Source organism: Panthera pardus, unplaced genomic scaffold, assembly GCF_024362965.1.
Source record: "Panthera pardus isolate Hobbes unplaced genomic scaffold, ASM2436296v1 HiC_scaffold_25, whole genome shotgun sequence".
Lineage (NCBI taxonomy): Eukaryota > Metazoa > Chordata > Mammalia > Carnivora > Felidae > Panthera > Panthera pardus.
Genome location: NW_026526821.1, coordinates 78,235,285 through 78,296,232, shown reverse-complemented (window position 1 = coordinate 78,296,232; position 60,948 = coordinate 78,235,285). Strand labels below are relative to the sequence as shown.

Below are 60,948 nucleotides of genomic sequence, written 5' to 3'. Positions count from 1 at the left end.
TGGCTAGCATCTTCCTAAGTTGCCTCTTTGGCTTTCTACTCCATCATCTTATAAACTCCCAATCCTGGTCATTGCAACAACCTCTTCTATTTCAGGGTGTGGGGGTAGCTGGACGACAGCTCCTTACCTGCATATTGCAGTAGCCTCAACACTGTTGTCACCAATCTCAGCTGGGTTTTTAAGAGTAGTGGTCCATTCTTTCATGCATCCTTGTCCAACTAAATTTCCCATCTTCCACTGTGGCCATGCCAAACTTCTGTCCCCCTTTTCAACTTGTTCTTGGCACAGAAAATGGAAGGCCTTTGGGCACATGCTCCCTAAAATGTTTGTCTGCCCTGCACACCAGCTTATCTACTTCTTACTAGTTACCTATTGCTGCATTCAAAACTTCGTGGCTTAAAGTAACACTTATTATCTTACAGTATGTGGACTCTGGCTGTGGTTTAGTTGGGTGCCTCTCCTTTAAGGTTTCTCATAAGATTGCAATCAAGTGATTGGCTGGGGCTGCAGTCGCCTCAAGGCTTGACTGGCCTGAAGGATGCTCTTCTGAGGGCACCCATGTGGGCCTTTACATAAGGCTGCCTTCCAATCTGGCAGCTGATGTCTCCCCGGAGAAATGATCTAAGGGAGAGTAAGACAAGAGAGCCCAAGATAGAAGCCACAGTCTTTTCATAACCTGATATTTGAAGTGGCATATCATCACTGCTACAGCATTCTGTTTGTTAGAAGTGAGTCAACAAGCCCGACCCCCATTTAAGGGGAGGGGATTACCCAAGGGCATGAGCACCAGGAGGTAGAAATCAGTGGGAAACTGTCTACCGCTACTTCTCCACTCCTTTCCACTTCTTCTGTGCCGGGGCTAGTTCTTAACACGTGCAAATGTTCCTGTTCTCCCCATCTAGCTCTATAAAGTATCTACCATTGTTCCGTTGGCTCCTTCCCCTCAACCATAGGCATGTTTGGAAATCTCCTGAGTTAAAAATAAGCCTTTCTTCCATCTTGATCTATGACCCCTGCTCTCTCCCTCTTCCCCCTGCTGCTCTTCTTGAGAATGCAACCTTTATTCCCTGCATTCACTTCCACAACCACAGCTCTGCTCTAAGGTCACCCCAAATGCCAGATCACAGGGTTACCTTTTCACTCCTTTCCTCAATTGACCTCTGCAATATTTCACACTGTTAACTCTCCTCTTTAGTGTCTCTTGCCTTGCCGACTGCATTTTTTTCAGCCCCTTCTTTCTTCACTTACCGCCAAGTCTGAGATTGTCTGGGCTTTGCCCACATGCCTTGGCTTCACTCCCGAATTCCCATGCTGAGCACTCCCAGACCCTCTGTGTCCTGATGACTGTTGTTGGAGCTGTGAATGTTAGTCGTCCAATGCTGAGGTGAAGGAAACACACTTCTTGGTTTTGTTTAAATTAGCTTCAGGCTGCCCAGAGCCCCCACTCTACTGAGCTGGCAGGAAATTGATCTCTGATTGTGGAATGCCTGCCCCTCCACCCAGGGGTTATGTCACTATCGCCCTTCCAAGCAAAGTCATTGCTCTTTGGTTCTGCCTGATCACTGCTGAGGTGTTCCCTTGTCCGGCCACACAGGCCCTTCAGGTCCAGTGCCCTTGCTACTTGGAACAGAGGAGTCTTTTTCAAGGGAAGTTCTCCTGGGCTTGGGGTCCAGCCTTCCTAATGACACTGATCGGCTGCCCTCTCTGAGGACTTGACAAGGACAGCGTCTAGGCCCCAGCCCCCGGGGACCTGATATTTCCCCTCTTCTCAGTTCCAGGGGCCAATCTCTTCTCTCTCCTTGTGAGGCTCTCACAGCCCCCACCCCAGGACACCAAGCACAGACAACCAGTGATTGCTTTTTCACCCTGAGAAGGCGTGTCAGGAAAGGGACTCCTGCATGCCCGACCACCTGCTTGGAACACGGGGATAGAAAAGCACAGTGGACAAAACATACGTTAGTGTTGTTGGGAGTTTGGCAGTGGCTTCAATGAATAACACTTTCTCCCTCACGAGTTTGTAGGAGATAGATGGAGATCAAAACTTTAACTTTATTATGGATAAAGCTGATTGGAGACCATGGCTTTGGGTTTTCTCTGAGCAGTTCACTCTACAGACCAACCTGCTACAGTCCCTGGGGAGCCATCTGCACACGGCCCAACACATGAGGAGGGGCTGAGTGTGTGGGGCCAGGCTGTGCATGCGCATTCCTTCCCCAGGCACAGTGTGGGGGATCAGATAATCTTCTTCCTCCCTGTTTCTCTAGTGGGAGAACCCCTTTCATGAGGCTCATTGCCCTCTAACAAATAAATATCTCTGAAGACAACCCTGCTGCGCTGTGACATCTGGACATCCAGACAAGGCCTCCCTCCTGGGCTCCGGGCCAGTATTTCCCACTGTCTACTCTCCTGGTCTGCTGTACCCTACCAAGACCCATCTCCCTGCCTCTGCCCCTCCCATCCCTGGGTAGCGAGACTCTGCCTACATTTCCAGCTTCTTCCTATACCTGTTCCCCAAAATGCATCTAATACTCCTTTCACACACCCCTACAACAACATCTAATATCCAGAATCTTCATCCTTGAAACATGAAGTTTTCTCTTTCTACCTCCGCCCACCTCCCCCAGCTGTCTGTCTGCCCGGACAACCCCTAACTGCCCTACAGCATTCAACCCTGAGGTTATTCTTCCCTAACACCATCTGTGCCTCCCACAGTGCAGCTAACCAGGATGTCAGCCAGCTTCCCTGCTAGTCTGTGGGGTCCTTCAGTGTGGGGACGAGTTTATTCTGTGTGTCCTGGGTGCCTGATTTAATGCCTAGTGAATGGTAGGGGCTCTATAAACATTTAGAAATGAGCGGCATCCTGGCTACTGTCTTCCACTGGCCCCGCCAGATTAGTCCTGCCAAACCCATGTCTTCCCGCCTTCCCCCGTCCCCGTCCCCTTCACCTGGTGACCTTGTTGCAGCTAATTGGCTCAAAGCTCACAGGGAATTTAGTGGTGCTTTCCCTCTGGTGTGCTCAGCTGGAGGCAGGCAAAGCGGGTGTCTTGTCTCCGCAGTGAGTGGGCCTTGCTAGAGGAGCGGCTGCTTTGTTCAACCTCAGGGCCTCCTGCAAATCAGACTCACTCGCCTTCACTCACTTCCTGTGCTCAGGGAGATTAGATACGGCCTAATCAACGTCGCTTGTTTCTTCTTTTCTTAATATTTGAAACTACCAAGCACCAGTTGCCATCCTAGTGGGTGGCTTTCAGAAATCCCCTCTCTTCTGGTGTTTGACTCCTTGTGAGTTTCAAGAAACTGATCTATTTGGAAAGAACCTGCACTTAGAAGTTCTCTGAATTGCTGAGAAGCCTTGGCAGGAAGTGACTTGGGATTTGGGTTAGGCGTCTTGCTCCTGGGCGAGGTGGGAGTAATGAGGGTTAGGGGCATCGGAGTATGGGTGTGGCTTTAGAGCATTCCTGTGGCCGGTTTTCCAGATGGAGTCTGATCTGGCGTCAGGGGAAGGCTGTTCAAGCTGTAGAGCGTGTGTTGCACATTCGTGGTGTACCTGCTGTGCTGGGCAGTCTGAGTCCTGGCCTGGCAGTGACGGCCTTGACAGGCTCTCCCGTGTGTAAGTAGACTGTAAGAACAAGCTGGTGAAACTCCATCAGCGTTAAAGGAGTCTTACACACTTCCTCCAAATAAAACGGCTGTTCTGACAAGTGTGTTTGGAGCCGGGCTTGGTGATGGGTCAAGGAGCACTTACCTTGGCATCATTGCATGGGGAGCTGGACATGTTACTTTAGTCTGGCTGGGGAGACCAACAGCGGCTCTCCTCCTGGGTTTTCCTGATGTGTTTTTAGGAGAAGGCGATGCCCATTGTGGGTCAAGTGCTCCGGATAGCTCCTGGTGTGTTATTTTGTGTAACCCTTGTAATGCCTCAGAGTTATTTACTGAACTCCACTGTGGGCTGGGAGCTTCTGGATTGTCTCTCTTAATCCATTTAGCAACTCTTTGAGGTAGGTTCTATTATACTCACCATTCTCGCAAAGAGAAAAACAGGCCCAGAGAAATTAAGTAATTTTCACAGCTCCCCACAGTTAGTCCATCAGTAAGAGCTGGATGGAATCTGAGTCTAGGCGGTGTGACTGCAGGGTCTCTTAACCACTTCCCTATACTTCCTCTCCTGTGAGATAGGTGTTGATGGTCCCACTTTACAGATGAGTAACTGGAGCCCCAGGAGTTTAAGCAACTGGCCCAACGTCCCACAAGCAGTAGGAGGTGCAGCTGAGATCTGTCTGTTCCAAAGCTTACAACATTCTCTTACTGTGTGCTGGTTAGAAAGTCAAAAAGTCCCAGAAATCTTCCTTTAAAAAAAAATTTTTTTTTTTAATCCTCCTCTTTCTTCTTCCCCATTCCTGATTTCTGCTCCCTAGAGGCAATGATTTTCAAGACATTTCTGTTATTTCTAAATAATATGCTTACACTCTGCTACACGTTTTGGGTTTAGATATTTCTACTTATCTACACTAAAGATGAGGATTTCACTGTCTTCTGCCTTCTCCTCCCTCCCTCATCCCACTTCTCAGTGTACTTACAATTTGGGGCTAGTTCATTATTCTCTACTTATATTATTATGACTATGTGAATCTTCACAGCTGAGCCGTGTGATACACTCTAGTTATATTTCCCTTTTTTAAAATGTTTATTTTTGAAAGGGAGGGGGCAAAGGGCAGAGAGAGAGCGGGGACAGAGGATCCAAAGCAGGCTCTGGGCCGACAGCAGAGAGCCGACTTGGGGCTTGAACCTACGAACCGCGAGATCATGACCTGAACCAAAGTCAGATGCTTAACCAACTGAGCCACCCATGCGCTCCTAGTTACATTTCCTTTTCATTTAGCTTTTTCATTTCCCCGAAATTAATGCGTCACTTAAGAGTTTACTTGATTGCTCTCAAACTCTGAGATAAATGTTAATATCCTCTCATTGTGATTAAGCCTATCAGATGAACCTTCATTTTCACTTTGCTTTTCTTGGTGATAGCTCTCCTGGATTCATTTTCTTCCTGCTCCAGTCTAGATTGATGGCTAAGGAATGCTACATGGATGTTATTCTGGGAGATCCTGTCTGTCTGTCCATCCTAATTGTAAAACCTTGCCAATCTGTTGGAATAATTTCACGTCGCGGCTTCCTTATGATGGTCATTTTTTTTTTTTTTTAGCCTTCTGGATTTTATTATTGCCTATTTTTTTAAATTTTGGGAGTAGAATTTAGTGATTCATCACTTATATATAACACCTAGTGCTCATCCCAACAAGTGCCCTCCTTAATGCCCATCACCCACTTAGCCCTTCCCCCCACCCAACACCCCTCCAGCAACCCTGTTTTTTTTCTGTATTTAAGAGTCTCTTATGGTTTGCCTGCCTGTTTTTATCATATTTTTCCTTCTCCTCTATGTTCATCTGTTGTGTTTCTTAAATTCCACGAGTGAAATCATATATTTGTCTTTCTCTGACTGATTTATTTCACTTAGCATAATCCACTCTATTTCCATCCATGTTGTTGCAAACGGCAAGATTTCATTCTTTTTTAATATTTTTTTTAATGTTTATTTTTGATAAAGAGAGAGACAGAGTGTGAGTGGGGGAGGAGCAGAGAGAGAGGGAGACACAGAATCCAAAGCAGTCTCCAGGCTCTGAGCTGTGAGCACAGAGCCTGATGCTGGGCTTGAACCCACGAACCGTGAGATCATGACCTGAGCCAAAGTTGGACGCTTAACCGACTGAGCCACCAAGGTGCTCCAAGATTTCATCCTTTTTGATCACCAAGTAATATTCCATTGTAATATTCCACATCTTCTTTATCCATTTGTCAGTTGATGGACATTTGGACTCTCCACAATTTGGCTATTGTCGATAGCACTGCTATAAACATTGGGAGCATGTGCCCCTTTGAATCAGCATTTTTGTATCCTTTGGATAAATACCTAGTAGTGCAATTGCTGGGTCGTAGGGTAGTTCTATTTTTAATTTTTTGAGGAACCTCCATACTGTTTTCCAGATTGGCTGTACCGGTTTGCATTCCTACCAGCAGTACAAAAGGGTTTCCCTTTCTCCACATCATCACCAACATTTCTTGTTTCTTCTTGTGGTTACTTTTAGCCATTCTGACAGGTGTGAGGTGGTATCTCATTGTGGTTTTGATTTGTATTTCCCTGATGATGAGTGATGCTGAGTATATTTTCATGTGTCTGGTAGCCATCTGGATGTCTTCTTTGGAAATGTGTCTGTTCATGTCTTCTGCCCATTTTTTAATTGGGCTATTTTTTGGGGGGAGGTGTTGAATTTGATAAGTTCTTTCTATATTTTGGATACTAACCCTTCTGAAGGTTGCCTTTTAATTTTGTCGATTATTTCCTTCACTGTGCAGAAGCTTTTTATCTTGATGAAGCCCCAATAGCTCATTTTTGCTTTTGTTTCCCTTGCCTCTGGAGAAATGTCAAGTTAAGAAGTTGCTGTGGCCGAGGTCAAAGAGGTTATTGCCTGTCTTCTCCTGCAGGATTTTGTTGGTTTCCTGTCTCACATTTAGGTCTTTCATCCATTTTGAGTTTATTTTTGTTTATGGTGTAAGAAAGTGGTCCAGGTTCATTCTTCTGCATGTTGCTGTCCAGTTCTCCCAGCACCATTTGTTAAAGAGACTGTCTTTTTTCTTTTATTTTCTAAAGTTTATTTATTTTAGAGACAGAGTGCAAGCAGGGGAGGGGCAGAGAGAGGAGGACAGAGGATCTGAAGTGGGCTCTGTGCTGACAGCAGAGAGTTGACGTGGGGCTCGAACTCATGAACCATGAGATCATGACCTGAGCCAGTCAGATGCTTACCCGACTGAGCCACCCGGGTACTCTGAGACTGTCTTTTCCATTGGGTATTCTTTCCTGCTTTGTCAAAGATTAGTTGGCCATACATTTGTGGGTCCATTTCTGGATTTTTTATTCTGTTCCATTGATCTATGTGTCTGTTTTTGTGTCAGTACCATACTGTCTTGATGATTATAGCTTTGTAATACAGCTTGAAGTCCAGAATTGTGATGCCTCCAGCTTTGGTTTTCTTTTTCAACATTACTTTGGCTATTCAGGGTCTTCTCTGTTCCCTGTGAGGCTTGAAGGGCAAGTGTTTCAGATGGGAGAAAACAAAGCAGGGTGGGGGTTGAGTGTCATACTTACACAGATGTAAGTGGCAGAGCTGGGCTGGAACTGGGCTGACCTGACTTAGCCACGGGCTCCCTGCAGGAAGCCACAGTGCCCCCTGCAGCCTGGCACAGATGATCATTGTTGCTGCTGGCCAGGCTACCTCAAAAGTTCCAGACTCCACGGAAGAGTGCAAGGAGGCAGAGATTTGCCCCACACCTCCATCTACTTTCCTAAGTGGGAGATACAGTTGAACACTAGGCTTTGAATCATATTTCCTGAGAATGCCAAGAAATAGTCATGCAATTTGGAGCCAATTGCATAATCTCTCTAAGCCTCAATTTCCTTATCTGTAAAATAATTAACAGTGCTACCTCATAGCATCATTGTAAAGATTAAGCACTACAATGTTTTAAAAGGCATATCCTAAATGCTTAGTAAATGTTAAACACTCATAATGATGGTCTAGAATTTCTCAGGAGATAGTAATACTTTTACTGTTTAATCCCAATTCTCTTGTATCCTTAGGTTCCTGGACCACATTGGGATATTATATGACGGCTGTGTACAATAAAAATTTTTTTTCCCGCCAAAGAGGTACTTTTACTGAAGTATAGTCTGACACACAATGTTACATTAGTTTCAGGTGTACAACATAGTAATTCGACAAGTCTGGATATGTTATGCTGTGCTTACCGCAAGTATGGTTGCCATCCGTCATCACACAATGTCATCACAGTTTCATCAACTATATTCCCTATGTTATACCTCTCATCTCTATGACTTATTCATCCCATAACTGGAAGCCTGGGCCTCCCTCTCCCCTTCACCCAGTTTTGCCCATCTCCTTACCCCTTCTTCTCTGACTACCAGTTCTCTGTATTGATGGGTCTGTTTCTGCTTTTTTGTTTGCTTTTTAGAGTCCACATATAAGTGAAATCATATGGTATTTGGCTCTCTCTGGCTTATTTAACATAATACCGTCTAGATCCATCCATGTTGTCATGAATGGCAAGATTTCATTATTTTTTATGGCCGAGTAATATTCCAGTGTGTGCATACATATACCACATCTTCTTTGTCCATTGATGGACACTTGGGTAGCTTTCACAGTTGCTTATTGTAAATTATGCTACAGTGAACAAAAAAATGATATTCTTTTGAACTAGTGTTTTCATTTTCTTTGCATTAATGTCCAGTAGTGGAATTACTAGATCATATGGTAGTTCTATTTTGAGTTTTTGAGGACTCTCCAAACTGCTGTTCTCTTGGCTGCACCAGTTTGCATCCCCACCAACAGTGCATGAGGGTTCCTTTTCCTCCACATCCTTGTCAACACTTGCTATTTCTTGTGATTTTTATTTTAGCCATCCTGACAGGAGTGAGGTGATGCCTCATGGTAGCTTTGATTTGCATTTCCCTGTTGAGCATCTTGTCACGTGACTATTTGCAATCCATGTCTTCTTTGGAAGACATACATGCCCATTTTTCAATTAAGTTATTTGGGGTTTTTTGATGTTGAGTTGGAGAAGTTCTTTATATACTTTGGATACTAACTTCTTATCAGATACATCATTTGCAAATATCTTCTCCCATCTTGTAGGTTACCTTTTTGTTTTGTTTCCTTTGCTATGTAAAAACTTTTTAGTTTGGTGTAGTCCCAATAGTTTATTTTTGTGTTTCTTGCCTGAGGAGACATATCTGAAAAATATTAAGGATGATGTCCAAGAGATTACTGCTTATGTTTTCTTTGAGATTTATGGTTTTAGGTCTCACATTTAGGCCTTTAATCCATTTTGAGTTTGTGTATAGTGTAAGAAAGTGGTGCAGTTTTTCTTTCTTTCTTCTTCTTCTTTTTTTTTTTTTGGCATGCAGCTGTCATTTCCCCAGCACCATGTAATAATCAAAGTGAGTAATTTCTGCACCTTACTGGAGTGACACTTGGTTAGTAAGGCATGCTTGTTCTTCTTCAGTTTATCCCAGCCCACCCTCCAGCTTTTGGAGAGAGAACTTCAACATTAGCACTTAAAAATAACCTGTATCACACCAAGGAAACCATTTTTGGGGGGGGAGGGGTGAGATTTAATTATGTATGTGTACATACATAATTTGCATATAAATTATATATATACAGACACATTGGTGTATGTACACATGCTAGCTTGCAATATAAAATGTACTTCTTAGCGTTAACAGTTGAAAAGGTTTGTAAAACAAGGATTTTCACTGGCTTTTGTTTGCCTCTGTGATTGAGATCCTTCATCAGGTCTCCTAGATAATCTTAATCAAATAAGAAACAAACACAAATCAAAAAACCAGCCAACCAAACAGGACTCCTCTTCAGCATCTTCTGGGCACCCACTACATATAGATTCTTGGCTAAAGGTTACTACTCTCAAACCTACAATCTCTTTAGGAGAAACAACTGAACATTTCACAAGTTAGAATAATTGAAATGTTAAAAGGTGTATGTTAGGAAGGTAGGGTGATTCACGCTGGCCATTCGGTTATCAGAAGGCTTTATGCAGCCATTAGGCCTGAAAGGCCAGCAACTGGGCACTGGTAAGGAAGGGTTTAGAAGTATGTCATTTTGGGGACCAAGAAGTAAAAGTTTGGCTAGATCATGTGGTTTGAAAGATAGGTTTTAGAATATGTGCTTTAACAGCAATAAATTCAATTCTATTTTGCCTTAATACCTTAAGGCACTGGGATCCATACAGTACCTGCCAATTTTCTTGAGAACATTTCAGCATAGTGTGATAATCGTGTTAAAAGTTATATCCTAGGAGCAGCAAGTTGTTCCATAAATTCACTCCAGGGATGGTCAGCTGGCAGTCCAATCAGCAAGACATTAGAAATCCCAAGTAACTGTTTAGAAGCCCTACTGTTGTCACCCATAGATCAATAAATACAGGAGGCTTTGCTAATTAGCTTAATGTCAAATGTATTTCCATTGGTGCCATGAATGGCTAACTAATAATCTTGATGTAGACATAGGTTATTTGTGAATTCAGTACTAGTATTCAAGATATGTGGCTTGGCTAAAAACAAGTTACTGTTAAAGTAACAAGAATGTAATCAACTCTGTAACTTGTACTTCTGTAAACAGTACCCAAGGCCTGATTGTGAAATGCACCTCTGTCCAGCCATTAGTAGAGAATTCTGGTCGCCTTCTATTGACCACAAGTGACAGATTTTGCCCCCAGTTCTTGAGGCAGATGCCACCATGTGCTACTGCTTGCTGATGTTTAACGTTTGTGAGACAAATTGAGTATGAGCTTTGCTTTCATATTAAGCAGATACTGGATACGATAATCTGCTAGAAAGAGTCTTGGTGATAAATGACCCAAATTGGCTGCTGGTTTGAAAAATAACTAAGATATTTTGACTTGCTCCCAAATAATATCAATCATCAACACCTATTTAGCAAAGCAAGTTTATTTGATTACTTATTCCAGACAAGTGAGGCTTGTGTGTACAACTAAGAAATAAGACAATCCAAATAAAAGGCAGGAAATATTAGTATGAACTACACAAACAGCTATCTAGAAAGGAACGGCAGCTGCATTCATTTTACATAATACTGTGGAATGATGTAGCACCATTTACCTCAAAGATATCTTAAGTTCTTTATAAGGTAATTATGTGACTCTTTGCTGAAATGCAGCAATGGCTTAAAAATTGTAGCAAACCCGATGATAATCTTATGTTCAACTACAGATATAAAATGGTATCAGTAAAATTCAGAAAAAATAGGGAATCTGGTGAGGATCTTACCTTGTACAATTCTTTAAAAAAAAACCCAAAGGAAATAGTTACCATTATTGAGACCTGTTTTCTTCCATTGTCTGCACTATTTACCATATCATTATGACCTAAATTCTAAGCTTTGGAAGATTTGATGGTTATTTAAGAACACGTTATTTTTTAAAACTAAAGTTCTCTCTTTATCTTTCTGTTCAGACTGTTCTGCTCTGAACCACAAACCTGAAGGAACAAGAGAGAACGTTAATGCTGCTGAAACCAAAGGATTAGGATCCTCACTGATTAATTCTATTGTTTACTATTTCTAAAGATCATTCTGAGCTATTCTGCTCTGATCAATCTTAGGTTGAAAGTTATTAAAGTTTGACCCTGTTAATGAATGTAAACATGAGGACATTTATAAATTCAATAGTAAGCATTCTTCTAAATACTGATTCATCTAAATACTGGTTCATCTGAAATATATAAAGAAATTTGGAGAAATTTGGTATTCCAGAATCCTCCAACAGCCCACTTTTCTAGTTAAGAGCCATACTACAGTTTCAGAAATCTACAACAGAGAAAGCTTATGGGAAAAAACCTCAAAGAGTCTGGGATAATTCAATGTTGCAAAGCTGTGGTTCCTAAGAATGCCCCATCATCCCTTTTTTTTTTAAGGGTCATGAACCACTTTGAGAAGCTGATCAAATTTATGAATTCCCCCGCCCCCGCCAGAAAAAAACAAAACAAAAACGCATATAAACAAATTTCTTATATACATTTGCAAAGGATTCCCAAAGGCCCATGATCCCCGAGTTAGGAATTCCTATTTCAAAGCTGAGGAACACAAAATAAGTTTAGCCCATTTCCACACTGTTCATCTGTACTTTATTGCTACTGTAGTAAAGTAAGCATTTTAATAAGGTTACTTGTCGCTTTAAGACAGTTATTGTAAGCACCAATAGTCTTTTAAAATTCATTTTGCCCCAATTTTACAAGGTTTTAAGCCATGTACCCTCTCAAATGAATTAAGTCCCTGTGATTTAAGCTAGCAGACAAGTATTTTCCTTTGATACATACTATTCTTCAGAGCCAGTCCTGAACACTGAGATTAAGATTTCATACCCTTGGGAAAATGAACATGTGTCTACATACCGGAGGTTATTAACTTTATAAAATATATTTCTGGGTAAGTTTCAAACTTGAAGACCCATTTATTTAGTGCCTCTGAACATAACATACAATCCCAATACAAACCTTCCCCTTTTACTTACTTGGAACCAGTACAATGGAGCTTTCCTACTACGCTCACAAAATGTACTGAACATTCTATCTACTGTTTAGGATAGAAAACACTTCATTTCTGACCAAACCCACCATCTCAAAAGCATCTCTTCAACTCCCAAGTTATCAAACAGGTTGAAGAATGTGATCTTTGAGGTGTCTAACATTCAACCGATTTGGCTGTGTCTCAACCCCATGCTGAACAGACGAGAAATGACTATACTGTGGTATAAGGGTTAGGCCTGTTGCTTTCTTATTGAAGAAAAACTCTACTAGTCATTCTAAAGAATGTTTATATAGGAAGGCAAACATGAGAATTCTTAGAGACTTGAATACTGATAAAAGAAGGGGAAAATAGCTAGATATTAAACACAGAAATGCAAACATAGCACATACAGAAAATTTAATCAAATCTTCCTAACTGAAGAATTTTTAAATTATTTAGTCCTTTCATAATCTTTTACTTCTGCTCAAAGAGTTTTTATAGGACAAATTTAAAAATACTTGAATAAAGGAAAGGGTTGGCTAAAAGAAGAGCTTTCCAAGTGAGCTACAACTTGGTTACAGGATTTCACTTTTGCCTTTTACTATGTAAAAAGAGAGTAACAGAACAACAACTATTTTTTCCTTGCTCTTCTAAGTTGTCCCTTGTAAGAGATTAAATACTAGAATTTCCATTTCAGTAACCGAGGGATCACGGAACAGGAGTGGGAGAAGGATACTGCTCTCTATCAGGATTCCAAGCATTTCAACTCTGTGGTAAGGGGCTTGTGAGAGAAAATGGACTATTATTCCACGGGCTAAACGGGTCCCATGAGTCCTATAAAATATACAACCAAGTATTTTCCCTGCTCCATTCAAATGTACCATTTGTGTTTTTCCTACCAGAACCTACTAAATTGCTGAGTGAAAGCTGAAGAAAGTAATAAATACCAGCATTCCTGGCTGTGCAATCTATACATTTTCATTTTAAGAGTAATTCAAGCATAATCCACATTTAAAAAAATTAAAGAGAGACAGTAAAGGTTTTAAAGTTTTCTCTTTGAAAAGATGGTATCTTACAGTACATACAAAAATACTCTGAAAATACATACGACTTCATTTACAAAACACTGAATCAACATATTACAAGAAGAATTACATGGTTATGGATTTTAATAAACTGAGCATGCGTTCATGAAACTTAAAAAATATTAAGAAATGCATTGAAAAAAGCAGTGTAAAAAAAGACAACTCATATCGTTAAATAAAAATTACAAAGGTCCTGAGCCAATTAATGGTTGGTAACAATGTCGTCCAAAAAATGCCTTAGGTTTCCGTAAAATCCACTGCTTATTTCTGCATGCCTAGTCCATGAAGAAACTATTTGAAGTTGTGGGGTAAGTAATGGTCAAGAATTATCATGCCGAGTTAATTTTACACCTCAAGAATACAAGTCTGCCATATTTAAAGGTATCTCGTTGATGCTGGAATGAGTTGCTCCTTGGTAAAAAACACCAGTCAACTAACAAGAATGGCATGAGCTAGGATATGTAACAATTTCACCATTCATATACTGACTTTCAGTATCTTGGTTACATTTTGATTCTTAATAAAGATGCATTTCGAAGGCCTCCATGGGAGGCAAAATATAGAGAATTTATGGTGCCCAACTCTTATGTAATCACTGGACTAATCCTCCCTGGTAACTATGCAACATTTGGACAGAAAGGCACAAAAAAATAAAAATTTAAATATTCCATGTGCCATTCTGGAAAAAAATAATTTAAATCAACAGAATAGACAATAAGTACATCTACACAAATGAGGAAAGCAGAAAAGATACCTCACATTCACTTATCTCAGGTTTCACAAAGTGGCTTCAAGGCTAAAGTAAATGTGTTAACATTTGGAAAATTACAATTTTTTTGTTTTCAACTTTTTCAGTTCTATACAATGATTATAACATAAGACTTAAAAAAAAAAAAAAAAAGTTCTGGCCTCGTTTTATCCATGTCCAAAGAGCCGAGAACTGGTTCCCACAACAGAGAAACAAGCATCGAAAGTTAAGGCAGTAAAACCTCCAACGCAAAGCCATAACATTGCAGATGACAATCTGATAGCAGATGATCCTCACAGAAGTGTACGTAGCAAATCAATGAGAGAATGCTACGGCATCTGCAGGTCAAAGTGTGAGAGTTCAAAACCACTTCAAGCTTGTTAGTCCGATGACTGTAACTTTCACCTTATTATATGTGTGACAGCCACTTCTATTTTAAAAAGAGTGGCTGCTCTATGCCACTAAATGATTGCATATTCACTTAAGTAAGGAGGCACTGCTTTTACCGATTAAGGGTCAGTCGAATGGAATTTTTGATGACTCGAATGTTATTTGCTGGAACCGGAGATGATGAATCCGGTAGTTCTTTACTGGGTAGTCTCTATTAGAAAGGAATAGAAATAAAGAAGGAAAAGCAAACATATATTATAAAGCCTCAACTAGTAAATCAGTCACAAAACTGAGTTTTCCTTCAAATTCCTTAAGCTCTTAAACACTCACATATGTGTTGAATACTTTCTTCCAATGTTCATAGTCATTTCCTTGGTTTGGGGACTTTTTTTATGGAGTCAGAGGTGAAAAGCAGAGGCACAGGGAAAGGGTGCAAGTGGGAGGAGTGTATGTATAGGAAAAAGGGCTTTGTTAAATCACTCGCCACTTCTGGATTGAGAAATGCACAAAGTCAGGCAATGGTAAAGAGAAGTACGAAAAGCAGGGTCACTAAGCAGGAAAGTGGTGGTGGTGGGTGAAAAAAGAGTGTGCTACAGAAGAAAACAGGATCTGTCATATATTCGTGGAGAACAACACTGTAAATCCAACTTGTGAGAGGAGTTTTCAGGAAAATGGACTTTGTAGTCAGACCAGGTAACGTTAACTTCAGTGATAGTGAAACTCAGGTACATCTATATAAAGTCTTCTGAGGATACTAAAGATGATTATATCATGAAGGTAAATCCTGAGAAATTGAGAAAGAGACCTCTTACAGATAGCTGTGTGATGGAAACAGTACGCGAGAGTTAATTCTCTCATGTCACTAACTTGGCCAAACCTACATACCCACAGCCATTCAAAAAACATGAAAAATTTCAGACATACAAAAAAAGTAGAGAATACGACAATGAAGACTTTTTAATGCCACAATTAACACTCAGACATTATTAAACATTTGCCACATTTGTTTGGTTTATATCCTTACCCTCTATACTTGAAATATTTTCAACCTAGACCCAGCCTGTCATTTCATGGTCTTGTACCTTAATAACCATACCAGATTTTTTTCTTCCATTATCACATATAATCATATACTCATATTTTTTGTAATGTACTCTTTATGTTAAAAGGAATTTTTATGAATTCTACAGCTAATATAAAGTATGATACTATTTGCTTCAAAAGCCAGTAAAGGGGTGCCTGGGTGGCTCAGTCGGTTTAGCATCTGATTCTTGACTTCGGCTCAGGTCATGATCTCACGGTTTGGAAGATGGAGCACTGCATTGGGATTCTCTCTCTCCCTCTCTCTGTCCCTCCCCCACTTGCACTCTCCCAAAATAAATAAACTTTAACAAATAAAATTAAATGGCTATTACATTGTGAGGAGCCTGGTTGTGATAAGTACTTTTTGATGGGGGTGAAAATAAGCCATTTTGTTGACTGTAAATGCTCAGAAAAGGACTTCTCTGATCTACACAAGGCTGAGTTTTCAGCACCTACTTATTAGCCTTCCATGCTTAATAATACTGTATTATTAGTTTCAATGGCGATTCTTTGAAAAATAAATTTTGAAATTAAGATTTAGGGGTTCTTTAGCTCATGTTTTAAAGGTACTATGTATTCCATTACATTAGGTTCTTCCAAAATATTAATAAGTATCAAGCCTAAGTTTTGACAGTAAGCAATGGTATACATCAAAAGATGTATCAAGCGTTGGTAAGAAATTACTGTGCTTGAAAAAAGAACAAAGGTTGAACGTAATGTGAATGAATAGCTAAGCTTAAATAACTTCCTCTTTTCCTGACTTTGGAAGTACATATATTTAAGACCAGACCTTGCTTGCGTTTCTACCCCAACTCCAAACTATACTGCTCATCTTTGAGGACAGGGACAAAATCTTATTACCCTTTTCTTTCACCCAGTGCATGGCTCTTAAGCTTTTCGTACCTGTAGATTACCTACGAGTAAGACTTTACCTTTTTGCGTGATGTATCAATAGTTGGAATAGGCATACATTCTCCTCCAATGGCATCCTAAAAATAGAATTATATACAAATGAAAACTTTCCTTCCTATGTATGCTTATGTCTACACAAAATAAAACATAACCCAAACTTCACGGACCTATCTAATATGATCCATTTTCAAATATACAGTCCTTTTCCTGATCTATGGCTCTTTGAAAGTAATATTTTGAAGCACACTGTTAACGTATTTACCATTGCTTTTCTTTTTCTGTCTTCAGGAGCACGTGATTCCTTAAATGTTGATTCAAGTCGAATAAACTGGAATATAAATACTAAGATGAATTGCTATTATCACCTACAAAACCCATACAATCTATATAAACTGAGAGGCTAATGATAAGGCTACTGTCAAAACTACTGCAACTTAAATTAGACTAAATTTAGCTGCCACCTTTAACTTCAACTTGAGTGACCTTTTCGGTTAAATCAATTCAGATGATAATAGTTTTACCACCACCTACTGGAGGCAGAAAACATCAACATTATAACACAATAAATATGACTGGTTACCAATAGTAACTTCTGTGTAAGTCAAAGAGAAACTCAGACCAATTACTCAAGTTTTCAGATCAAGTTTTAGTAATCTGAATTTAGGATAACAATCAGTATTATTCCTTTAGGGTTTGGGTAAATATTCTTTTTAAACAAATCCTAACAGAACACTAAGACAGCTATGTAGAGTTGTGAATTTCTTTAGTCTAGTTTAACTTAAAAAAAAGGACTACCACTAAGGTTGTAACTTTACCTTTTCTATTTCTTTCAACCTCTTAGAAGACCCATCTACGGATGGGGAATGGGACCTCTTATGTGCAACATTCTTAGTTATGTTTGACATTCCATTAAGATGTGGCTGTCCCTGGGCAGGGTTGTGGGGTGCTGGGATTCTAGGAATGACATTTCGTCCTACTACAGTAGGAATGGTGCACACAGCTGGGGGCGATACGGCTTTTACTGCAGAATCAACTTCTGAAAAGGAAAAAAGAAAAATTCTAGCAATTAAATATATACATAGTAGAATGGTTATTAACAGAAGTGCAGATACATACTTGCACCAATGACTGGGATAGACAGTCCTTGAGCTTGTGGCACACTCAGTGGCTTTTCCGCAATTACAGCAGCAGGCTCAGTATTATTCCTATTAAAAGTGTTGAATTATCATTAAATACTTTGTGTGACTTATTTAAAACACTCATATTCTAACATTCAGGATGACTTCTTTCAAGTACTCCTACTTTAATGTTCCATTGGAGGAAGAGAAAAGAGGAAAAAAGGCAGAGGACTGAGTGAAAAATGAGAAAAAACTGAAAAGACCTGGGCATTTCTGTGTACTTTTGAAGTCCTACATATTCATGAGCCGATACCACGTCCCACAGGATTACAACGCATTGTCAAGTATTTCTAGTCAGAAAATGACTAGTAACTGCTAAGGTATTTTAACAGTTAAGATACTTAGCTAAGGACAGAAAAGTTTACATCATCCTCAAACTGAAGAGTGAAAGGAAAATTCTGAAGTGCAGACCTTTCTGTTTCTCCTGAAGGAAGAACGTCAGGCTTGGAAGGTTTGTTTGCAGACACTGGGGAATTAAAAGGAGTTCCATTATCAGTGTCTCTGGAGCTATCCAAACAATTGCTATCCAGAGATGATCTTTTGGATTGAGGTCCACCTGAACTTCGACTGACATCAGAAAGACTTTGCTGAAAGAGGGAAAAGCAGTTAGGATTTCAAAAAGCAAATGAGAATAATTACTGGTTTCAATTCTGAAGTACATAAAATGAATCTTTTGTGATGAATGAAGGGGAGATTTTAGTTCTAGACTGAAATGTACTTTTCTTTCCTTTTTTTCTTAATAGGTTTGGGAGCTGTGAGAATGCCAATCTGATCCCAGGAACATCTGTCTGAGGGGAACCATACTGGAGAGTTAACATTACAAACTCACCTTTTTCTTCTTTTGAAGAATCTCTGCGGGAAGGTAGTGATGAAGTTGCTTTTTTTTAACATGAGTTGCTTCAATTTTCATCCCTTCCTTTAGCATGTTTATATTGTTTGCCTGTCTGTACACTGTAACAATGTTAGTATGTTAAATGGGCAACTTCTTCCTCAACCAGGAAGTCTGTTTTCTTTTCCCAAAATGCATATATTTGATATGTCCCCATAATCTCACAAACATACATACCCACTCTGCTTACAGAACAAGTATTTTTAAAACATTTTCATTTCACAATCCTATTTAAGTACCAACTAGTTTTCCCATGTCCAACTTCTAAGACTTTCCAATAATCAAATCTCATTAAAATGCATGAAAAAAGTTTTTTCCAAATCCTGTTTACTGTTATTTTCCCAAAAGACAATCTCTTCTCATAATTACTCACCCAAGTCTAAGCTAATCCTTATACTAAAGATCCAAGATGCAATACAAGTTGTCATCCACCATGATGTTTCTTTTACTACACTAATCATAGAATATTGGACTGTCAGGAACTATCCAGAAGTACATCCTTATTGTACAGGTGGGGAAATGAGGCTCAAAAGCCCTGAATACTTGCTGATGGTGGAATACACACAGCCCTAGAGTCCCTTTCTAGCACTTTTCACATCTTGTAACAAAGTCAGTTTTATTAACACGAATTATTTAATGTACGTTTAACTGTGAATACCAAATTAGATCATAAGCTTACTGAAGACACAGAGGAGAGGCTTCTTTTGCATAGTTAACTACTGTGAAATGTGGTACATTATCTCCTCGCTTGGGGTCTCAGAATCTCTATCTGGAGAAGAACATTCTATAAATCTACAACAAACAGAGCTTCCCAATCTCCTGCTTTTGGAAAAATGAGCCCAAATTAGAATGGAAAAATGTATATCCATGTTTTCATTCCAGATTGCTTATAAAAGCATCACCAGGAGTGCTTGTTCAACTTGCAGATTCTCTGGCTCCACTCCCAGAGTGTGGGATTCGGTAGTGCCGACGTGATGTACAGGAATCTGCATTTTCATGATAAATGTGAAAGCTAGTTTAGAAGAATTTAGAAAACTCAGATAAGCCAAGCCAAAAATATTAATAGTATGAATGTACACTATTCCAGATTAATACAACTCCAAATTTATAAAAGATACGTTAAGATATTCCAGAGAGCTGTTATTAGGGAGCTAGATGTAAAAGACACTCTTTCTCTGATTCTGAAACCTAATCAAGACTATCAAGTGCACATATCTGCGCACACTGAAAATAAAAATAACCTGTATAGTTTCTTTAGTCTTCTTTTTGTTCTGAAATAGATAATGCCATCACTTGGCACAAAACTCAAGCAGTTCAAAGAAGTCTCCTCACACTATCCCCTAGACACACCTGGTTCCTTGACCTAAAAAGCAACCAGTTCTACCACCTTCTTTTTTTTAAAACTATATATCCTTCCAAAGATATTCTAGGTACTTACAAGCAAATGTGTTTATTTATTTACAGAAATTGTAGCATACTATACATACTGTTTTGCAACTTTAGCCCTACTTAATGTCTTGGAAATTATTTCACTATGCCTTTTTAAAATAGGAGCATAGGTTTTCATAATATGGATGTACACATTCATTTAACCAATTAACAAATCTAGCCAGCCAGATCCATGGCAGATGATACTGTTACAACCAAACTTGAGAACCATAGCTCCATGATGACAAAGTCTTACCTGTATCAGTAAACGACTGTATATCATAGGTCAGGTCTATGTTAACACTTTCTGCATTTTCAACTCTCCGAAAAATTATTCCAAGGAACCACATTGACACGTAATTGTTGCTATAAAATAAAAAAATTTAATTTCCATTTATTTATTTATTTATTATAATTTTACAGATGTCATTTGGTAATTCAAACTCAATCTCCATGGAAACATAAATACAAATTGCAATGGTTTGGCTAAGTTCTTTTTTTTGTAAGTTTATTTATTTATTTATTGAGAGAGAGAGAAAGCATGAGCAGGAGAGGCGCAGAGAGAGAGGGAGAGAATCCCAAGCAGGCTCCGCCCAAAGGCTCAAACTCATGAACTAGGAGATCATGACCAGAGTTGAAATCAAGAGTCAGATGCTTAACTGACTGAGCCACCCAGTCTCCCTGGTTTGGCTAAATTCATTTTTTTTTTTTAAGCTTATTTATTTATTTATTTTGAGAGAGAGAAAGTGTACATACATACAAGCAGGGGAGGGGCAGAGAGGAGAGACAGAATCCCAAGCAGGCTCTGCACCATCAGCATAGAGCCCCATGTGGGGCTCAAACTCAGGAACTGTGAGATTATGACCTGAGCCGAGATCAAGAGTTGGATGCTTGGCTGTGCCACCCAGGTGGCCCCCCACCCTGGTTTGGCTAAATTCTTAAAATTGACACCAAAAAACACTGATCAGTTACCCTGTGTTGCAATAAAGAGGATTAAATGGCTTTGAAAGTAACGCATCAAATATATTCATAAAGATGCTCCAAACTTGTGATGGGAGTTTCTGCTGGGGTCTGTGGGCTACCAACATAGCATATACTAGTTTTAATGTAGGACCACTCATGTTCAAATACATAATGTATCATCATCCCCCATCAATGTTTGTTAAATGACAATGTCACAACTGATCTTAAATCATGCCTGTTGTCAAATAACATTATTTAAGAAACACAGTATTAAAAAATATTTAACTTACTCTTTATGATGTTCCTTATTTCCTGGGAATGACTGGGGATTTACATGGGCAAGAGTAATAAATTCGTTCCGTTCCAAGTTTCCAACAAGCACACGGATTTTAGATTCTACTAATCCAACCCTGAAATAGAAGAGTGGACAAAATTTTTCCATATGAAATTTGGAAACTACACCTAAGTAACCCAAAAAGGCATATGATAGCTATGATGCTTTACATGTTCAATTAAAAAAAAAAAAAAAAAAAATTCAGTCTAATATATTAGGGACTGTTTAAAATACCATTTAAGTAAATGACAAGTTACTTTGTCAATTTCTGTGTCCCCCCCCCTTAAAAGAAATGATCTACTTAATGAATTCCTAATCTAACCTACCCTGCCTGTTTACACCATAAAATAGTCATGATCTCAGTATGAACAAAAACTGTTGATTTTTTTTGCTTTCAAATCTTGTATCTAAACCATAAGGCTAAGATATGTTTAAATCATGTGAACAAAAAAAGCTAATAACTGGCACTAAATGAAATAAAACATGCTGATTTTCATAAAATTGGTACTAGATATTACATTTAAAAAAGAATTCAGTAAAGTCAGATCAGATACTACTAAAATATAGAAAGTTTCATCAGGTATCTGCAACTTTATTTTCTATCTCATTTAACACATGTGACTGCTGTCAGCTATGTAAATTTACAATGATTTTATTAATTAGAAAAACTACAAGAACATTTTTAATTATTCAAACACTTGAAAAAGCTTATACATTGTAATTGTGTGTGCTTCAACAGCACATTTATGAAACACTGGGTTACTACTCAGTGTTGGTCAGAGAGTAAGTATTTTGGGCTTTGTGGCTATAGAGTTTCTGTTGTAACTATTCAACCCTGCCATATAGCAGGAAAGCAGTCATACACAACATATAAATGAGTGAGTGTGGCTGTATTTCAATAAAACTATTTATAAAAACATGTGGCAGACTAGGTTTGGCCCAGATCATAGTTTCCTGATTCCCAATCTAGACAAATGAAATACGTTGTTTTAGTGAAAGGATTCTTTTCAGTGCCTCTTTAATTATCAATAAAATAAGCACTAAACTTTGGAAGCAAAAGTAAGACAGTATTGTGTTTTTCTTTCCCAGAAGTCAGACCCGAGGAAAGCACAGCCATCTCTGGTGGCCTAATAGCTTCTGCCTAATAGAGTTAGGGATGTCTACACACTGGAGGCAAAGGGCATGAACTTAGATGTACTAGAAAGAAAGCACTGCTCCTTGACCAAAAATGCCTCTCTGTTGACAGAAGCTTTCATGTCCCTAATCTCCTAAATTAAAAGAATATATAAAATATCTTTTCCTTTTAGTTTTGAAGGGGAAACATGATGGCAAGGATGGAAAACTTGAGCCTAGGTATCAGAATTGTTTGAAGTGCCTCACAATTTTGCTTAAATCTGAGAAGTGGCAAAGGCAAAGAACATACATATATCCTTATCCTGTATTACCTCTAATTCTGAAACATTCATTTGATGGCATTTCTTAAACACTGATGCTCCATGGTCATGTATAACAGTCACTAATAAGATTTAATAATTTTAGTGATAAAGTATTTTATAAACCTAAAGCGTCATATAAATGTTATCACTACAAATTTAAGTACAGAACTTGAATATCACTTACCACTCTAGATGGTTTTCTTCTGTTGATGCACTGGCAGTCAATACTATATAATGTCTGTGAAGAATTTTTAGCAACAGTCATGGAAAAAAAAAAGCCAGAAACATTGTTAGGTCTGCTTTTCCATCATTATTTTTTCTTTCTTCCTCCCAATGAACATAAGAACTAATGCAGACACATAGCTTATGAAAATTAGAACACGCTCTGATTTTCACAAAATCAATTCTAGACACTATAATCAAAAATCAATTCACTAAAAACAAAAACACCACTAATACTGGGTGAGATACTACTAGAATACACAAACTCATCATTTAGGATTTCTGCTAACCTATTCTCTACCTCACTTGAAATGTAAGGGACAACAGTCACCCATCATATATTAACTTTGTAAATTTAACATTCTTCCTTAAACACACACACACAAAATGAAAAATTTCAAATACCTATACTTTTGAAAAAAATTTGGTGGCTCAAGTAGTTTGGACCAGTCTGATTTCCCTTGAAGGATTTCATCTGTGACTGCAAGACCTAAATTAAAAACGAGACAGAGACTGATTTTGAAAACTGGCTATTTTATTATCAGTTTCTGTATCAACCTACCCCCAAAATCTCTAACCTCAACAAACTCTTGAGTAAAAAAAAAAAAAAAAAAAAAGAATTTCTCATAACACAAAAATCAATTTCAAACAGATTGGGCTGGTTCCATTTTGGACTTAATATTATATTTTAGAAAACTAACTACTGAAAAAATACATATTTGAAAGAATTTTTAGAAATAATAGGCATAACTGAACTTTAGAATAAAACTGTTGTAAACCAAAAACTTGTGGGAATACATAAAGGGCAAAGGGCCAACAAGTTTACCTTGTTTAAATTCTTCTACCATTACTGTTCGAGTTGAGGTGGACACATTATACGTAGAATTCTGCTGTGGGTAGGCAGGGGTGATTATGGGCATGAGATGATACCTATCTGATGGATTTACCTGTGAAATTAGAAGCAGAATAATTGATCTATTCTCCTATTTCAGTTGTCCTCACTTCATTTCCCCAAAAGTCTGAAGAATATGAAATATAAATTTAATACTACAGTTCCTCAATTCTAAGAAGTACATTTTCCCTCCCCAACTACATTTATTTCTGAAGTCAGATGTGTCTGATAGTCAAAGGAAACTCTGCAGAAGTTTATTTTTCCCCTGAAAAGCTGTTAAATGGATGGTGCATCTTATAAACGATGGTCTCTTAAAACCAAGGAAACACAGTATCAGAGCTGCAAAAAGCATTAATCCAATGGTTTCTCACTCCTCTTTCTGCACCTACTCAATGGGTAATTTCCCCTAGGTAACTCAGAGGAATGAGCACTCAATCTAAAAGCAAATTAAAATGCAAGGTGAGAGTTATGCTAGCTTAGAACCATGAGTCTGCTTTAAATTGCACTGCAAAGTAAATCTTTTATATACTTCAGCACTTTTAGTAATTAATTACTTGTAAGTTTTTAGCAACAGATTACGACATTTTGGTTGATACACTCACTCATCTAGTCTTATGTGGGTGATTTTTAATGACAGAACATTTGGATCAGAATTTGGAATACAGGTCATCTTCACCAAAAGACACAGCAGACAGAAGGAAAGAACTATAGCTACACAGAAGGAAGATGAGCAGAAACAAGAGAAATTATCTTTAGATTGCAGTTTAGAGAATCGTCCTTTTCCTAAAAGGTTTAATTAATTTCCATAATAAGTCACATACCCGAGGATCCCAAACAGGCAAATTCAAATTGCTTTCTTCTGGTTGCTTCAGCAGGACAGGATTTGGCCATTCCCTAACATGAATAAGGCAAATTAACTGACATAGGACCTCACTTCAGGAACCATAAAAGTCGTTAGACTCTGTTTCAACTTTCATATGGCAAACATTATGGCTGGGTATTTGGTATTAAAAAAAAAAAAAAAAAGTGGGCAAGGGAAGGAAGTACACAAAGGAAAAAGCTCCTTATTTTATTTATTTTTTATTTTATTTTATTTTAATTTTATTTTTTTAAAAGCTGCTTATTTTAAATGTATCTTCTGAAAGGGCAAAACAAATACTGTTTTGCTCATTAAGCTGTAGCTAATTTAAATCTGAATTTTCCCCTTCCTTCTATTTGCTTTTATGGATTTAACTGATAATTTAATAGCAGTTAAGAGCTGACATTAACTGAAAATACTCCTAATAAATCCATGCAGTAGCTATGATTATCACCTCCATTTTACATAGGATATGTTAACCTCTACATAGCTAGTAGTCAGCAGAGCAAAATCTATCATGACCACTCTCAAGCTAAAAGCCTACATTTACAGAAACCCTCAATGCCAGAAGAGAGCACCATCTGGTGTCTCATCATTGTCTCAAATTTGACATTTTTAAACTTTTAACTTAAAAAGAATGTAAGACAAGAGAAAACGTCTCTGCATTACTCTTAAATTGCCAAACAAATTTACATACAGGGAGAAGTTAATAAGATAGTGAAAGTATGCCCATAAATACTTACCATTTGGAAAAAACTAAAAAGAACTTATGAACTAAAGTAGAAGCTGCTGCATTTGGATATAATTGGCAAGTTCTTGCAACCAGCATTGCCCAGGAGACACCACCAAGAAATCCCAGCATGTTGGAATAAATACCACGTCCTAGAAAATTAATGTTTTGTTAACTATTGTTAGGATCTACTATCCATGACATTCAACTCTAAGGAATAGGATAACTTAGTTCCTAAGATTGTTGCTTAGTTATTGAAATAACATTACTATCAATAAGCAGACCTTCATGCTAGGCCCACAGTTCTATTAGTAAGCCATTAACTGCATCTTATCCCCCTATTTTGCCCTCCAAAAACAGACCCCTCAGTTCTCTGCCCAAGTTCTGACTGCCCAAGCAGGCTCTACTATAAAACATTGGAATTTCCCACTTTTCAATAGCTATGGTTGAGAAAAAAATGAAAACAAAGAGGAAAGATATCTGGAGGGACTACAAGTAGGAAGAATAAACATTTCATTAGTTATATTCATGGGCATTTAAAAATCAAGTGTAAAGCTGGACTAATTTTAGTATTTTGCAGACTTTGGGTACCTCTCCATAAAGTACAATACACCATTGATAGTACTCATTTTTCTTATGATTGTTTCTTGTAGCAATCTATAAAATATTACCATATTTGATCAAAACTACTAAGTCCTCAATTACATAATAGGACATTTTTTTTTTAATGTTTTTATTTTGAGAGAGAGCATGTGCACAAGCAGGGGGCGGGCAGAGAGAGAATCCCAAGCAGGCTCTGAGCTGTCAGTGCAGAAGAGCTCGACGTGGAGCTTGATCCCATGAACTGTGAGACTGTGACCTGAGCCAAAATCAAGAGTCGGATGCTTAACCAACTGAGCCACCCAGGTACCCCAACATAGTGTTATTTTATGTCCCACTAAGCAAGCAAGAGAAAAAGATACAAAAATTTCAATTTCAGATATGTTAAATGGGTAAAATATACGTCTAAGGATTGACAAAACATGTTATGTAATTTAATTTGTAAGGAAAAAAAAATTGTGATATCCCTTTCTTGCAACTTACTTTATCCTGACTATACCAGGTAACTGAGTCCAAGGATAACTCCTACTTGCCTGAGGTCTTTTTAGATATGTACTTCCAACATGGTAGCCACAAGTCATATGTACTTTTTTTTTTTTTGTAATAGCTTTATTGAAATATCATTCACATACCATAAGATTCATCCATGTAACAGATTAAAATTAATGGCTTTTAGTATATTCACAGAGTTGTGCAATCATCACCATAATTAATTCTGGAACCCTTTCACCACCCCAAAAAGAAACCTTTAGCAGTTGCTCCCCTCCTATCTGCTCCCAGTCTTCCCAGACCTAGGCAAATACTCATCTACTTTTTATCTCTCTACATTTGCCTAATGTGAACATTTTATATAAATGGAATTTACTTCAGTCCTTTTTATTGCCAAGTAATATTCCACATTATGGCTATACCTATCACCTTTAGTTTATCCATTCATCAATTCATGAACATGAGGTTGTCTCTACTTTTTGGCTATTATGAAGAATGCTATGAACATCTGTGTACAAATTTTTACATGAATATATGCTTTCACTTCTCTTAAATTTTAATTTGATTAAAAAATTCAGTTTCTCAGTTGCACATTTCAAGTGATCAATAGCCACATGGTTACTTTTGGACAGCACAGAAAACATTTCCATCATCACAAAAAATTTTATCGGCGAGTGCATTTTTAGACTATGTAAAACGTGGTGCCAGAAGTATAGCACTACTTAAATATAATTACAAATTATGAAAAATGTGCTGTGCCAGCTTAGGTTTGGGCCTTTTATGAACAATACCCTATGTATATATATAAATTAGTTCCAGGCTTTACTAGAAAAGTGTTACAAGGCAAAAACAGAAAGAAGCTGAAACTATCACTATAGGCTCTCCACTTAATAACTTTACCGAATACCTACTATAAATTACACTCTGATGGTAATGGGGAGACAAAGATGAATAAGATGGTCCTGCCCCATCGAGAGCATGAAGAACAACGAAGGTTTCACTCCTCAAGTTCTAACTCATTCTGACTGGCTGGCTAAAACCCAAGATGGGAAGTCAGGAGTTTTTAGTTTTCAATCAAGCAAGAAGGAGGTATGGTCACATATCAGATCACCATAACCACTGTACCTGAAAAAGAAACAGATTCTCCAAAATTTACTGGACCTCAATCCCTAACAGTATCAATAGGTTCAGGAATTTTCATATGTGCTTCTATCATTAGTAACTGAAAGCGGTAATTTTACAGTGTAAACTTAAAAGATCTGGGATACTTACGTTTTGCCCATAATTTGACTGCTCTTAGGGTGAGTCTAAAAGTTTCTTTATTTGGCACTAAATGCAAAATTTCATCAGTAACTCTACATCCTGAAAAAGATAAAGCATTCATTTTTCATTATGCAACAACATCCAGTTAATTCAGATGGCTTCTAATTTCCAGACTCTCAAAGGTTAAAAATATCAAAGATAATAAAATGCGAGGGTTTATTTTCTCTATGTATTTGAAATTTAGCACTTTTATGAGAAATCACTTTGCTTTTAAAGAATTAAAAAGCACATGGGTAACGTAATTCAACATTAAAGGAAGACATGGGTCTGAGTATCTTTAGCTTTCTTCAACATTTGACTTTACTGTTAATCAAATGTCCCCAACTTACAAAACTTTTTCCTTTAAAGTAAACCTTATTTCACAAACACTGTGATTTACTGTTGGACCCTGAAGTACAACAAAAATGCAATGATTAAATAAAAGATGCTATAAGCCAGTGGTTCTCGGAAGTGCAGTCTGTGGATCCCCGGGGAATCTGTCAGGTCAACCTACTTTTTTTCCTCCAAAGTTCGTCAAACCTGTTCTTATAATAACGATAAGGCTTTGCCTCTTTTACTGTGTTAACATTTGCACTGATGGTGCAAAAGCAGTGGTGGGTAAAACTGCTGGTACCAAAGCTGTACTAGTAAACAATGTATCTTCACCACTACACATCTGCAGTTAGAAAACAGGAAAGGAACCCTGCAGTGTCTGAAAAGTTTGAAGAAAGCTGAACGACCTGCTTTTTTCAAGGAACAGTTTCACTTAGATTCTAAAACAATGAACAAACAAAGTGAGCCCCTCACTTCAAGGAAAACAAACAACAAAACTTGCTACCAACAATAAAATTGGAGCTTTCAAGTAAAAATTAAAATTTTGGACAACCAGTATCTGCTGTGAGCCTGGCAGCTTTCCAGTATTTAAAGACTTGTCTGGTGAGATTGGTGGGGACATTAATGAATGTGGTACCTTATAAGGTACCTTTTTTTGGGTACCTTATAAGGAAATGTGTGTTAACATTTAGAAGATCCAAATAACTTTGTGAACCAGTGTTTTCCAAACGACTAAGGCATGACTGTATATAAAATCATGTATGGGTAAAAGATCCATTCAAAGAACAAAACAGACCAATAGATTTTAATATAACAGAGTATAAAAAGTTAACATATTCAAATTAACCTTAAAAAAAGTCTTTTACTTAGAAATAAAAGGGAACTACTGATACATGTTACAAACATGGATGAACCTCACAAACATTATGCTAAGTGAAAGAAGTCAGACACAAAAGACCACATATTGTATGATCCCATTTATATGAAATGTCCAGAAAAAGCAAATTTATAGACAGAAGGTAGATTAGTGGTTGCCTAGGACTGGGGGTTGGAAAGGAGAATGACCGTAAATGTGTAAGAGGGATCTTTTGAAGATAATGAAATGTTCTAAAATTGGACTGTGGTGGACAACTCTGTGAATATAGTAAAGACTATGGAATTGTACCCCAAAAGGGACAAATTTTATGGCATATAATTATACCTTAATAGAGCTGTTGGAGAAAAAAAAAAAAGACACTGTCACTGGTCAAGTTTTGGTGTAGCATCAAAGAATATCCATAATTTTCTGAAAAAGCTATTAAAATTCTCTTCCTTTTTCCAATATTAAATATTGGAAATATTAAAGAGATTTGCAAAAATGCAAAAAATGCCATTCTCACAGAAAAGATGCATTTATATTCATTTAGAATGGGTTTATTATTTTGAAATAAACTCATACTTTAAAATTTTCTGTTTTTACTTCTAACACAGTAAATACTGACAGATATAACCCACATAAATGGAAGATCTTTGGGGTCCTCAATAATTTTTCAAAGTGCAAAGGGGTCCTGAGACCATTAAGTTTGTGCACCATTACTACAAACAACATTTCAAATAAATGTATCTTTTAAAACGCCTAAATGTGGTCAGATGATCTATATAAAGAAAATCACATCATTTTTAACTGAGTCCAATCCCTTGAAAAGTCCATTAATAGTTCTGCAAAAAGATCTCTTTGTCTAATTGTTTTCAAGCAGGTATCTGAGATTTCTTTTTAGAAGCTTACCATTTAGGCTGCGAATACACCTTATATCAAGGCTTCTCAGTCGAGAGTCGTCTCTTAGATCTAAATTATCTGATATGGTTTGTATTGCCAGTCTTGCAAAGACTAGATCAATCTTTGGAAAGATGAAAAAAAAAAAAAAAAAAAAAAAAGAGGAAAAAAGAAAAAAAAGAGAAAAATATTACTTTTTCTCCTTCTAGTCCATTCTCCCCCCTCCCAACCTTAAAAGTATAAAGTTCTAATTATTAGTTTGGGAAGGTCTACCAAAACTTCAAAAAGCCTATCTAGGCAATCTCACATGGGAAAATCACCAAAGTTCTGTGATGGTAATTAAGTTTGCAAATTAAGAGAAAGCATTTTAATTTAGCATTTATGCTGAGCATTAAAAAGAACATCGAAATCTTATGAGTGAACTTCTAGAAAAGATGGCAGATCCAACACACATTTACATTCACTCCCTATTGAAACCCCATTAAAATACCAGCATAATTTCATTTTGTTTTTTATATTATTTTGTTTTTGAAGGCATCACCCACTAGGACAAAGGTAATAAAGAGACAACAGCAAAAACGATGAAAGCAGATGGGGATGAGTGGTAACTGACTCAGCAGATTTAAGAGATAAAAAATATTATAACCAGGAAAGGAGGAGGCTGTAAATAAACACATAAATAAATAGAAAGGAACATTTAGAAAATAAAAAAGTTATTCTTAAAAATATGACAGCAGAAAGGGAGGACAATAAGAAGTTTGGAAGATGAGAAAACCCCAAAAAGCAGAACAAAAATATAGGGATGTGGAGGTCTAATACACAGAAAAAGGAGAGAAAACAAAGGTAGGAAATCCAACAGAATTCAATACAATTTCCAAGAACAGAAGGACAGGAGTTTCCAAAGTGCTTAAGAGGACTATTAGTGCCTAGCATATTTGGTTGAAAAGATATACCAAAGTATATTATTGCCATGAATTTAACAACTATGAAGCCCAGGAAAAAAAGATCACATTAAGTGTCCAAAGAGATAAAACAGGTCACAAGCAAAGGATGTTAAATCAAAATGGCATCACACTTTTCAACAAAGCATGGAAGGTAGAAGACAATGAAGCAAGGTCTTCAAAATTCTGAGACCCATTATTTCCCACCTAGAGCTCTATACTCAGCCAAACTATTATTTTGGTGTGAGAACAAAATAAAGTCACTTTTAAACCTGCAAGATCTCAAAAATATGTGCTCTTTCTCAGGAAGCTAGTGGATGAGTGCCCGTAAAATGACAGGAAGTCAAAAAAGAAGAAACCTCTAGAGAGATGTGAAAGGAAATCCCGGGATGATAGTAAAGAAAGATGCCAGGATGCTAGTTGTATATCATTCATGGAGAATTGGGTGTGGATTCGAACAGCTGAGAAGAGTCAGATATCTTTTTAAGTTGATAATGACAGAACACCTGAGAAATCTAAATCTATTTGGAGATTTAGACAGCTAGCAGAGACTGAGTTTGAAATAGTGTTATGTATAAAAACCAAGCAAACAAAATGCAAAAACAATTATTGACTCCCAAGAAACACAGTGCCACAGAGCAAAGAATGGTAATCTAGTACACATTATGCTCAGTTTTGAACATCATTTATAAGATCATTATAATGTAAATATTGAATATGTTCCAACCAAAATTATAGTAATACAATTATTTTAGATTATGGGAATGCAAAGGGTGTGTATAAAAATCATGGGAGTAGGGATGGAAGCTGGTTCATTTTCCACAGTGAGAAGTCAATAGATACAGGAGAAAGAAAGGTGAGGAACTATTTAAAGACTATTTGATTCTTTAAAATATGTGTCTATGTGAGTCTGACTTAAAAAAGAAAACAAAACTGAAAAAAACCTCATGTATTAAATAGTTCAATTACAAAGTCAGAAAAATATTAAACACTTACTTCAATTCCATCAAATTCAAACTTTATAACAGGTACAAAGGCATCTTCTACAGCCTACAAGAGGACAACGATGACAACACATAAGTAATCCCTTCAAAGGTGTAATCCTTTCTTTATCCTTCCTAAAGTGCCAATGTGAATAATTTTGCTAAAAAGCAAAAATATTCTTGGGTCTCACATTCTAGAAAAATACTTCTACTCTGTGATTATGTTATTTAAGACACACAAAATGTCAAGACCATAGTTATCAAATTTATTATCCTCCTAAAAATCTTCATCAGAAACTAGCAGGCAGAACTGCTATCATCTGGGTACTTACTATTTGTTGAGATTAAATTGAAAACTGATTATTTACAAAGGGCACTAGTACTGGAAATAAACATGACCAGAGCTCATGATTTAATCTGTTAGAAAAATACAATCAATATAATTTGATTTAGTAGAAACCGATGTCTTTCTGAGCTTTCCTTAATTCCTCAGCCTAACAAATTCTTAACCTCCTTCTCCATTCCCAGATACCCAAATAATGCAGATCCTTTCAACTCACCTTATCCTAGCACTTCAGATAGTATTAAAGCTATCTGTTTAATTTCCCCAATCCCTCCCTCCCATAAACGGTCTTATTCACTACTGTATTTGTGGGACTAAGGACAGTATCTGACAAATCACTGGTGCTGAAATTTCATTTGCTGAATGAATGGCTACATATACACAAAGTTACTATTAATCTTATACATAATAATAGCCATCGTTTGATATGCATAAACCATTTATCAGATCTTATAGTAAATGTTTATGTCAATTATCTCACTGATCCTCAGAAAAACCTTGTAACAAGTTATCAGTACATCTCCATTTTACAGCTGAGGAAACTAGGCTCAAAGAGAATAGGTAACTTAAAATCTAAAAGTTAATATGTGGTAGATTCCAGATTCAAACCCAGGTTTGTATAACTGTAAAGCCCATGTTTTCAATCATTTGTTATTTTAATAAAATGTAGCGGCTTCCTCTTTTTTAAAATTAAAAAAAATTTTTTTAATGTTTATTTATTTGAGAGAGAGAGCGCAAGTGGCAGAGGGGCATAGAGAGAGGGAGACACAGAATCCAAAGCAGGCCCCAGGCTTTGAGATGTCAATATAGAGCCCATGGCAGGGCTTGAACTCACCAACTGCGAGACCATGACCTGGGCCAAAGTCGGATGTTTAACCGACTAAGCCACCGAGGTCCCCCAGATGTAGTGACTTCTTAAATATTTTGACAACCGTAAGCCCTAGCTTTTCTTAATAAGTTCAAAATATTAAATACTAAAGGATACTTACTCTTAAGTTTCTAATGCCATCTTGATGTTTCAATTTTTCAAAAAAAGACTGAAAAAAATCAGATCTCTCCACATGTCTTGGAGCTACACAAAGTGCATCAATATCAGCTCCTGCAAATCAAAGTTATTTCTAGTCAACAAGAGTAAAGTATGCTTTTGTTAAAGTATATACAAACATGTACAGAAGAAAATATGTAAAATGAATACAGGAAAGCATTAACGATGATTAGCTGAATAGTGAGATAATGGGTATTTTCCTCTTCTTTACTTTCAAATTATGAATAAATAAGAGCTTGTTACTGAAAGTTCTTATCAGTAGAACAAAGAAAAGCAATTACCTTTGGTGTGTACTCCAAGCCTGTAGGAGCCAAACGTGAAAATCTTACCACCAACAGTAGCCACGACAGAAGGTGGGAGGTTCTAAAATTAAATTAAATTAAATTAAATTAAACAAATGGCATTCCATTTTTCAAATTTTTTAGCATAAAAATTGCCTAAATACTAGTGATATATACTACATTTGTCAACTTAGGTAAATTGAGATTTGTGAAAGTACTTCAGAGCTCTTTTGGGCTGTAGCTTGAAGTAATCAGAGTATTTCCTGAGGGAAGATAAAACAAATTCATGCATGCACAAATCTCTATGAAAAACATTTTTTATCACTTGACCCTACTTGTCCCCTTCCAATGGCCTGTCTTTCAATGGCTCCATCACTTAGAAGTCACCAAGGAGGTCTTAAGCACCAAACTAATGCACTTTCAGTTCTTTCCAGTACCATACACTTAACTGACTCCATTTCCCCTTTAGTTATTGCGACAAATATGCTTAATTTCTTTATTCTAGCTTTGCAACCTTTCTGTAAGAAAGTGGAGCCATTCTTGACATGATCTCCTTACGACCTAATCTAACAACTTTAATAAAATCTTTTAGACTGTACCAGAATTATAAGGCTACTTTTCACCTCTCTCTAGAGCCAATTCTAACTTCCCCTTCGATATTTTCACTCAGACATTCTGATCCACTTCAATAGCCATGCTTGAAACAAAATATTCTTCCTATGATAAACAGGTATCCTGTCTGATTTCTCTTTCTGTTCCTCATTCTCCTTACCACCTGTTACCTATAGTCATTATTCTTCTTGGCTTACCAATTTGTAGTTTATATCCCTCACATGTCACCTCCTTTCTATTCAACTACTACCCCCTTAATTCTAGGTTCTAATTTAATCCTTAATTCTAGGATTTTAAGCTACTTTCTTGCCTTTCGTCTGTATTTTCAATTTCTTTTTGTACAAAACTCACTTGCTGATGTTCTTACTGTATATTATAACTCTTCTGCTCAAAACTTACTAATGCACTCTTCTCTGACTACTGAGGTAAGGATCCCTGGATCCTTTTAAAGCCCCAACTGCCAACATGTTACACAATCTAGTCTCCTTTCCATCGCACTTGCCCATCCTTCTCTGGGTATCTCAGTACCAACTATTTTTTCAAAGTTCATTTCAAGTTCTACCTTTTTTCATGAAGCCTTCTCTGGTGATCCCCCTCTCTTCCATAACAAGCTCTTTTCCCTCTCTGCTCCTCTATTATACATTTATTGACCTTTCTTTGCTGAATATATGTCCCATCTCTTCAACTATAAATTCCTTAAAAATGAGAATTGTCTCTACTACTTCTCTTAGTTTTTATAATGCCCAGTGCAAGTTCCAAAGAATATCCTTGATTCACTTGAATGAAATTATCTGTGTAACAAGATATGTTTGTTATTCCCTGTTTAATGGATATTAATGTTTCAAGAGTACCACATGTAATTTTAGAGCAAGAAGTCAGTAAAGATATTGATGACTAATATGAACCAAAAAGGTAGAGAAGATAGGGAACTTTTAGCTTACCTTCCTACTTTCTATTTTTTACTTTTCTACTTTGAAAAGCAAGATTCTTACAGATTTTATGAGAAAATGATACACTGAATCAGGGTAAAATATTTTCATTACAGTGCTCGCTTCAGCAACACACAAATACTAAAACTGCAATGATACAGAGATTAGCAGGGCCCCTGCGCAAGGATGACACACTGATTTGTGAAGCGTTCCACATTAGAAACAAAATTTCATCACAAACCACAGTAATTAAAATGATCTAATTTGAGTTTTAGATTGTTTACAATCTAAAAATATCCGAACTATGTGTAGAATATTTAAATGAGCTTTGATCTAACTCAAATTCTTCCAATATTTTCCAAACTAAAATATGCATAGATAAAAGGAATAGTTGATACAGAAAAGGAAAAATCACTCTATCCACACAACGGAAGATGTCAAAACCAATTAAAAATTTTTTTCATAATTAGATATTTTACTTACTGTGCCTAAAAAAAGCCAAATTGTGGCAGTCTTAAATTTTTATGCCTAAAAATTAAATAGTAAACCAGTGATTGCTTTATGCAGATTAAACTACTGATGTGAGTCAACATGGGAGAAAAAGCAATTTAATAAAAAGCAAACACCTTTTGACCTAGAAACAGAATTCTACTGGATTTTTCAGTTAAGTGCAAAGAAATTGTGAAGTAAATTAGGTACATCTCTCAACAAATTATTATAGCCTCTTTTGTGGATAATACCACTTGATTTATCTTGAATGCATCATAGAATGGGGATGGAAACAAAGACCTTAGTACAACCATAATAGCTGACATAAAGACCACACACAATAAATCATAAAGCTTGTTATTATGATTTTAAAATAATTCTAGTGAGTATTTGGTTTGCACATTTGTAACAATTATAGGCTGATTAGAAAGGGACAATGGATTCCTTTAACATTTACTTAATGCCTGAGTTCTGTCTTGAAGTTAGGCAGATGACCAAGACAGGTCTTTTTTCTTAAGGAGTTGATCACCTAGTAGCAGAAAAACAAAAGTGAATTTTTTTTTTGTTACTCATGACTAGCATTTCACCTGCTCAGAATTCAACTTATCTGAAAACCTCAACTACTGATAATCCTGCTGAGAGCTCAGAAACGAGTCAGATAGCTATCTGGCAGCAAAAATAAACAACATAAAGATCATTTATTTAAACTCAATGACTGAAGACTTAGCAGAGTCCCTCATGACCTTATTCAGAGTCTAAAAGAACCAATTTTGGAAATCAAAAAATTAAAAAAAATTTTTTTTATTTATTTTTGAGAGCGCATGAGTCTAAAAGAACCAATTTTAAACATGTATCATAGGTACAGAAATAAATAAAACTTACAAAAGAAAGAATTCTGACAGGTGTTTATCTAATTTCTAAAATCAGGCAGAGTAAGGGGCAGAAAGAATTTAGAGAGACACACTGACTGCTGTGAGACATTAACTTTCAACTGATTATTGTTAAGGGAGAAATGGAAAAATTATAAAAACAAACAAAAAACTTAAAATACAACAGTCTGGACCACATAGTGAAGGGGAAAATGGTATCACCCAGTTGCACACACCCTATTTCAATTTAGTATACTCAGTAAAATAATATTCAGTGATTTTCAAATGAAAATTCAATTACATTCAAAATACTCTAAGAAAGTAAGAAAATGTAACTTATTTTAGAAGAAAAATAGTTAAGCTACCGGAAGGGAAAAAAAGTTGTATAATTACAAATTAGGATTTGCAAACTCTTATGTCTCAGGGGCCAGGCAGGTATGCAAATGGAGGGAAGTATACATAAGAAACACAAAATTGATTGATAAGTGACAAGTGCTGTGTCAGAGAGACCAGGCATTGGTGGGGGCCACGAGGCACTGGAAGGCAGGAGCCCAAATCCACTGAAGCCTCTTCCTGCTTTGCCCAAAGGCAGGTCCAATGTTGCCAGACCTGGTATTTCACAAGATGTCTGAAATCTGGCTTTTAAGCCAAAACCCCTTGATATTTACACTTTGGCCCACTATATATAATTCAAGCAAGAAATCTATGTAGATCTATAGCCAGACACTAGTGAAATTCTCACTTAGAGACTCAACTATCTAGACCAATTCATTACCAAGCAGAGCAAAAAGCCTAGTTTTAATATATTTCAGATTATTCTCAATTTCTACACCTTATTAACTAGGACTAAGGACCAGGACATAATGAACTATGAATTCAATGCAGTTTAGAGTCTTACCTTACTCTCACTGACATCAGAAATCCATTCTTTTACTAAATTGTTCAATTTACCAAGAACAACCAGCCTATAATAAAAAGTAACATGCTTTAGATTAAAACTAAGAAAACCCAAAACAGTATTTAAAAAAGTAGTTAAACATATAGGCAGAACCTTTGTGTTGGTGCTAGAGTAAAAGCACATTATACATGGGCTAATGCTGTCGCATCTGTTGGTACATGGCACATCTCTTTGGCATTCTTAGGTCCCTAAGAGTTCCAAAGAAATGACAAATGTGATGACAGTATTTTGGTCTTTGAGCTATTTTCAAAATTCAAAAAGCCTAATAAAAAATCAAAATTACCTTCAATAAGTCTGCAGAGGCCAACTGAATTGTCAACTTTCTTGGCCTTACTATGGAATAAAATCAATTCAACGTGGTGATAGAGGTTAGCATTGTCTCACTGACAGTCATAGGTCTTTGGATAATTAAAATGAGTAAATTAAATACTGTCTAATTTTTATGAAATAATATTACTTAATAAAAGCAATTTGAGATTAAACCAGACTTTCAACCAACAGCATATCCAAATCCACATTAAAAAAAAAAAAAAAAGAGGTTGGGGAAGAGTAGAGTTTAGGCATCTCAAAGATGACATGAAAAATGGAATTCCTGAGATGTCCAAACGTGCTTCTCCCTCAGCCTTCTCCAGGTAATGGAATTCCATCCTTTGAGGTGCTAACATCCAAACCCTTGACATCATCCTTAACCTCTCTCTCTCACACACACATTCCAGTCATTAAACAACCCTACCTTTAAAATATATCCAGAACTCTACTACTTATCACTTCCACTACCATCGCCCTAGTTCAACTCACCGTCCTTTCCTCCCTGGGTTCTTGTAATAGCCTTCTAACTCGTTTCCCCATTTCTTCCCTTCATCCCTCTTCAGGCTATTCTCAATATAGCAGCCAGACTGACTGTCTTAAGGCATGAGTAAATCATGTCCATTTTCTGCTCAAAAACATAATGGCTTCCTATTTCACTCAGAGTTAAAGTCAAAACTTTTATAATGGCTTATAAGGTCCTAAGTGACCTAGCTCTCCAAGCTCCTTCCCACCTCATATTCTTTAAGACCATATTCCCCTGTTTTGGACATTTTGGTTACCTTACTATATATTCCTTAAATATACCAGGTACACTCCCACCTGAAAACTTCTGCCTAGAATGCTCTTCCCTCAAATATCTACATAGTTCCCTCCCTCTCAAATTTTTCCTCAAATGTTAATGAGGCTTTCCTGACAACTCTACTTCCAGCTTCATTTTTCTCAGCAGCACTTCTTATGTGTAACATTGTATTTATTGTACTTATTTGGCTAATTGTCTTTTCCCCTAACCACCTAAAAACAGAAGCTCTAGGAGGGCCAAAATTTCTCTCCATTTGGTCATTTTTGTATCCCTAGGCAGGATAATGGTAAGTACCTGATATATATTTGCAGAATTAATGATTAAATATTTAATGTGCTATTAAATATTTTGCATTTTTATATCACATACCTGTGGTTCAGTTCTTCTTCATCTTCAAACACTCCAAATGGTTTCATGGCATCAATCAATTTCTGTGTGTAAATATGATCAATTTCTTTTGGACATGCCAAACTAATTGGAGAAGTGATTCCATAATGCTTTTGTTGACGCTGGCTGTCCAGCATGGTGTTTCTGTTCAAGAAAAATGAAACAGCAGAAAAAATTTAAAGTATCATATCATACTGATACATGGATCTCTCAATCCACTCATTAATTTAGCTACCTTAAAAGTTTACTTAGTACTAACAGTTGGGGCAGGCACTTTTTTTTTTTTTTTTTTTAAGGGAAAAAAGGGTATTTTGTGTTTATTTTGATGAAGGGCTATTCATACTGCCTCCAGCTTTCATGGTTAGGATGTCTTTTCAAGCCAAAAGCAGCATGTGTTGGCATCAGGACAACTGTGCCAGCACCACTTAGCTCAAAGGCAAAGAGCCTGAATGGGAGCTGGGCCAGGGCCACCTCCACTACACCCTGCGGACTTAAGTCAAGTACCATCTATATTCAATCTTTGAAGAGCAGTCAGCCACTTGAAAAGAAAGCTCTGAGTGAGAACAATGTCCCCCCCCCCCCCCCAAGAAAGAAACAAAACATCACATTAGAAGGTAGGTCCTTGTGACTGGCTTTTAAAAAGAAATCACAACTAGGATTTGTCCTTGAGAAACCTACATTAACATCCTTTGCTCAAATCAGAATTTATAGTCCTAACATTGACTCTGGTTAATTGTTCTCTTTATTTAGATTAGTACCTAGTCCATTGTCACACTAAATAATTATCAAATTCTTTATACTTTTATAGATACAATATAAGCTAGCCTCCAAAAGATCCTAACAGGGAATTATAGTTTTGAATAAAGTACAGCTCAATTTCTGATTTTGTATTTACACAGGCCAATAATTTCAAAATAAATTTTGGGACCACCATGGGTTGGTATAACTTTTTATTCTGCTAAGAAAGTAAAGTAAAAATAAACATACACGATAACCAAGTAACCCTACCATCTATCTTTACCATTCAACAGTAAGGACCATCAACAACAGTTAAGAATGTAATCTCAAAATATAAAAGAACAGTCTTTTAAATAATACATCAGCCCTGTAAACAATAACACACCAAAATACAGTAGTGATTGTTTTGAATTTTAACTGGTCAAAACAGTGTCTTATTCACTAAGTTCATACAGTAAGGCATGCTCCTTGGGTAAAGATTTGATTAGGGAGGGAGGGAGAAGCAAATGAAAGATACAATAGCCTATGTATCTTCTGAAATGATTAAGAGACACAAAAGGGAAACATCAGTATTAGTGACTTTAATTTCTTTCTGGTATCAATTTTCCTGTTGAACAAACAAAATTTGTTTATAAGTGTATGGTAAATGGATGGGACAGAGTATATATGATCAATTAATCTCAACAATAACTGTAAGAGGTAGGTAGTGAATAAGTGCCATCTTACAGATAGGTACCCAAGATCCAAGGGATATGAAGAGCCAGAATCTGAACTCCAAAACCCAAGATCTTTCCACCACTCCATTCTCCCTTCAACAAGTACTTCAGTTCCGATACTATGATCCTGGGTCCCACTTTCTCATCTGTATGCTGAAAAAGTTAGCTAAGAACATGCCTACCAGCACTAAAATTCTAAATCTATGATTCTGAAACTCCCTCATCTAGAGGGGGGGAAGAAAAAGCAAGCAAAGGAATTCCACATTCCCTTCAACGCATCAATTTCACTTATAAGTAAACATTCTAGAGAAATTCTAGTACAAGTGTACAAGGAAACATGTACAAGAATGTTTACTGCCATACTGTACTATTAAGAACTTAGAAACATGGGGTGCCTGGGTGGCTCAATTGGTTGGGCATCTGACTTGGACTTTGGCTCAGGTCATGATCTCACATTTTGTGAGTTTGAGCCCCACATCAGGCTCACAATCCTCTGTCTCTCTCTCTCTGCCCCTTGTCCGCTTGCGCACTCTCTCTCTCAAAAATACATTTAAAAACATTAACAAAAAAAAAAAGATTCTCTCTCAGCCCCTCTTCCCTGCTTGTGTGAGCACTCTCTCTAAATAAAGTTAAAAAAAAACTTCAAAACAACCTGAAATAGTCAAAACAGGAAAAAAAAAAACCAAACCCTAAACTAAGGTGTATCACTACAATGGAATACAATATAGTACTTATTATGAATTCATTAGAGTTGAAAATATTAACAGGGACAAAGTTCAAAGATACTAACTATGTTGCACTTAAAGAAGATGCAGAATGACAAGTGTGACACCAGTTATACAAAGCTTAAAAACAAGTAAAACAATGCCAGTTATTATGGACATGTACATATGTTGTAAGAGCATTTTTAAAAATGCAGGAATAAACATCAAATTCAGGACTGTGGGGTACTATGGGGAGGGAGGTGAATGGAACCAGAGGAGGTAGGAGAATCCTTCAAACACATCTGTAATAGTTGATTTCTTCTAAATAAAGGTATTTATGTACACACATACACACACTCTCCACACATACAGAATGTTATGCTTTGAGAGAGATGGATGGTGACTACACAAATGATGCTTATGTTATTCTCTGCATTTTTCTGCTTAAATTACTTCCTAATAAACCAAAATGTTAGAAGCCACAACAAAATCTTGTCAAGCACGGAAACCGTTTGTGACTTATCAAAGTGTGAGCAGGAGGTCCAGACTGGTAGATATACTATGGGTAGGTGGGGGAGGCCGGGGGAGAGCGAAAAGATCATAGTCTTTATTAAAAAGAAACCCATGGGCTAGGATAGGTCATTCACTCCTGAAGACCAGGAGACAGCCGGTCGGGAGGGAGGAGGGGGAGGTAGGGGGATGGTATTTGCGCCAATGCAGACAGGAGCAGAGACAGGCTCAGACAGCGCTGGGGGCAGGAGAGTGACCGACAATTTCTCCCCACGGACACCCGCGCCTCTCCGGCTGCTCATTTGCCTGGGGGCATCCTCGCAGGCGGGACAGGCGAGAGCAGATGGGGGCTCCAAGAGTCCCCCAGTCTGTTCAGGGGTGGCCAGGTGAGCCGCCCGGTGTAGGGGAGGTGCCCTTGCCGACCGGCCAGGAGCGGGGAAGGAGACCACTCCGGCGAGCTATGGGCAGGGTGCGAGGGGCAGGGAACGGAAACGGGGTCCCGGCCGACCACCCCAAACCACCCCTCTCCGCTTCGCCCCCAACCGCCGCCCCCCATCACTTACGCAGACATCTCTTTCATCGCTTCCTGCGTCTCCCTCACCGCCGAGTATCTTTCGCTCTGGAGTCAAGTTCTTGCTCTTTCCTTCTCCTCCTGTCCACTTTCCTCCGGTTGCTTGTAGCTCGCTTGCTCACTCACTTTCTCACTTACTACGGCCGAGGCATCCAACCGAGTAGTGAAAACACCACAAAACCGGCTCTATTTATGACAATACAGCGCGGCCGACGCCAATATGGCGCCGCTTCCCAGCCTGCCCCTCGCCCGCTGCGGCCCCGCCCCCGGAGGCCTGGACCCGCCTTCGACCCCGCCCCCTCCTCCTTTGGGTCCCCGGAGGCTCGAGTGGTCCCGCCCACAGGGGGCGCCGGCTCTGGCCTCAAATGCCGGTCGGAAGGAGTGTTTTGTCCCCTCCTTTGTCCGTGGGACTGTCAATCTAGGCAAACCGCTTGGAAGGTAATTTGGACCATATTTTCCTTGTTTCACCAATGAAAGACTATAACATATTTTTTAAAAGATCACAACCTTGCCTAGCAAATACAATTTTAACTCTTCTGTTATCCTACATCTTTAATTAGTCAGAGTTCTACGTGATCAATCCACTCGTGGAGATTTTGTCGTGAGAGGGTCACACCGAGGAACGTGTGACTTTACAATTAAACCAGTGGAAAGCAAGCTTGTAAATTGGAGGCTAACCTGTTCACTTCACCTCTACCTCCCTTGATTCATGACATTCTGTCAGTTAAGTGAGAATCGCTAGCAGTTTGCAATGGAAGGATAAATCCAAGAAATAATTTAATACACTAAACCATTACAAGGAAAAGGATGTCAGGAAGCTGCTTTTTCTCAGAATGTGACTCAGAGTCCCAGGAAATAGAGGCGATTACTTATAAAATTATCCATTCATTCTTTCAAAAATATTTACTGAAAACCAAGTGCTGTTAGGTACCAGTGGCTTAATGGTGCATAAAACCGGATGTATTCTTTAACCTTATGAAATTCAGAGTTTAGTGAGGAAACAATAAAATGTAAGTGATGTTCTTCTGTCGTAGAACTAAAGCACCTACTGTGTGTCAGGCACTAGAGATATTTAACTCCTGCCCTTCACAGTCTTGTGGAGGAGGACAAACATACACAGAGATCATGGAAATACAGATAGGGATTTAGGGAGGCCTAAGAGGCCACCTAAAGTTAGGGGAGATGTTGGAAAGTGGCTTCCTAGAAGAGAGGATGCTGCCTGAATTAGCAAGGTTTGGTAGTCGGGATTGGGTACAGGTGGTGGAGAGAAGAGGCAAAACCTATTCCATGCAGCATAGAGTAGTAGGTAGTGTGGGCTTCAGTGCAAGGGAGGCCCAAATTTGAGTTCCAGTTTTGCTACATACTCAGGAAAATTAACCTTAAAAAGCCCTGTCTTCATTTGTAAAATGAAGATAGTAAGATTGTGAGAGAATTAAATGAGTACAGTATGTGTAGCCATATGGATCTCAGTCTAAAAGTTCAGACATGCAAGAAATATCACTTTATTTTCTAAAACTGAATTTTTGACCCTGAATCCCTCATTCTTCTGAGCTGGCAGACAAAGACAATCTTGGTCACCCTAGACCTTCCCTTCCCCAATTCTTGAGATGGTGCCAATGTATTAGAGGAGGTAGGACAGATTGTGCACATCTGGTCCTCGGTGCAGGTAAGTCTACTTTCCTGGCCTCATGGCACTTGGGACTGGAGAGTCTCTGATGCCTCCAGGTCTTGTCCAGGGCTCATTGTAAGGGTCTTTTTTTTTTTTTAAGCTAAAACTTTCTAATTACAAAAGTAACCTATGCTTATAAAGAAAGAGTGGAAATATGTCCTTCCCTTCCATTCCCAACTCCATTTTATTCCCCAGGGAGCCTTTGTAACAGGTGGATATCTATCCTTTCAGATAGGTATGTTTTCAATATATCCCAAGCTATGTATAAATCTGTACCAGAAGTTTGCTTTTGTTATTTTTAAATTTTGAGAAAAAGGGATACTGTACATGTTGTTCTGCTTCTTAATTTTTTTTAGCCTAAAAGTCATGCACATCTTTCCATGTCAGTAAATGTTATGATGTGTGCCCCTAAAGTTTCATATGTTGGAGTCCCAACTCCCAGTACCTCAGAATGTGACTGTACCTGGAGACAGGGTCTTTACAGAGAGAATTAAATTAATTTTTTTGTTTTTATTTATTGATTTATTTTAAGAGAGAGAGAGAGAATGTGTGCACGAGCTGGGGAGGGACAGAGAGAGAGGGAGAGAGAGAGAATCCCAAGCAGGCTCCGTGCTGACAGTGTGGGTCAACATGCTGACATGGGGCTCAAATTCACAGAACCATGAGATCATGGCCTAAGCCGAAATCAAGAGTTGGACACTCAACTGACTGAGCCACCCAGGCTCCCCAAGATAATTAAGTTTAAATGAAGTTATTAGTGTGGCCTCTACTCCAAGATGACAGGTGTTCTTGTAAGAAGAGGAAATTTGGACACAGCTGGGTACACAGGGAAGGCCATGTGAAGGCACTAGGAGAAGACGGCCACCTATAAGCCAAGGAGAGAGGCCTCAAAAGAAACCAGCCATGCACACACCGTGTCTCAGTCTTGTGGCCTCCAGAACTGTGACAAAATACATTTCTGTTGTTTGAGCCACCCACCCAGTCAGTGGTACTTTGTCAGGAAGCTCTAGCACACCAGAACAGTAAATGTGCACCTACTTTGTCCTTTTTAACAGTAACATGGTGTTCTTTGTCATAGATAATATATATTGTCGAAATATACTTAACCATTTCCTATTGTCTCATATTTGTTTATATTATCAATATGCTATAATAAATATCTTTATAATACATCCTCTATCCTTCTGTCACTAGTTATTGAATTGATTCTTTTTTTTAAGTTTTTAAAAAAATGCTTATTTATTTTTGAGGAGGGGGGTGGACAGAAGGTCCGAAGCAGGCTCTGTGCTGATAAGCAGAGAGCCCGATGTGGGGCTCGAACTCACCAACCGTGAGATCATGACCTGAGCCAAAGTTGGATTACTTAACTGGTTGACTGAGCCACCCACGCACCCCTGGATTATTTTTTTTGCAAGTTTATTTATTTATTTTGAGAGAGACAGAGCGAGTGGGGGTGGGGGACAGAGAGAGGGAGAGAGACAGAATCTCACAAAGGATCCTTGCTGCCAGTGCAGAGTCCGACTCGGGGCTCGAACTCACAAAACTGAGAGATCGTGACCAGAGCTGAAACGAAGAGTCAGACGCTTAACCAGCTAAGCCACCCAGGTGTCCCGTGAATGGATTCTTAGTGATGAGATTACTATGTAAAAGGGTATGTATATTTTAAAATAATATTTATTTTTTTTAAATTTATTTATTTTTGAGAGACAGAGAGAGGCAGAGCATGAGCAGGGGAAGGAGAGAGAGAGAGAGAGAGAGACAGACAGACAGACAGACAGAATCTGAAGCAGGCTCCACACTCTGACCTCTTTGTTAGCACAGAGCCCGACACGGGGCTCAAATTCACGAACTGCAAAACCATGACCTGAACTGAAATCGGACGCTCAACTGACTGAGCCACCCAGGCACCTCTAAAATGATATTTATATATTCCAAATTGTTCTCTAAGAAGGTTATAACAATTTAACTACTACCAACAATACGTATAGAATGGTCTGTTTCCTCGAACCCTCACAAATGCTAGATATTAAAAATACTTTTTATACTTATTGTAAATATTATAAACGTACGTAAAAGTAGAGTAGTATAATAAACACCATATGCTTATCACATTGATTAAACAATTATTTTAGTATTTTGTCATGTTTCACCTATTTTTGAAGAAATTTAAAGTAAATACAGATATCATGACATTTCATTCCTAAATTTTGATATGTATATATAAATAGGAACACTTTTCTACATAACCACAATAATACCAACACACCCAAGTTCCCCCCTCTTGTCCCCCAAATGTCTTTTGCAGCAAGTTTGTTCATATAAGGATCCAGTTAAGAGCCATGATTGTGTTTGGTTGTTGGGTCTCTGAAGTGTATTTAGATTTAGAAGAGACACACCCTTTCTTATCCCTTCTCATCTCCTCCTCACCTCCCACCCCCAGCTTTTTATTTTTCCAATGACATTGATTCAGAAAGACCAGGATAGTTGTTTTCCAGAATGTACCAATATCTGGATTTTTCTGACTGGTCCCTTGTGGTGTAATTTAACAGTAAGCCCCATATTTTCTATTATTGGAAGCTAGATCTAAAGGCTTGATTAGATTCAGGCTAAACACTGCATCACACCAGGAGTCACATTATGAAGCTCTGGTTATCCTATCATTGGTGATACCAAGATACTAAGGGTTTATGTAGTGACAGTCATCTTGGAACAAACTAGTAATCTGTGGGGTGATAACTTTGGCACTAGGTGGATATCCAGCCCTCCATCAACCATTCACCTGATGGTTTCAGCATCTGTTGATCCTCTTGGCTTAATTATTTCCTTAGGGGTTGCAAATTGTGATTTCCAATTCTGTCTACATTTATAGCTGGCATTTTTATAGAAAGAAGAGCTTTTTTTCTCATTAACTAGGGCTGATAGTTATCCTGCAATATGATTCCTACTGCAAAGAAAAAAAAATTCCTTTTCCTTCCAGAGTTAAGAACTTGGTATAATGGCCCATTCAAAGAAATTCTTATTTATTTGATTGCTTATTTTATTCCTCTTTTTTTTTTTTAGTATCACATGGATTCATTTTTCTAATGTAGTCAGCATGTTTCAATCAATTACAGTTATGGTTCTTTTGATGCTAAAATTATCCCAGCTTTGGCCAGTGGGTTCCTCCGTCAAGCTGGTTCCTCTGCTAGTATTAAAAAAATTTTTTTAAATCAATATGATAGGTTGGAAAGTGGTATTTTTTTTGTGGTTTTAATTTACATGTCTCTGATCAGTGGTATTTCACCAGCCATTTATATTTCCTACTCTGTGGATTCATGTTTTGTCTACTTTCCTTGTGGTATAACTGTATTTACACCAATTATCAAGACTCACCCCTACAAATGAAATGTTTTCGGTGCTTACTGCCAGTCTCTTCCAGCTACAACTTCCCTATCCTTGAGTTTTTCCTTATGATCATCTCTCGCTCTAGAAGAGTCTTGAAATAGGTTATTTAGAAGGGGGTACATTTTCCTACTTCTGGCATATTTGAAAATGCCCTTTTACTAAATCATAATATTCCCTTCAAAGCTTGGTAGATGGTGCTTTATTGTTACCTGGTGAGTCTTAAACACTTGTACAATTCTTATTTTTGAAGTTTAAAAATTCTGTCCAAATAGGCCTTTGTATGACGGTCTTTTCCCTAAAATGTGTCTAGAACATAGTAAACATTAAACATTTTTTTCCTGAGTACTTTTTAAAAGATTAGGTTAAGTCCCCCCCCCCCCCTTTTTTTTAACTTTGAAAATTCCTTGTGTTCCGTCAATCAGCTCTTTTTTGTTTGTTTGTTCAGGTAAACAGAAATGCAACTTGGGAGAGTTTAAAATGTTCATGCAAGTAATTCAGGGGAAAAATCTTTAAAAATTATTATTTTAGCTTTTTAAACATCTACTGGGCTGTTTACTTGTCTGTAGAACAAGTAGGGCATATCTGTCTTGCTCACCAGCTCAGTCTCAGAACTTCATAAACATAAATATTTGTTGCAGGAATTAATTTCAAATATTATTCTCCCTTATGTCTTTCTTCATCTCATTATCTCTCCATCTTTTTGCCCCAAGTGGTAGACAATCTCCACTTTGCCTTCAACTTAATATTCTGATGTGTCTGAATGTTATACAAGTATTCTATTGGAACCTTTTCATCTCTGAACAACCTTTACTAGCTCAAAGCATTTCCTTTATCTGGCAGATTGTTGTAGCATAGGATTGTTTATACTGGTCATTTGCAGGTTATAACTAACACTTTTTAAAGTATGAATAGGGGCGCCTAAGTGGCTCATTTGGTTACATGTCCAACTCTTGGTTTTGGCTCAGGTCATGATCTCACGGTTCATGAGTTCAAGCCCTGTGTTGGGCTCTGCACTGATAACATCAAGCCTACTTAGGATTTTCCCTCTCCCTCTCTCTGCCTTCCCCCACTTGTGCTGTCCCTGTCTCTCTCAAAATAAATAAATACACTTTAAAAAAAAATAAATAATAAAGTATGAATACAAGAGTATGGTGCTTCAGGTAGGATCATCCAAAAATGACCTTGGAAGATGACACTGGGGTTGCCCACATAGTGTGCCAGAAGGGACTAGGGTCTCTCCTTCTACCAGCAGAAACAGCTGTGCCCACACTTAGCTTCCTGGGATGGGTTTCTACCCCTTGCATAAGGGGCTGCAACTTCTTTTTTTTTTTTTATGCTTGTTTATTTTTGAGAGGGAGAGAGAGAGAAAGAGAGAGAGAGAGAGAGTGCGCAAGGGGGAGGGCAGAGAGAAACGGAGACACAGAATCTGAAGCAGGCTCCAGGCTCTGAGGCGTCAGCATAGAGCCTGATGTGGGGCTTGAGCTCATGAACTTCGAGATCATGACCTGAAATGAAGTCGGACGCTTAATGACTAACCACATAGGTGCCCCAGGGCTGAACTTCTTAAGATCACCAAGTATTGGGCAGCTGGCACCTAACTTCAGTTACCCTGGCTCTAAATAATTTCTTTGAGAAACATTCTGATGAGGCTGCTTCCTCACAAGTTTACTCTAAGAAGATCTAATCTGGGGGGACATATTCCTCCACTGGAACACACACAGCACCCAGCCATAGCACCCCTGTCTCTTGGATGTTTGGAAGATCCTAGACTATGCCGTCTTCTCTTTCTGACCCCTGGCTTGTAATTTCCCCCATTAAAGACTGTTCCTTAACTCAAGCTGAAAGACCATATGGAATTCATCCTAAACCCTGTTGTTCGATAGGTAATGACCATGCAGGGACTCCCTACCTATTTGAACAACTAAAATAAAATATGTGGTTGAATCTGCTCTCAATAGATTCAGGTTCGGTGCTGCTCAGTTGATTTTGAACAAATAGGAGTTGGATGTTGTCAGAAATTGATATGTGTCCTGTTACAGACTGCGTGTTTGATGCCACTTGCCACCCTGCCCCCAAATACATAAACTGACACTCTAATCCCCAATGTGCTGGTATCTGGAGATGGAGCCTTCAGGAGATAATAGGTCGTGAGAGTGGAGTCTTCATGATGAGATTAGTGCCCTTATAAGAAGAGACAGGAAAGTTCTTGCTTCTCTCTTTTTGGTCCCTGCCATGGGAGGATACAGTGAGAAGATAGCCACCAGGAAGATGGGCTCTTACCAGACGCCGAATCTACTGGCATTTTGATCTTGGACTTTTCAGCTTCCAGAATTGTGAGAAATAAATTTCTGTGTTTTAAGCCACCCCGTCTATGGTCTTGTTGTAGCAGGCCAAACTAAGACAGGTCCCAACCAAATTTTTAATAGTAGGATAGCAGATCCAGATAAATAAAGAGGAAAAGAAGCTGGCAGCAATGACATTTCAGAAATGTAGCAATAGTTTATCATAGAACTGTGTGGGGCGGGGAGCAGAGTGGAATGGGGGAGGTAGTTCTGGTGAAGCCACACCTCTATCATTGTGGGCAGGTTCTCTAGGAAAGGGACCTTGCTTTTTAAGGTTTTATGCTTGGATGACTAATTGGGGCCCCATTGGGGCCTCAGCGCATCACTGAGGGTGTCTCAGAAGGAGGAGCACCCAAGCATTACAGTTTCTACTGGGCGCCTCAAACAGCTTTGCTTTCAGCCTTCTGCCACAGAGTGGCCTCTACCGCTCCATGTTAGGGGTGACAGAGGGCATCTTCTAGCATCTTCTGCTTATGCCCATAATTTGTTGTCTCGTTGCAGAAGAAACATTGCTTTCTGTGGTTTGACTTTGTTACCCCATTTATTCAGCACTGAGTTTTAGTAGTTCTCAGTTTTTCTAATGTGAAATCTCTATTGCTGATGCAGATATTTTGTTTGTACAGTTTATTGCTTTTTAATGTTTATTTATTTTTGGGAGGCAGAGAGAGTGGGAGAGGGGAGGAGAGAGAGGGAGACACAGAGTCCGAAGCAGGCTCCAGGCTCCGAGCTGTCGGCACAGAGCCCGATGCGGGGCTTGAACTCATGAAAGGTGGGATCATGAACGGGGCCGAAGTTGGACGTTCAACCGACTGAGCCACCCAGGAGCCCCTATTGTTGTTGTTTTTTTTAAATATGAATTTGGTGCAAAGAAGGGACAAAGCAGACGCCTATTCATTTTTCTTATCTAGAATAATATATAAAGTACTGGATATGCTTTAAGCAATTCAAGAGACCATTGGTTAGATGAATTTGTCCCCAAGATCAATTCTAATTCCAAGTATCTGGATTTTCATGGTTTATGTTTGTGGGGTGAGGCCCCCTGTGTCTCTGAGTATTTCTTGCATTAAAAAACCTGCTAGCTTCATTGGAAGAGACTTTGCTCTGTGGGCTTAGATGCATCAAACCAAGCAAGGTAGCAATCAACAGCTTTCCTGGGAGGCATCTTAACTGCCTGAAGTTAGAGACCTCAACACCCCCTCCCAACTGTTTCTTCTCTACACTTTCGGAAGGGCAGAAAAAGTCTTTACACCAATTTAAAAACTTTTTCCCAGAGCTCGGAGGATTAACATATAAACTCAGTGGACAGAGCAGGTGGGTTTCCCACTTCCCTCCAAATTGAGGGCAAGATTAATTACGGTACTCACCTGTTTCTGAACCGGGCCGGTAATGGATCCTGGCTGTGCGTTCCCCGAAGCAGCTCTTAGCCACAGTTCTCTGCGGACTCCGCGGCTTTGATCAGCCCATTCCCTCTCAGCAGGCTAACACGGTAGCCACAGGACACAAGTGCTTAGTTTACAATCATGTTAATTTTGCTTTTTGTTTGTCTTTAGCAGTTGGAGATTAATGAGTAAAAAGGGTGTTTAAATTTTCAACCAGCCTTCTTTTAATCACTTGGCCGCATTGTTGCTGGCAGTTTTATTACTTTGATTTCCTGAATCAGTCAGGTGTACAGTTTCCTTGTCCAATGATGGTTAGAGCGCAGGGAAAGACAGTACTACCAGGAAGAGCTGCTGCTGCTCTGGATTCCACAAAAGACTATTGTGAAAATTCTTTATGATCTTTGTCATGATTTGTCATAGCATTTTCAATAAATCAGGGACATTTCCAAAATATTTTACAAAGGATGTTGCTATGCTCATTTTTCAGCTACGGAATCAAATTAGTCTTTATCTATTGGGATGGTGAAAATTAATAATGAATTCAGATTTTGGAGTAAATTTTTTTTTGAGAGAAGGGGGTGGGGGGGGAGAGAGAGAGAGAGAGAATATCTTTTTAAAAAAATTTTTTTTAACGTTTATTTACTTTTGAGACAGAGAGAGACAGAGCATGAACGGGGGAGGGTCAGAGAGAGGGAGACACAGAATCTGAAACAGGCTCCAGGCTCTGAGCTGTCAGCACAGAGCCTGACACAGGGCTCAAACTCATGGACCGCGAGATCATGACCTGAGCCAAAGTCGGCCGCTTAACCGACTGAGCCACCCAGGCGCCCCAAAGGGAGAATATCTTAAGCAGTCTCCACGCCTGTTTCGAAGCCCCATATGGGACTCAATGCACGGCTCAATACGGGGCTCGATGCAGGGCTTGATCTCCCAACCGACAGTGAAATCATGACCAACTGTGAGATCATGACCTGAGTTGAAATCAAGAGTTGGACACTTCATCAACCGAGCCACCCAGTCTCCCCTGGAGTAAATTCTTTAGATGAGGTAGTTGCTACTCCAACTCCAAATCCTCCAGTTTTCTGAACTGAGGAAAGCAGCCTCCATTCCACTGCAGGTTTTCTTCAAAGTGTGCTTCTGGTATGTATATAAACAAGCGAGGCCTTGATGATTCTGTCTCAAAGAGGCTTCATATCAAAGAAATCCCCCTCAGGTCTAATACATTGAAATGCAGATTTGTACACACAGTGCCACTGAGTATGCATTGTTCCTGGCAGTAAGGGACAAGCTTTACTTAAACATAGTGATGACTTTTCCCCCTTGTTTGCTTGCTTGCTCTCTCCCTCCCTTTTTCTCTTTCTCTCTCTCTCCCTCCCTTCCTCTCTCTCTTTTCAATATATTTTATTTTTAAGTAATCTCTACACCCAAAATGGGGCTCAAACTCACAACCCTGAGATCAAGGGTCACAGGCTCCACTGACTGAGCTAGCCAGACGCCCCATAGTTATGATCTTTCCAAAGTGCAGACCTGATCGTGACACTTCTTGGCTTAGTATCTTTTAATCTTCCCTTTCCTCTGGGTCATGTGCTGACAAGTTTACAGACACATCTTTCCACTGTGAGTTCCTTCTTTTTTCATGCGACCAGCTTCTAACACAGTCCTGGTCTGGAGAAGGCCCTCACTAAGAAGGTCCTTGGAATTGAGGAAAGAATTTCATCTTGTCACATTGTCATGAAAATGCACTCAGGGGTCTGTCCAGCTGTCCCAAGTACATAATAACATTCCTTGGGACCTCTGGCTGGGGTAACATTTGATACCCATTTCTTAAGCCCACTGGGTTCCCTCCAAAACTCTAGGGAAGATATCTGAGAAATGAGTCTTAAGAGTGATCTTGTGGGACCCCAGTATGTGACTGTGCATGAAGGACAATGAAGATGGGCACCATACTACTGGGGGTAGCGGTAAGAAAGGAGGTGTGGGACCTAAAATAGACAGGCCAAAGGTGGGTGATGGTAAAGATGACTGTGTAGGTTGGCTGTGGAGATGTTGCTGTGGCAGGTTGTATCTTCTAAAGATGCCTTTGCTGACATACATCTGCTCCACATGTTCTCCTTACAGTGTGACTTAACACTCCTCCACTGGGAGATGGGCCTATGTTCCTAACCCTTGAAACTGAGCGGGCTTTTGTAACTACCTGACCAATAGTATGGTAGAATGATTCTATGTGACTTCTAAGGCTAGGTCATAATAGGCAATATAGTTTCCTTCTGCTTCTGCCTCGGGACACATGCCTCTGGAACCCTGAGCTGATACAAAAAAATCCTACCACCCTGAAGCTGTCTTGCCAGAGATGACAACAGAGTCAGAGGGGGATATTTGATGAGACCCCCATGTTCCAGTAGCCAGCTGTTGGAGTCCCCCCAGCCCAGGCACTAGGGATGTGAATAAGGCCTTTGAAATAACTCCAGTCCCAACCAATCTGATTTGTAACCCATAAGAGACCTTGAGCAGAGCTGGGCCTGCTGAGCTGCTCTGGAATTCTTGACACATGGACAACATGAGAGAGAAAAATTATTATTGTTCTAAGTCATTAAGTTATGGTGATTTGTTACATAACCATAGTGTCTGGAAAAGGGAGTCTGAAACAGTTACCAAAATTAAGCATAACCTAGGCATAAATTACCCTAAGTTATACTTGAGATTTTCTTTTTAACGATTTGGGGGTAACTGCAATTTAGTCCTAAAAGACAAGAACCCAGAAAAGACCATAGCCAGTGGGTATGACTATGGATGACTATGTCAGGTTTATTCCAGAAATGCAAGGTTGGTTTAACATTAAAAAGTTAATAAATGTAATTAAATATATTTACAGGATAAAGGCAGAATATTCTCAGTGTAAGAAAGAAAGAAAAGGTTTTTGGTAAAATTCTACATATATTCATTACTGAAAAAAAAAAATCCTAGTGTGAATGGATAGAAAGGATCTTCTGTAATATCACAAGTGGTTCTACAAAAACTCTATAACAAATGTATTAAATAGTAGAATATCAAAACCTTTCCCCCTGCAGTTGGGAACAAGACAAGGATGTTTACTATCACTATTTCTATGTAATATTATGCTAGCCAGTACAAAAGGCAAGAAACAAAATAAAATGTATAAGGCTTAGGGCAAAAAACCCCTGTCATTATATGCAACTGACATACTTGTATATATAGAAAACTCATAAATTACTGATAAATTATTAAAATGAAAATAATTTAAACAATTTTTAAATTTTATTTTAGACAGACAGAGTGAGAATGAGAGAGAGAGAGACAGAGACAGAGAGAGAGAGAGAGAATCTTGAGCAACCTCCACCCTCAGCACAGAGCCTTATGCAAGGCTTGATCCTATGACCCTGGGATGATAGCCTGAGCCAAAATCAAGAGTTGGATGCTCAACCAACTGAGCCACCCAGCTGCTCCTGGGGACAAAAAAATGTAAACCTCATGTTCTCAGTCCCATCTCATCCCTTGTAGTAAGGAGACACCATGTGACACCGTTTTGGTCAATGAGACATATGTAGAAATCTATTTAAAAACACAAATTGCTAGATATTTTACCTCTAAATATTTCATTTAAAAATGTTTATTTTATTTTTGAGAGAGAGAGAGAGAGAACGCTAATGGGGGAGGAACAGAGAGAGGGAGACAGAGGATCAGAAGTGGGCTCTGTGCTGACAGCAGAGAGCCTGATATGGGGCTCAAACTCATGAACCATGAGACCACTACCTGAGCCTAAGTTGGATGCTTAACTACTGAGACACCCAGGCACCTCTACCTTTAAATATTTCAATTTGTTTTTAATAAAAGCAATGGTAAAATGGCTGTAATTTATTCTCAATTGTGTAAATGGAGGAAAGTATCCTGTTCATGGACAGAATATGATTCTCCTTAAATTGTTCTAAATTTTTGTGCAGCCCCAATAAAATTCCTAGCAAGCTTTCTGTTTGTTTGTTTTGGTGGGTTTTGAAAAGCTGATTTAAAAATTTATGTGAAAATTCAAAGAGGCAAAAATAGTTAAGACAATTTTTAAAAAGAAGGTAGAAAGGTTTGCCATTGAGTATCAAAACTTACTGTAAATAACTGTATATACTGTAAAAAATAACTAAATAACTTACAGTTATTAAGACAGCATAATATGGTGCAAGGAAGATAAATTAGATCAACTAGACAGAATAGAGTGACTGGCAGTAGATACATACACATGGACATTTGATTTATGACAAAGATGACACTTCAGAGCAGTGGGAAAAGCCAAACTTTTCAATAACTAGTGTGAGTACAATTGGATATCCATGCGGAAAAAATGAAACCTGACCTTTACATCATATCATGTAGAATATTAAATACTACGAAATTACAGATCTAAAAATAAACTTACAAAACTAATATAGAACACAATCTTTATGATCCTTCTAAAAGTAACATAGGAAACAATTTTTATGACCACGATGAAAAATATTTCTTAAGTAGGACACAAAGAGTGTACTAGCCATGAAGAAAAAGATCGATAAGTTGGACCAAACTAATATTAATAACATCTGTTCACCAAAGATACCATTACAAAGGTGAAAAGGAAAGCCATAGGATTTATATACAAAATATATAAAGAACTCTTTCAGGGGCACCTGGCTAGCTCAGTCAGTAGAGCATGCAACTCTTGATCTCAGGGTCATGAGTTTGAGCCCCAAGTTGGGGGGGGTAGAATTTATTTAAAAAATTTTAAAAAGAGAGAACTCTTTTAGATCAGTAAGGCAAATACAGACAGGCTATTTTAAAAAGGGGGTAAAGATTTGAGCAAATTTCACAAAATGACTACTCATACATGAAAAACTATTCAAACTCACTAGCAATTAATGAAATTAAAATGAAAACAATAAAATGCACTGTATGCTTTAACCAGAATAACTAAGATTACAAAAACTGACAGCATCAACTACTGGCAAGGATATGGGGCTGGTGGGAACTCTCATACATTGATGGTGGGGATGTAAATCGGTGAGCATGTTGGAAGACTCTTTGTCAGTATATCTGTTGCATACACACACACCCTAAGATCCAGCAATGTTACTCCTAAACATATACCCTGCAAGAATGTGTACACAAACATACCAAAAGACATGTACATAAATAGTATTCATATCAGCCCCAAACTGGATATAACCCAGAAGTAGAATGGATAAATAAGTTGTGGTATATTCATATGATTGAACACTATTGAAAAAAATGAATGAATCGCAACTATATTGAACCACATGGATGAATTTCCCAAATATGATGTTGGGCAAGGTATAAAAGAACACATGTGGTATGATTTTATTTTCATCCAGTTCAAACACAGGCAAAACTAATCCTTTAACATTTTTTACTTTTTATTGAACTATAACTTAAGTAGAGAAAATGCATGAATCTTAAATGTACAGGATAATTGTTACATAAGTAAACACTTGTGATAACCATCGCCCAGATCAAGATATAGAACATTTTCAATACCGCCCTGAGCATATCCTTCACCCACATGACAGCTCCCAACGTTAATTTTTTTAATATTTATTTATTTTTGAAAGAGAGAGACAGAGAGAGAGAGAGACAGAACACAAGTAGGGGACGGGTAGAGAGAGAGGGAGACACAGAGTCCGAATCAGGCTCCAGGCTCTGAGCTGTTAGCACAGAGCCTGATATGGGGTTCGAACCCACAAACCGTGGGATCATGACCTGAGTTGAAATGAGACGCTTAACTGACTGAGACACCCAGGCACCCTGACAACTCCCAACATTAACCACTATTCTGACCAATTTGTATCAGGAATTAGTTTTTCATGTATTACTATTTCGTGGCCTGATTGTTGGTTACATAGATGTGGTCACTTTTTATTATTTATCAATTTGTACACTTAGGATTTATGCACTTTCTGTATGTATGCTATACTTAAATAAGAATTACTAAAATTTTTTTCCCTTTTTAAAAAAATAAACGTTCATTCATTTTTGAGAAAGAGAGTGTGAGTGGGTGAGGGGCAGGGACAGAGAAGGGGTCAGAGTATCCAAAGCAGGCTCTGAGCAGCAGCAAGCCCCATGCGGGGCTCAAACTCATGAACTATGAGATCATGACCTGAGCTGAAGTCAGACTCTCAATTGACTGAGCTATCAAGGCACCTCTCCTTTTTTCTATTTTAGAGAGAAAGAGAGAGACCATGCAAGTGGGGAAGAGGGGCAAAGGGAGAGAGACAGAGAATCCCAAACAGGCTCCACACTCATTGTGGATCCCAACACAGGGCTTGATCCCACAACCTGGGGATCAGGACCTGAGCTGAAATCAAGATTCAGATGCTCAGCTGACTTAGCCACCCAGGCACCCCTCAAATATAAATTCTTAAAAATTTAACGATACTATGACCTATGGCGCCTCAAACCCTGCAGAGTGACTAGAATTTTATTCAAACATGTTCTAAGCATTAGTTTCTTTTATTTCTGCTACTATAGGCATATTTCATAATTTTATGACTTATCATTTTATGAATCTATTTAAACTAAGGACTCACATTAAAATAGGAAAGGGAACCACTTAAAAATTATTGTACAGTACTATAAAAATCATTGTTTCTCTGTGAGGAGAGATGATGAATGCATGAACTGTTTTTTCTCTCCGAGTCTTCCTGGTCTTTGCTTCTAAAGAACAACCTAAAAGTACTCTGAAGAGGTTGGGGAAGGGGCTTAACAATGGGCAACCAGAAGCATCTTGTTTGGACCCAGTCCCTTTAGATTAAGGTATGGCCCCAGTTTGGTCTTCAGTATTCAAGTCTGACACTAATACTCCAAGGCAGCATCTCTTATCATGTCTAGTGGTATGGTTTGTATTGAGTTCATTAGTTTCTCATGGGGACTACATATAATTCTGTCTGGTGCTTTCTGACAAAACTTATAGAAGGGGTGGATACCACTGCTTAAAATTGGAGTTTTAAGTAGGAATAGACTTTTCATTGTTTTTATCTCTTCCCCTTTCTCCTCATGTTACACAACTTCCCTATTAAGATATCAAGCTGTCATTACAGCTAATATTAAAAGATATTATTTTCATATGAGTTAGTTCCAATTTAGTCACCATTTCATAAAATTATCACAAAATGAATTGATGGCTTCCAAAAAATGATCACTTGTAGAAACAATTAGTTTGGGACATTATGTCTCCGCTATTAGGCAGAATTTTATTTTTTGAAAAATTAGAAGCCGTTAACTGCACTCAAATTATGACTCTCTCCTGAGGAAAGCATTTTGCAGACTAGAATTACTGGTCCCACTTCGTAGATGAGAAAGCAAGCATTGAAGAAATTTAGTGCTCTGTGTAAAATTAGAGCCAGGAATAAGGCTTAGGATTTCTGATTCTTGTTCTTGCGCCAAACCATTTGACCACAGGCAACTCTTAGAAGTTAGCTGAGAGGGAGGTAAACCATAAGAGACTCTCAAATACAGAGAACAGACTGGGGGTTGCTAGAGGGGAGGTGGGGGGGGGATGGGCCAAATGAGTGATGGGTATTGAGGAGGGCACTTGATGGGATGAGCGCTGGGTGTTATATGTAAGTGATGAATCACTGGGTTCTACTTTTGAAATCAATACTACACTGTATGTTAACTAACTTGAATCTAAGAAAATAAATTAAAAAAAAGAAAAAGAAAGAAGTTAGCTGAGGATACGGAAATTTGTCAAGATCACCTTAATAAATGAATATGCGATAGTAAGAGACTCTCTAATCTATGCAATCCTTTTATATTAAATTTATGAAATAATATTTAATATACATCATAATTAAGATGGGAAGCCTTGCATTTCAGCCTCAGCTGGTAACCCCCGTAACCTAAATTAGGAACCTGGGAGTCTTTCTTGACTCCTGCCTTTCTCATGTCCAATTAAACTTTAATTCTGTCAGTTACGTGGTTTTCCTTTTGAAATAATTTCAGGCTTGCAAGAATAGGGCAAAGAGTAGTTTTTCCTTGAACCATTGGAGCATGAATTGCTGACATGGTGGTCTAACACCTCATAACACCCCTGGAGACTCATTCAAGTTGTGTGGTGTATCCATAGTTCATTCCTTCTTATTCCCAGCTAGAATTCCATGGTACCATAGTTTACTTGTTGAAAGACATCTGGGTTGTTTCTAGATTTTGGCTATTATAAATAAAGCTGCTATAGGGGTGCCTGCGTGGTCAGTCAGTTAAGCATCCGACTTTGGCTCAGGTCATGACCTCACTGTCTGGGAGTTCGAGCCGCGCATCAGGCTCTGTGCTGACAGCTCAGAGCCTGGAACCTGCTTCGGATTCTATGTCTCCCTCTCTCTCTGCCCCTCCCTTGTTGGCACTCTGTCTCCATCTCAAAAATAAATAAACATTAAGAAATTTAAAAAATAAAGCTGCTATAACGTTTCTGTACAGGTTTTTGTGTGAACATTAGTTTTCATTTCTCTGGGATAAAAGTTCAGGGGGACAGTTGCTGAGTTGAATGGTGGTTGCATATTTAATTTTATAGGAAACTGCCAAACTATTTTCCAGAGTAGATGTATCATTTTACATCCCCACCAGCAACGTGTGAGTGGTCCAGTTTCTCCACATACTCGCCAGCATTTGGAGCTGTCACTACACTTTATTTTGGTTATTCTGATAGGTGTGTAGTGACATCTCATTGTGATTTCAGTTTGCATTTATTTAATGGCCAACGATGTTGAACATCCATTTATGCACTTATTTGCCTTCTGAATATTTTCTTTGATGAAATATCTGTTCATGTCTTGTGCTCATGTTCTGATCTATGCAATCATCTTTCATGTTAAATTTATGAAATCACATTTAATGTGTACTTTATTTTTTCAAGTTTTTAAATTTATTTGTTTTGAGAGAGAGTAGGGGAGAGGCAGAGGGAGGGAGAGAGAGAGAATCCCAAGCAGACTCCTCGCTGTCAGTGTGGAGCCCAATGGAAGACTCGATCTCATGAACCATAAAATAACGGCCTGAACCAAGTCAGACGCTTAACTGACTGAACCACCCAGGTGCCCCTGGATTGTTTACATTTTTACTGTTGAGACTTGAGTATCCTTTATATATTCCAGGTAATCATACTTTGCCAGATTAAAGGTTTGGAAACATTTTCCTCTAGTCTGTAGCTTGTTTTTTTATCCTCTTAACAGACTCTTCTATCGAGCAAACTTTTTTGTTGTGATGAGGTCCAATGTATCAATTTTTTCTTTTATTGATCATACTTTTGGTGCCAAGTCTATGAACTCTTTCCCTAGCTTGATAGCCCCGAAGCCTTCTCTCATTTTTTTCTAAAAGTTTTATAGTTTATTTATTTAAAAAAAATTTTTTTAACGTTTATTTATTTTTGAGACAGAGAGAGACAGAACATGAACGGGGGAGGGTCAGAGAGAGGGAGACACAGAATCTGAAACAGGCTCCAGGCTCTGAGCTGTCAGCACAGAGCCCAGCGCGGGGCTCGAACTCACGGACTGCAAGATCATGACCTGAGCCGAAGTCGGCCGCTTAACCGACTGAGCCACCCAGGCGCCCCTAAAAGTTTTATAGTTTTATATTTTACATTTAAGTCTAGGGTCCATTTTCTGCTAAATTTTATAGAAGGTGTGAGGTTTAGGCAGGTTAAATTTTTTTGGTTAAGGATGTTCAATTGCTCTAGCATTATTTGTTGAAAAGGCTCTCCCTCCTCTATTGAAATGCTTTTTACAGTTTCATCAAAAATCAGTTGGTCATACGTGTGTGGATCTATTTTTGGGTTTTCTGTTCTGTTCCATTGATCTATGTGACTATCCCTCCAACAGTACCTCACTCTGTAGATCACCAGCTACATAGTAAATGGTAATATTGGATAGAGTGATTCTTCTCAGTTGATTCTTATTTTTCAAGATTGTTTGAATTGTTCTAGGGCCTGTGCCTTTCCATATACATTTTAGAATAAGTTTGTCTATGTCCATGATTTCTTATAGAAATTGAATGGATAAGTTTGGGGAGTGCTCACACTCTTGCTAGGTTGTTTCCAATGCATGAGCATGGTATGTCTCTCCATTTATTTAGGTATTTTTTCTTTCATTAGCATTTTTTAATTTTCAGCATACAGATCCTGTACACGTTTTGTAAATTTATACCTTA

At 38.3% G+C, this 60,948-nt stretch overlaps 1 protein-coding gene, 1 long non-coding RNA gene and 1 other non-coding gene across 6 annotated transcripts; 2 read left to right on the top strand and 1 right to left on the bottom strand.

Annotated features, from left to right (window-relative positions):
• Positions 1-10,581: 10,581 nt before the first annotated feature.
• PAPOLG (poly(A) polymerase gamma) lies at positions 10,582-42,225 on the bottom strand. Of its 3 annotated transcripts, XM_019429436.2 has the most exons (22): positions 41,976-42,225; positions 38,727-38,888; positions 37,190-37,256; positions 33,393-33,474; positions 33,056-33,165; positions 31,737-31,790; positions 29,812-29,923; positions 27,684-27,773; positions 25,336-25,474; positions 24,555-24,627; positions 23,668-23,788; positions 23,247-23,331; positions 22,804-22,857; positions 21,140-21,259; positions 20,143-20,252; positions 18,399-18,520; positions 17,981-18,156; positions 17,508-17,596; positions 17,207-17,427; positions 16,654-16,719; positions 16,412-16,468; positions 10,582-14,607 (listed from the first exon to the last, which is right to left on the bottom strand). In XM_019429436.2, exons 1-22 carry the CDS (start codon positions 41,990-41,992, stop codon positions 14,509-14,511), a joined length of 2,226 nt encoding a protein of 741 aa, XP_019284981.1. In that variant the 5' UTR covers positions 41,993-42,225; the 3' UTR covers positions 10,582-14,508. The 3 variants fall into 3 exon arrangements, with proteins under 3 accessions (XP_019284981.1, XP_019285046.1, XP_053746689.1); XM_019429501.2 differs by lacking the exons at positions 10,582-14,607; positions 16,412-16,468; positions 16,654-16,719; ... (1 more) ...; positions 17,508-17,596; positions 17,981-18,156 and adding an exon at positions 19,361-19,444 and having other exon boundaries at positions 18,426-18,520; XM_053890714.1 differs by lacking the exons at positions 10,582-14,607; positions 16,412-16,468; positions 16,654-16,719; ... (1 more) ...; positions 17,508-17,596; positions 17,981-18,156 and having other exon boundaries at positions 18,503-19,444.
• Positions 12,858-19,264, top strand: LOC128773522 (uncharacterized). Of its 2 annotated transcripts, none has more exons than XR_008417858.1 (2): positions 12,858-12,946; positions 18,313-19,264. It is a non-coding gene; the product is annotated as an uncharacterized LOC128773522 (long non-coding RNA). The 2 variants fall into 2 exon arrangements; XR_008417857.1 differs by having other exon boundaries at positions 12,872-12,946; positions 17,669-19,264.
• On the top strand, positions 35,049-35,154 carry LOC128773621 (U6 spliceosomal RNA). The gene has a single exon (XR_008417973.1). It is a non-coding gene; the product is annotated as a U6 spliceosomal RNA (small nuclear RNA).
• Positions 42,226-60,948: the final 18,723 nt, after the last annotated feature.

Coding starts and splice junctions, on each gene's coding strand:
- PAPOLG (XM_019429436.2), bottom strand. Junction 33,166..33,392: donor GCTTGGAGTACACACCAAAG/GTAATTGCTTTT, acceptor TTTGATTTGCAG/GAGCTGATATTGATGCACTT. Junction 17,597..17,980: donor CCTTCAGGAGAAACAGAAAG/GTCTGCACTTCA, acceptor CACTTTTAATAG/GAATAATACTGAGCCTGCTG.